This window comes from Heterodontus francisci, chromosome 6 (genome assembly GCF_036365525.1).
Source record: "Heterodontus francisci isolate sHetFra1 chromosome 6, sHetFra1.hap1, whole genome shotgun sequence".
NCBI lineage: Eukaryota > Metazoa > Chordata > Chondrichthyes > Heterodontiformes > Heterodontidae > Heterodontus > Heterodontus francisci.
Window position 1 is genome coordinate 37,481,303 of NC_090376.1, and position 72,089 is coordinate 37,553,391.

At 44.5% G+C, this 72,089-nt stretch overlaps 1 protein-coding gene across 6 annotated transcripts; it reads right to left on the reverse strand.

The window, feature by feature from the left end:
* Positions 1-3,116: 3,116 nt before the first annotated feature.
* rfc3 (replication factor C (activator 1) 3) lies at positions 3,117-45,906 on the reverse strand. Of its 6 annotated transcripts, XM_068032821.1 has the most exons (11): positions 45,756-45,845; positions 43,096-43,262; positions 34,096-34,136; positions 33,372-33,509; positions 21,880-21,947; positions 19,103-19,200; positions 18,485-18,666; positions 15,343-15,479; positions 14,385-14,483; positions 6,137-6,206; positions 3,117-3,536 (listed from the first exon to the last, which is right to left on the reverse strand). In XM_068032821.1, the coding sequence occupies exons 4-11, from the start codon at positions 33,438-33,440 to the stop codon at positions 3,345-3,347; spliced, it is 915 nt and encodes a 304-aa protein (XP_067888922.1). In that variant the 5' UTR covers positions 33,441-33,509; positions 34,096-34,136; positions 43,096-43,262; positions 45,756-45,845; the 3' UTR covers positions 3,117-3,344. The 6 variants fall into 6 exon arrangements, with proteins under 6 accessions (XP_067888922.1, XP_067888918.1, XP_067888921.1 ...); XM_068032817.1 differs by lacking the exon at positions 34,096-34,136 and having other exon boundaries at positions 43,096-43,140; positions 45,756-45,906; XM_068032820.1 differs by lacking the exon at positions 34,096-34,136.
* Between the last annotated feature and the right edge of the window lie 26,183 nt (positions 45,907-72,089).

The following is a 72,089-nucleotide window of genomic DNA, read 5'->3' on the forward strand; positions in this document are numbered from 1 at the left end:
ACCTGAACAAGCCCTTTCAGAATCTTGTATGTCTCAATTAGATCGTCTCTCATTCTTCTGAACGACAGAATATAGGCCCAATTTACTCAACCTATAACCCCCTCATCCCAGGGATCAATTTAGTAAATCTTCACTGCACCGGCTCCAGTGCAAGTATATACTTTCTTAAATGTGGAGACCAAAACTGCACAGTATTCCAGGTGCAGTCTTACCAATTTTAGTAAGACTTCTTGAGTGCTTTAGTCCATATTGCTCATCCAATTAAATTGAACACAATTAGGTGGGTAGAGGAATAGGACTAAACCTGCCATTAGTGAACAAAATAATTCCACAACAGATTAGATTAGTCTCTTAATTGCAAACAGTTATGAGAGATGAAAATTATGGTAGTTTGAATTCATTAGCCTCAGAGTTAAATTGAGAAAAGTCAGAAGTTGAGCCACCAACTATAGCAAAGCAATTCATGATACCATATTACCACAGATACAAAAAGCGAAATACTTCAGATGCTGGAAAACAGAAATGAAAACTGAAAATGCTAGAAATACTCAGCAGGTCAGGCAGCATCAATGGAGAGAGAGATATTTGGCTCAATTTTCACAGCCCTATGGCAATGGGAGGCTTGGTAATATGGTGGGGGAAGGTGTCAGGAGGAGAGCCCGACGTCCTTCCGCTGCCACAGCATATTGCCAGTGGTGGGAACCTCAGTGATGTGGCTGGCAATTAACTGCCCAATTAAGGGCCACCTCCCTTAATCACCAGCATCGGGAGGGGCTGCTGTTTTGTGGGGAGACCACCAGGTAAACACTGGTAGCCTGCCAGCAGATTCCTGGGGGCCTCTTTGATCGACACTCCATGGCCAATGGAGGGGTCCCCCAGCAGCAATGGCCAGCCCCACACCCAAGGTGTTGCAACAGAAATAATGCCCCCCACCCCGATTGCCACAGCCTACCTGCTTGGCCGCAACTTCCTCAAAAAAGATTCACTCGAGGGTGTCTCGTCATTGAGACACCCTCTCCTTCATGCTGCAGCCTCAGCAGTGGCCACTGCTAGCGATGGCACTGCTGACTTTGACTGGGCAGGCAGTGCTGGGAGGTGGCCACCATCCTCTATTGGACAGTGGTCCGGGAGCCAGCCTAAACATTACTAGCAGCAAAATGCCACCCCAGGGTCCCACCACCCACCCATGATTTGACCCTCAGAAAAATTCAGCCCATTGTTTCAGGTCAATGACCTTTTGCCAGATCATTGACCTGAAATATTAACTATTTCTCTTCACAAATGCTGCTTGATTTTTTGATTTTTCCAGCATTTTCCAATTTTAAGCCATAAACATAGCTATGGTAGAAGACTATCCAAAAGCAACATGTTTAGAACTGCATAGAATTAGGCCTTTTCAAGGCTTTTGAAATGTCCACAGAGATGATAATGAACTATTCATGAAAACAAACTTGTCAAAGTGAATTTCTACACATTCTTCCTCGACAGGGCTGGTGCATGTTTCATCTGCAGATTTAGCTACTTTTGGACCCAACCTTAAATAAGTCTGATTTTTTTTTCCCCTTCACCTTTGTGAAGCATCTTGGGATGCATGTCTATGTTATAGGCAATATAGAAATTAATGTTGCAAATGCAACATTAAATATGAGCTCACCATTAATTACTGTTGCAATATTCATTAACCACTAGAGCCTCATTCTCAGTACAAAATACGAACCATTTATGTTTCAAGTGGCTGTTAATACAACGTATTTTGATAGATGTCTAATTTTTATAATTATTCTTTGGAACAGTTCAACTTCAAATGAATGAGAATCTGAGTCTCCAGTGGCCGACTGCATTTATAATTACGATAGTCAGAGAGATACAGCACCGAAACAGGCCCTTCGACGCACCGAGTTCACGCCGACCATCAACCACCCACTTATACTAATCCTACATTAATCCCATTTTCCCTCTCATCTCCACTTTTTTCCTCAATTCTCCTACCACCTACCTACACTAGGGGCAATTTTTACAATGGCCAATTTACTTATCAACCCACAAGTCTTTGGCATGTGGGAGGAAACCGGAGCACCCGGAGGAAACCCACGCGGTCACAGGGAGAACTTGCAAACTCTGCACAGGCAGTACCCAGAACCGAACGCGGGTTGCTGAAGCTGTGAGGCTGCGGTACCAACCACTGCGCCACCCTAGTTACTGACATACCAGTAGATTTTTTTCAAGGTTAAGCTTAATTTTAGAATCCCCCTTCAACGTCCTGGGAGTTACCATTGACCAGAAACTTAACTGGAACAACCATATAAAAAAGTGTGGCTACAAGAGCAGGTCAGAGACTGGGAATTCTGCAAGGAGTAACTCACCTCCTGACCCCCTCAAAGCCTGTCCACCATCTACAAGGCACCTGTTAGGAGTGTAATGGAATATTCTCCATGTGCCTGGATGAGTGCAACTCAACACTCAAGATGCTTGACACCATTTAGGACAAAGCAGCCCGCTTGATCGGCACCCCATCCAACTACTTAAAACATTAATTCCCTCTACTACAGGCTCACAGTGACATCAGTATGTGCCATATACAAGATGTACTGCAGCAACTTGCCAAGCTTCCTTCAACAGCACCTTCCAAACCCTCAACCTCTACCACTGAGGACAAGGGCAGCAGACACATGGGAACATCACCAGCTGCAAGTTCCCCTCCAAGTGACACATCATCCTGTCTTGGATCTGTATTGCTGTTTCTTCAGTCACTGGGTTAAAAACCTGGAACTCCCTTTCTAACAGCACCATGGGTGTACCTACACCAGATGGACTGCAGCGGCCCACCACCACCTTCTCAAGGACAATTAGGGAAGAGCAACAAATGCCGGCCTTGGCAGCGACACTCACATCCCACGAAAGAATAAAACATTTTTTAGAAACAAAATTTTGCCGTGTGTTTTTGAAATCAATGTAAATATTTTCAAACTAGGCAGAGAATGCGATACTGCATGTTTCCTCTTCCAATCTTTCCTTTTCATCTAATATCTGGGAAAAGAAGTGATTCCACAAGCAAAGTGAATATTTGTAGTTCTGAAATCATGAGATTAAAAAACACACTAAACAGATATGCCTGCTTTTCATTAGAATTCTGTTTATTGTGGATTCAGACAACATCATTTATAGCAGGTTTATCAGATTTTTGTTATAATGGAACAAAGCAGGCAAACTGGATTTATTCAGACTACTATTTAGTTCAGTTTTAGCTGACTTTCCATAGTGTACAACGAGATTGATCCAGTTAGTTAGTCACATCCTCCCCAAACTGAAAACCGTCAGAGAACATCTTTATAAAACAAATTTCATTAGAACATCATAGCTTCCAAACCATCTTCCATGAATTGTTTGTAAATAGCCATAAACTTGGCCACAAATGCTTCCAGGTGATAAATGGCCTTGTTGCCAAGCTGCAGACGATGCTCATAATAGGCAGCCATCTGTGCAACCTCCCCTTTAAGTAGACCGTCACAGTTGCTTAACAACTCTGACAAGAGACCCTGAAACAGAAAGTTTAAACAGAATCTGAAAATTTACAGATCACTACAATTTACTGTGAGCAGTTCATTCAGACTGCTCAAATACAAATTGCATATGAATTATTCCAAATCAGATCACACTGTTCTGCAGACAAACTTTGATAAACAATCCATATTTCTGACTTGGTTGAATATGCAACATAACAAGTGACTAATGTGCCACTTCAAATCAATTTTACTCTTCCTTTTCACCCTACTTGCTAGCTGGGCATAAATACTATGGGAACATTTAAATTCATTATTAATGATCCTTATTGCCAACTGTGCAACAGCCCCAACAAACAAATTTCTCTGCAGCACCTGTGGAAGAGCCTGTCACTCCAGAATTGGCCTTTATAGCCACTCCAGGCGCTGCTTCACAAACCACTGACCACCTCCAGGCGCGTATCCATTGTCTCTCGAGATAAGGAGGCCCAAAAGAATTGCACATTACATAATTCTATCAAATATATCTCTATTCCTCAAAGTCATCACTTCAATAATGGAACATTGCAGTATATTACAGACTAGCTCAAACTAAAGAAGCAATTCTATAGCTGTTGGATCACCATTATACAGCCAAAATAGTGTCACACAAACTACTGCACCATTTTGCAATAAAATCTTTGCATTTACTTTATTTTTCTATATCAACACAGTACGAAACATGCAGTGGACAAGATTTTTTTTTGATGTAGGAAATCTCAATTTAAAAAGGGGCCTATAGAAATTCTCCAATGAAGAAGATTGAAAGACATAACTTTTAAAATGTTCTTTTTCAGATCGTTAATTTCAGCATTTCTTTTTGGTCAGCAGCCTGTGTAGTGGCTGTTTCCACAGATAAGCGACTGCACTGCAGAGAAAATTTTCACATGGCTAAGGCCACCACCTCAACCCTTTCATGCCTTGTAGCACGCTGTACAATATATATGATTCTCTATTTAATTAGCAGTCGAGTAGCAATGTGTGATCTTGCTAAACCTAGTAAAAAGTTGGCCAACTGAATGTCAGGGTCATTAACCTACAGATTACACTCAATTTGATAAAATTTTATTACTATCCTATCGCACTATTAAAGGATTTTCACATTTAATATTTACTTTTTTTTTTAAAGAAAAAATAGCACCTCAGAACTGAAATCATTATAAAATTAATGTCTCATCTCTTTTTACATTATTCATTCTCCAATTGCAAGTTAGAATTTTCCTGACATCATTCGCTGACCAAATTACTGAGAAATTTCCTGATCGGTTTATGCCACCAGAATGTAAAAAAGTTGACACGCATCAAAATTTCATTTCCCACCCCCTTTCCTCCATCCACAACTCAGTAAAACAACGGCTTGCTTCTAGAAATCAACAACTTGCTGTGTGTGAAACGGTAGGTTAGCATCTACCTTCAATTACTCTGTAGAACAACATGTTAGTATACTAATAAAGCTGGTTTCAGCAGGTAGCTTTCTTGCTTGAGCCAGGTGGTTATGGTTTCAACTCCATTCCATGACTTATGCATCAAATCTAAGCTAATACCCAGGTCTCGTCAGACTCAGTTGCTCTACAGTTGTAATGTTTAACGATGGTTCCAATGGTATGCTTGTGATTCAGATGGGCATTAAAAATCCCACGGCAGGAAGTTATTCTTGAGTCCTGCCCTTCTCCGCCAACAGCAAAGATCTCAACTGGTCTTGCTGTTTGTGGGGCTGGATTTTGGAGGAGACGGGGCTCCTGGTGCCAGGTCGAAAAGTCTGAACAAACCTCACCTCAGCCTTATTATGCACAACCCACCCCTCTGCCCCCAAGAGATCCTCCGTTTTCAAGCCTAAGTGTCCAGTACTGGGATCCCCGTCCCTTTAGAGATAGGGATCCAGCCTCGAAGAGCTGCTGCCCAATCACAGGGCCAGCAGCGCCATTAGGTGCAATGGCCACTGCTGGTTCACCAGAGGCCTTGGACACAGGCCCAGGAATGCAACCCTGGACCTTGGGTAGCTAAATGAGGTGGGGTCGCCAGAGCCAGCCCAGAAGGCCCCATCCGAGGGGTGGTGGTGGAAGGATTGGTGGCCCATTAGTTTTACAAGGTGCCCTCCCTGCGTGGCGGCAGCATCCCCTGCCCTGGTTAGATCCCAGCGGCGGCAGAAAGAGACCCTTTCTGGCTAATAGGCCATTAAAGGTCTCAATTGGTCTCTGTGCAGGAAGGCCGGTCTATCCCGTCCCCAGCAAAAATCATTTAGCGACGAGCGCTCTGTCACTTACTGCGATCCCCCGCCCCCCCCACCACCACCTCCACTCCCGCTTTATGGGGGCCCATAAAATCCAGCCTGTGATGTACTTGTGCATTTTCTTACATAACAGTCACAGCATTTCAATTTAACTGTTCAAATAGGAAATATTTGAGTCAGGGTAAAAGCGCTTTAAAAGGTCTTAATTCTCTCTTTCCTCCCCACCCACACATATTGTACTACCGCTCTAGAATTAAATTTTATAGGATGGCCAAGTTGCTCAATTATCCCAACAATCTTATTTTGGTCCATTTGTTTCCATATGGTGTGACAGAACAATAGAGTTAAATGGTCTACAGTAACATACCTTCATTATTATCTCAGGGGGTATGCAGTGAGTCAGCAGCTCATACAATCGGCCACGTACTTCAAGCAGCCTTAAAAAGGGACACAGGCATCTCAAACAATGTTGCACAAGAAATTCAATGAAACAATAGCTCTCGTTAGTATTACAGGCCAAAGAACATATCAGCACCAATTATGTTTTGCCAAATTAGATGAGTGCAGCCTAATCAATGTGCTATGACAAATGGAAGCAACGCTATTTCCTTTGTTATTCCACTACAAAAATGCCTCAACAAAAATATACATAAAGCAAATTTATATACAAATTTGATCAGTCTAATTTGTAAAATTATTAACAATGAAGCAGCCAAATATAAAACATGTACATTTAAAGTTTAGAATATTTATACATCGGTATATGAAGTTTTGTACAATTATTTCAACTACCACCTTACCATTGCATAAAATATGTACACCAAAATGTGATTCTCTGATGCAGGGATTGGGAGTGGGGGGAAATAGAATGAATCAAAAGGAATCCAATAAATGTTGGGGTTGCCAAAAAAAAAAAAGGAAAAGAAGGGAAATTAGAATTGACAGATTATTGCATCTTTCATGTCCTCAGGATAGCCAACTTATTGTTCATTAGCATGAATTACTTTTGAAGGAGAGTTAGTGTTGTGACATTGGCAAATAGTACCAATTTTCACAACAAAGTTCCAGAAACAGCAATTTGATAAATGACCAGTTAATAGCCCAGATTTTGCAGTAGGAGAGTAAATTGGACAGGAGCTTGTCACCCCCGCACGTGCCCAGTAAGATGCAAAAATCAGGAAGTTTCTGTCCGATTTGCTGGTTTCCTCCACCATCTGTTATATGGGTACCTCGCCGCGAGACTCGGCATTCAAATACATGTAAGGGTATGAATGTGCAGTACTTACCCACTAAACACATCAGAAAAGTTAAGGCTTGTCCGTTCAAATAGATGTGAATTGTTAATGTTGCAAGAAGTTTTAATTACTGTCAAACAGCAGTGAAATTTAACTTATACAAGTGGGAATTCACATTCCTTCAGATTTAAATTTTTTTTTTTTTTGCTAGAGATGCAGCACTGAAACAGGACCTTTGGCCCACTGAGTCTGTGCCGACCAACAACCACCCATTTTATTCTAATCCTACATTAACCCCATATTCCCTACCACATCTCCACCATTCTCCGACCACCTACCTACACTAGGGGCAATTTACCTATCAACCTGCAAGTCTTTGGCTGTGGGAGGAAACCGGAGCACCCGGCGGAAACCCACACGGTCACAGGGAGAACTTGCAAACTCCGCACAGGCAGTACCCAGAACTGAACCAAGGTCACTGCAGCTGTGAGGCTGCAGTGCTAACCACTGTGCCGCCCCAACCACTGCGCCACTGTGTTGGAGATTTAACAACATTTTCAGTTGTTTATTTGTTTCCTCTCTGAATCACATCTTTCTTTCAGCAACTTACATAAATATAGCACCTTTAACATAATTAAATATCAAGGCACTTCACAGGAGCATTATAAAACAAAATATGACAACGAGCTACAAAAGGAGATCCTAGACCAGATGACCAAAAGCTTGGTCAGAGTGAGGTTTTAAGGAATGTCTTAAAAGGAGGAAAATGAGGTGGCAAGGTGCTGTGATATAGGGAGCTTGGGACCTAGGCAACTGAAGGCGCAGCCACCAATAGTGGAGCCAATAAAATCAGGGATGCACAATAGGCCAGAATTAGAGGAGGGTAGATATCTTGCAGGGTTGTGGGACTGAAGGAGATTACAGAGATAGGGAGGGGCAATGCAATGGAGTAATTTGAAAACAAGGATGAGAATTTGAAAATCAAGATGTTGCTTGACTCGAAGCCAATGTATGTCAGCAAGCACAGGGGTGATTGGAGAACAGGACTTGGTGCGAGTTAAGACAAGGGCAGCAAAGCTTTGGATGACCAAGTTTATGGAGAGTAGAATGCGGGAGACCAGGCAGGTGTGTGTCGGAATAGTCAAGTCTAGAGTAACAAAGGCATGAATGAGGGTTTCAGCAGCAGATGAGCTATGTTACAGAGGTGGAACCAGGTGGTCTTAGTGATGGCATGAATAGGAGATCAGAAGTTCATCGTGGGGTCGAATGTGACACCAAGGTTGCAATCAGACTGTTGCCAGGGAGCGGAATGGAGTAGGCAGCTAGGGAATGGAATTTGGAGTGATCACCAAAAACAATTGCTTCAATTTCCCCCATATTTAACTGGAAGAAATTTCTGATAATTTAACCAGCTGGACCTGATCATCACCAGACATAAAACTCTCTCAACAGCATTCTCAATACACGCAGCTACCACAGCTTCTGTACCGTCAATTGGCCACTGGGTCACAACTTGCTAGACATCCATATCTCTGCTACAAAGACACCTGCAAGCATGATATGAAGATTACAAGGATCGACACAGCCAACTGGGAGATGATTGCCAACAGCCGTGTTCTTTGGAAGCTGACTGAGGGGCTGAAGAGGCAAGGAGAAACAAAAAGCTCAGCTGGCCGAGAAGAGGGCCCAGAGAAAACATAAGCCAACAAATCCTGCATCTTCTCAGCCACTGTCTTCATCTACAGCAAATACTGCAATGCCAGAGTGGGGCTCCCGAGTCACACCAGACAATGTTTAACAGTTGACCAACAAGGTGCCAACCATCATCTCATGAGACAGAAGACTGCTAAAGAGTAGGGAGCAATGTTTTAGAAGTGTTGCTTGTTGAAGCTTACTGATTTTTTTTTTCTGGAAGTAGTGACATCCCACAAGGGCAGTGGAAAACCATATGATGTGGTACTTAGATCTCAAAAGAAAATTAACAGTTTCCATGAAAGACTGCTCATGGAGTTGAAAGCAGGAATTAAATGTAAAACCTTGGTGAGGCAAAGTTTTTTTGGTGTGATAGGGGGACTGTCAAAACAGAAAAAGCAACCAGGGCCCAATAAAAGGAATCAAATAAAAATTTGCAATTGAGTCAATTAGTGGCAGACAAAATTCAATATGGGCAAGTACAAGATTCTCCCCATTGGTTAAGAAAAATGGATGATTGTCACAAAACCTTTCATTGATCCCATTTTACATTCATCAGTTCTTTTCAGATTGATGCCCCCACGCCCTGCTTATGCTCACAGCCTAGTCCTTTTGCAGTGCAATGGCTGAACATCTTGATGGCCTCAACATTCTTTAATGCAGCATTGAGTATTACGCCCATTTCTGGTCACCACACTTTAGGAAGGATGCAAGGGTCCTTGAGTGTGCAGAGGAGATCTTTAGCAAACAGGGTTAAGGAAAATCCCAAAGCCTTTTATTCATATATAAGGAGCAAGGGGGTAACTAGAGAAAGGATTGGCCCACTCAAGGACAAAAGGAGGAAAGTTATGCGTGGAGTCAGAGAAAATGGGTGAGATTCTAAACGAGTACTTTGCATCGGTATTCACCGAGGAGAGGGACATGACGGATGTTGAGGTTAGGGACAGATGTTTGATTACTCTAGTTCAAGTCGGCATAAGGAGGGAGGAAGTGTTGGGTATTCTAAAAGGCATTAAGGTGGACAAGTCCCCAGGTCCGGATGGGATCTATCCCAGGTTACTGTGGGAAGCGAGAGAGGAAATAGTTGGGGCCTTAACAGATATCTTTGCAACATCCTTAAACACGGGTGAGGTCCCGGAGGACTGGAGAATTGCTAATGTTGTCCCCTTGCTTAAGAAGGGTAGCAGGGATAATCCAGGTAATTATAGACCGGTGAGCCTGACGTCAGTGGTAGGGAAGCTGCTGGCGAAGATACTGAGGGATAGGATCTATTCCCATTTGGAAGAAAATGGGCTTATCAGTGATAGGCAACATGGTTTTGTGCAGGGAAGGTCATGTCTTACCAACTTAATAGAATTCTTTGAGGAAGTGACAAAGTTGATTGATGAGGGAAGGGCTGTAGATGTCATATACATGGACTTCAGTAAGGCGTTTGATAAGGTTCCCCATGGTAGGCTGATGGAGAAAGTGAAGGCGCATGGGGTCCAAGGTGTGCTAGCTAGATGGATAAAGAACTGGCTGGGCAACAGGAGACAGAGAGTAGCAGTGGAAGGGAGTTTCTCAAAATGGAGACATGTGACCAGTGGTGTTCCACAGGGATCCGTGCTGGGACCACTGTTGTTTGTGATATACATAAATAATTTGGAGGAAAGTATAGGTGGTCTGATTAGCAAGTTTGCAGACGACACTAAGATTGGTGGAGTAGCAGATACTGAAGGGGACTGTCAGAGAATACAGCAGAATATAGATAGACTGGAGAGTTGGGCAGAGAAATGGCAGATGGAGTTCAATCAGGGCAAATGCGAGGTGATGCATTTTGGAAGATCCAATTCAAGAGTGAACTATACAGTAAATGGAAAAGTCCTGGGGAAAATTGATGTACAGAGAGATTTGGGTGTTCAGGTCCATTGTTCCCTGAAGGTGGCAACGCAGGTCAATAGAGTGGTCAAGAAGGCATACGGCATGCTTTCCTTCATCGGACGGGGTATTGAGTACAAGAGTTGGCAGGTCATGTTCCAGTTGTATAGGACTTTGGTTCGGCCACATTTGGAATACTGCGTGCAGTTCTGGTCGCCACATTACCAAAAGGATGTGGATGCTTTGGAGAGGGTGCAGAGGAGGTTCACCAGGATGTTGCCTGGTATGGAGGGCGCTAGCTATGAAGAGAGGTTGAGCAGATTAGGATTATTTTCATTAGAAAGACGGAGGTTGAGGGGGGACCTGATTGAGGTGTACAAAATCATGAGAGGTATGGACAGAGTGGATAGCAAGAAGCTTTTTCCCCAGAGTGGGGGATTCAATTACAAGGGGACACGAGTTCAAAGTGAAAGGGGAAAAGTTTAGGGGGGATATGTGTGGAAAGTTCTTTACACAGAGGGTGGTGGGTGCATGGAACGCATTACCAGCGGAGGTGGTAGACGCGGGCACGATAGCGTCTTTTAAGATGTATCTAGACAGATACATGAATGGGCAGGAAGTAAAGAGATACAGACCCTTAGAAAATAGGCGACAGGTTTAGATAGAGGATTTGGATCGGCGTAGGCTTGGAGGGCTGAAGGGCCTGTTCCTGTGCTGTAATTTTCTTTGTTCTTTGAGATTTACCAGAATGATTCCAGGGATGAGGGATTTTATTTACAAGGTTAGGTTGGAAAAGCTGGGGCTGGTCTCCTTGAAACAAAGGAGATTAAGGGGGGGATTTGCTAGAGGTGTACAAGATTATGACAGGCTTAGATAAGGTAGACAAGGAAAATCTGTTCCCCTTAACTGATGGTACAAGGGCGAGTGGACACAGATTGAAGGTTTTGGGCAAGAAATGCGGGGGAACGTGAGGAAGAATATTTTTTAATACAAGGATGGTGGAAGTGGAGTTAATCAATGATTTCAAAAGGAAACGGAATGGGCACTTGATGGAAATAAACTTGCAGGGCTACAGGGATGGAACAGAGGAGTGGGACTAACTGGATTTCTCTGCAGAGAGAGGTCACTGACGCGATGGGCTGAATGGCCTCCTTCAGTATTGTAAATGACTAATTTTCTGGACTCTTCAAAGAGTTTCTTCACATCTGTTGCACTCTAAACCAAAAGCTACCTTACATTCTGGGTTAGTTACATTTTAATCTAATATTTCAGGCCTAACTATGCCACTTGACCTTGTGGCATCTCCCGTCGGTTTCTTTCCTATTTGAATTCCATTGAATTTTATTCCTACGTGTGGGGGATGGCCATCTAGCATTTCCCAGCTTCTGGTTCAACTGGCAATTCCACTCACATCCAGCCTCTACCCTCATAGCTTTATTGGTCAGTAGTCCTCTGAACCTTTTTTGGTTTCTTCTAAGCTCTAAATATGCTGTGCTACATATTTTCTCTCCTCCAAATGATCCCATTTTATTGAAATCAATACTCATTGCGTACTATCCTACTTTAACTTAAATCTTTCTCAGGACCTCAAAACTGAGAAACTCTTTTTAACCTTGGTGGTGTCCTACATTATAATTGTAATTACTTTGTAGTAAACAAAAATTTAAGGAAATAGATTTTTATTACAGCAACCATGGCAAAATAACATTTTTCCGAGAGGTCAATGGAATATATTTTAAAATGATTTAATGCTGTCTGTCCTATTGTTACTTGCTAAGATTAAGAAAATAACTACATTTAAGATGCCAATGAAATGAATTCTGGATTGGGTACAAGCACACTATTGGTGGCAAGACTGTATACTACCCATACGCTAACTCTCACCAAGCACTGTTCACCCATCACCCCTGTTGCTCAGCAGCCTACATTGGGGCCTGAATTTTATTTTGCCGCTGGCCATAAAAGATGGCAGCCCGCACACGACGGTTTTACTCCGCAGAGCCACCGCGATATTATACGCGGCGGCTCATTTACATGGCCAGGGTAGGCACTCCATCACCAACGATGGTGTCACTGCGCATGCGCCATTTTTAAAAGGGCTTCAAGCCCTTCCGTTGCATTTGAATTTTTGAAGTTATAGGCAATATAAATTTAAATTAAAAAAGTTTCAAGCCCCTCTCCCACCCCAATGATTAAACAATTACTTGCCCCCCCCAAAAAAACACCTTGCAATCCCAACATCCCCTCGCCAATGCTTATAAACCATGAACTTTACCCCTTCCCACCATCCCCTAGACCAAAAAGGTTTCACCCCACTGCCCTGAAAACTTACCTCTTTCTCCCTCCCTCCCCACCAGTGCCGCGCATCGGATCTCCGGATAGAGATCCAAAGGTGCGGGAGTTCTGGCAATAGACGGAATATTGCAGTAGAAAGGCCTGCGGGAGCAGGTAAGTCATTAATTTTAATGTACTAAAATTTAAATTGTGATGCCACCACCAAGCAGCGGGGGTGGGGGCGCGGCCACGAGGCCTCACCACCACCAGCAATATGGGCCGCGCCTTCCCGCGTCAAGGCCCATGACAGGCCTCTCCTGGAGGCATTTTCCAGACCCCCTGCCATGACCCCCAATATCAGGGGGCCAGTAAAATTCAGCCCTACGTCTCAAGCCAGCAATGCCTCAATTTTAAAATTCCAGCTCTTGTATTCAAATTCCTCCACGGCCTTAGTCCTCTCTATCTCCGTTATCTTCAAAAACTGAGAACGCTCAGTTAATCAAAGACTGGTCTTTTGTGCATCCTCCACTTTCTACAACCCATCATTCTTAGGAGTGCCTTCTGCTTTCAAGGCCCCTAGCTCTGGAATTCCCTCCTCAATCATCTTCACCCTTCTCGCCTCCTTTAGGATACTGTTTAAAACCTATCTTTTTGATCAAGCATTTGGCCACCTTTCCTTATGTCTCCTTCTTTAGCTTGGTGTCAATGTTTGTCTGTATATGTCCCTATGAGTGCCTTAGGACATTACTTTAAGGCACTGTTCTAAATGCAAGTTGTTGCTGTTGAGGCAGTATAAAGAACTGGGAGTGTAACTCAAGTCCAATGCTCTCCTGGACAAACTTCCATTCTTCACCCTTTATAAACCAACCAATTGAAAACTGTTGCAAGTATCCTAACCTGTGACATATTCTGCTGCCCATTACCCCCATCTTGATTGATTTACATAGGCTCCAGGATGCCAATGCTTCAAATTTTAAAACTGCCGTATTAGTACTTACTGTCTATAGCTTCACTCCCCCAGATCTATTGCTGTCACTCTTAAGAATTCCCCTTTCATATAACACTTGTCCTCCTTTTTAAGATCCTCTTTAAAACCCAATTCTGGTCACCACACTTCCCCACCATCCTAAATCTCTCATTTGGCTACCTTAGACGGTTTCCCCCACACAGTTTCATTTACTCACTTTCACTGCTACTATTTCGTACTGGGGTACAAACCTCTCTGACCCCATTAATGAGCCTCCATATCAACTGGTGTGTGGAACTTTCCAGAGTATGATTTCTGCCTCTTTTGTCTCATTATATGTAATGTTCCCACTGCTGACTTTACAGGCCTAGCTTGGAGTAAGTGAAATGTCCCCCTAGAAGAAAGTTCAAATACCAAATCGAGCCTCAGACTGAATGGGCAATTAGCTCTATCATATTCAGTTTTGAAAAAGAATTTGATGAGAGGAAGTAATTTTCATCATGACAAAAATCTGTTAAAAGAGTTCCAATAATAAAAGCATAACTCCCTCCAATTTTGTAAGCAGAAAAAGAAAATTCCTTGACGTTTACCTTTGTGGTGTTTGCTGGCTGACAATAGCATTAGCAGTTTCTCTGAGGTATATTTCCCAGTCTGTCTCAGGAACATCCTGATCGGCTGAAAATGGATATCTAAAGCACAAAAATGTTTACAAGTCAAGAAAAACCAAGACAATCTAGCTATCTTGCTGCATAGATCCCTTCTATTTTCCGGGTCTAATGCATAGCAGCTGGAACTAGTGGAGATTTGCAAATTTTCAGTTTTGCTATTTTGATTCTGAAAATTAAGTTGCTATTTAATGTCACTTTCCTCTATATTTTAAGATTGAAATTTGATCTACATTGTTGTACATTTTCAAATTACTTTGTATAATGATGAAAATATCGAAGTGCATGAATTCTCAAAGTACAGTACGAAGAATATGGTGGCATAGTAGTTACGTTATTAGACTAGTAATTCAGAAGCCTGGACAACGTTGAGAACAGAAGTTCAAATCCCATCATGGCAGTTTTAGAATTTGAATTTAGTTAAATAAATCACCAACTTCAAGGGCAACAAGGGATGAACACTGAAATGCTGGTGTTGCCAGCAATGCCCATAACCTAAGAATACATTAGACAAAAAAAAAATTAATCTCATTAATGGGCGGCACAGTGGTTAGCACCGCAGCCTCACAGCTTCAGCGACCCGGGTTTGGTTCTGGGTACTGCCTGTGCAGAGTTTGCAAGTTCTCCCTGTGACCGCGTGGGTTTCCGCCGGGTGATCCGGTTTCCTCCCACAGCCAAAGACTTGCAGGTTGCGAGGTAAATTGGCCATTGTAAATTGCCCCTAGTGTAGGTAGGTGGTAGGAGAATTGAGGGGAGGTGGGAATGTGGTAGGGAATATGGGGTTAATGTAGGATGAGTATAAATGGCTGGTTGTTGGTCAGCACAGACTCGGTGGGCCGAAGGACCTGTTTCAGTACTGTATCTATGACTATTTGTTACTTACTGTTGAACCCTGCAAGCTTCACACATAAGCAGTGCTTTTCTAAGGTTGCGATTGGATTTTTCTGCAATTTTCTGAGCCAGTTCTTGAGGAAGTATTAGACCCTCTTTCTTGCAAACTCCACTTAGCACATGACAAATCTGGGAACAAATAAGCTCCAATTGTTACTCTTGCACACTGCCTTAAAACTTGGACATACTTTACAAAACAGAAAATACTACAACTTCATTATTCAGGCCAGCATTTGTGCAAAGTGTTGCTCAGATTTTACATCACCACTACTTCAGTCGCAGGGTGCTATTATTAAATTGTCAGGAATACAAATATATTTGAAGCATTTAAAGGGGAGTGCAAATAATGGGAATATACAAAGGATATTAACATGATTACCCACCTTTGGTACAGTCTTCTCATTTTTGAAGACTGTGGCATTGCTTAATGGAGAGAGTGGGGGGAAAAAAGAGCATAGACCTTCCACAGTGCTTCCCAAAAATAAAAGCAAGGAGTGATGTCAGAGGGCAGCAGGTAGTTGATTAGTTGAAGAGTCACATACTTTTTCTCTCAACTAGAGCAGTGGTTTAAGCTAGGACTGGGAAACTATGAAGTACTGCATTAAAGTTACAGCTCAGTTTAATAAAATTTCAAATCAGGATAAGTATACCAGTAAATAAAAAAAAAAAGAGTATGAACACAGAGCAGATCTAGAGGCATTAATTAAAATCAATTTATACAGGTCCTAACCAGATTATATAAAAAAAAGAGAAAGATGGATGGACAGCTGAGATGTGTTCTTTGCAATTTTTGCGCCATATGGGAACTTCAGGACACCATGCGTCTTGGGGGACCATGTGTGCAGGAAATGTCTCCAGCTGCTTGAGCTCGAACTCAGGATTGTCAAGCTTGAGGGGCAGCTGAAGTCACTGTGGAGCATCAGGGAGGATGACAGTTTCCTGGATCGTACATTCCAGGCAGTGGTCACTCCACAGGCAGTAAGAGTTCAGTACAGTCGACAGGTAGCCATCTGGAAAAATAGGAAGAGACAGGAGATGCAGAGGTCTTGAGTGCATGCCACTCTCAAACTGATAATCAACTTTGGAGACGGCTGGGAGTGATGACAGCTTGAGGAAGTGCAGTTCAGACTATGGCACCAATGGACAAGGGAGTGCAGAGGGGGGAAGCAGTAAAAGAGTAGAATGCAGTTGTTATAGGAGATTCCATAGTTAGGGGCAGATACAAGCATTTTTGTAACATTATGAGTGCCACATGGTATGTTGACTCCCTGGTGCCAGGATAAAGGGCGTCATGGAAATGGTGCAAAATATTCTGCAGTTCTGCAGGGAGAAGGGAGTGAGCCAGAAGTTGTGGTACACTTTGATACTGAGAGAGAGAGCAGGTGTTGAAATTCTAAGGTTAGATTTTCAGGAACTAGGGAACACTAAAAATTAGGACCTTAAAAAAAGGTAGTAATTGCTGGATTACTCCCACTGTCACGCGCTGGCAAGAGTAGAAATAGGAAGACAGGTATGATCAATGCACAGCTTATGGCATGGTGCAGGAGGGAGGGCTTCAGACTCTTGGGATACTGGATGCTGGGACCAGTTCTTGGCGGGGGTGGGAAAGGGAGAGGGAGGCAGGGGTAAGAGGCACGTATTCAAAAAGGAATGCGCTGCACTTCAGCAGGACTGGCTCCAATGTATTTGTAGGGAGGTTCACTAGTGTGGTTCGCGGGGATTTAAAACAAAATTGGCGAGGGAGTGAGCACCAGGATGAAAAGTAGAAAGAGGAAGAAGATGCAAAAGGAGAGTGTTGGATAGCGCTGGAGAAGGAAGTAGATATTAGATAGAAGCAGACTAAGAAGGACAAGGAATACAAAATCAGGATTACAAAATGCATGTAAGTAAACATAAAATGTGAATAAGGTTGGTGATATACAAGCACAAATAGCCACGTGGGAATACAATATAGTGGCAATTGCAGAAACATGACTTAAAAATGGTGAGGATAGGGTGCTTAATATTAAAAGATTGAAAAGTATTGAGAAAAAGGTAGGGAAGGAAATAAGGGGAGGTGGGGTGGCAGTATTGATTAGCGAAGACATTGTTGTCTGAAAGATGCAGAGATTTACCAGAAGGATTCCAGGGATGAGTGATTTTAGCTATAAGCTTAGGTTAGAGAAGCTGGGGTTGTTCTCCTTGGAGCAAAAGAGATAGAGGGAAGATTTGATAGAGCTGTACAGGATTATGACAGGTGAGATAAGGTGAATAAAGAAAGGCTGTTCCCATTAGCTGATGGGATGAGGCCCAGAAAACACAGATTTAAGGTTTTGGGCAAGAGATGCAGGGGAATACGAGGAAGAACTTTTTTTTTTAAAGCAGTGAGTGGTAATAACTTGGAACTTTATGCCTGCAAGGATGGTGGAAGTGGAGACTGTTATGAACACTGGACTTTAGTATGGTTAGGTTTTAAAAACTGTGATCTTTAATGCAGTGTAAAATGGACATTTGGAGGAAATATGCGACCTCTCAAAACCAGCCCAGAGGCAAGTCATGGTTACCATGAGAATAAGGAACTCAGATCAAAGACCCTTTTGAAAGCAGTGTGCAAGGTCGTAACACCGAAAGGACAATGGGCTTTGCTCTGCCAGACTTGGTGTTTGCAAACAGGAAGCTAGTAGAGGCTCTAAAAAGTGGAGATTTGAGTTGCAAATTTTAACACCTGGAAACAAAGGAAGCCCTGTGTGGTTTTGCTATAGTCAGACTTATGGTCTCAGAATTGTCAAAGGCAAACAACCATTAACTTTTGATCTACACATACGCCTTCATCATCTCAATTTACAATGCTCACTTCTCCTTCCCCAACATGCAGGCCAGAATATGAATTCAGGAGACAAGGGCACGGAATTCACATGACAGAAGACAGGATGAGACCTTTTTTTAAAAAATAAAATCAGATCGGAGGCTCAAAATACCTGACTGAGGTCAAACTAATAATACATAAAGTTGAAATCATTGTATGTAATGAATTGTAGCAAGACAGAAATACATCCCTGGTAAACTTCAATTTAAAAAAATAACCAATGACTTATTAAACCATCTGTTAACTAAAAAGCTAAAACTAAGAATTACAGCAAGCCAAATACACTTACGTCCTCAATGCTGGGGGCAGAGACTCGCACTGCAAGACATCGACTACGAATAGGAGTAATGACTTTTGATGTTGAGTTACAGCAAAGAATTAATCGGCAGGTAGACATGTACTTTTCCATAGTTCTCCTCAGTGCATGCTGGGCATCCTTTGTTAATCTGTCAACTTCTGTCAGCAATACAACTGTCAGAACCAATAAAAATTAGAACATTTCATTAGTTGCTTAGCTTCTTTCCATACATTATATACAGCAACATATAGAATTATTGTAACGTGTTGCATTATTCTGTGAAGGTAGGCCAAGCAGCTTTTGAGTTTCAAAGTATTGGCTGACACTGGTTCAAAATATTATGGTACCTCTAAAGCCTTCACAATGAAGGGGCAATATACAATATTTAGCAGTTCTTTTTGTTTTACAAATTATTGAAACTGTTTCACTATGACAAATCAGCAGAGGTTTAGGTCAACCAGGGCATTTAATTCTAGCTATTTAGAAGTTTTATTTTCTACATAACAAAATTACTTACTTAATAAAAATGTACACAATATTTTTAAATTAATGAAATCCATACGTTATTAGATTACCTTTCCAGTCTCTCAGAATTATATAGCCTCTTACCTTTGAAGTCTCTCTGTGTACTTGTCTCAAGCTGTTGAGACTGTGCTACTGTTTTAATCAGTTCTTGAATAACCACTCGGTCACTGTACCCAGCATCACTGTAACAAACATAATTCCAGAATTTTGCTCTGCTTTAAGTTGGAAATAACAGACAATTGAAGGATGCAGGAGATGAAGCTAATCTGGTGCTTTCCAATATTCCACCCAAGTAGCCATTATTCTTGCAAGTTTTGACAGTATCAGTAAAGTATCTGATTGTGGGAAGGAAACAGCATAACCAAAATAATCGTACCCTCAATCACATCAGTCCAGGGTCATATGATAGCTAACAGTAGGAGGAACTCTGGCTGATTTTTCTCCTCCCAAACCTAGGCATTTTGATGCAAATCATAGCACTCCTAGCACCAACACCTGAGATCAGGGTTTGAACCTGACGCAATGACAGTATTACTCATTTACTTACTAGATAAGTTCAGATTAGTCACTAGAGGAGCAGAATAAAACATTAAATTCTCTTTGATGCCCTGTATATATTTGGCTTAAAAATTACATCTGAGAATGCATAACAGGGTAGGATCAATCTGTATGCATCAGATATGTCAAAGTACCAATACAAAATAAGGATGGAAATATTATTGTTATCTGTGACATTGTACAGAGAGAAAACAAAGCAATGAGAAAAATGGGTTAAAATACTTGCCTTTTCTGGGATCTGTTTATTTATTTTATTTAGAGATACAGCACTGAAACAGGCCCTTCGGCCCACCGAGTCTGTGCCAACCAACAACCACCCATTTATACTAATCCTACATTCCCTACCACGTCCCCACCTTCCCCTACTACCTACCTAACTAGGGGCAATTTACAATGGCCAATTTACTTATCCCCCCGGCAAGTCTTTGGCTGTGGGAGGAAACCGGAGCACCCGGCGCAAACCCACGTGGTCACAGGGAGAACTTGCAAGCTCCGTACAGGCAGTACCCAGAACTGAACCCGGGTCACTGGAGCTGTGAGGCTGCGGTGCTAACCACTGCGCCACTGTGCCGCCCTGTGTTTAAATTCAGTCCATAAAGATGGCAAAAACGCCATTTATTTTTGCTAACTCTAGGGGCCTTATCTAGTTCAGACTGTTTATCCATTTCCTATTTTTCATATTTTATTAATTGAAAAAGTTACTCAGAAGGGCCATGTGGATGGGTAGTGAGTGTGCAGTTCCTAAGAAAGCAGAGGTAGAACAGAAGAGGGCTGTTTTTGTTTACAGGTGGCATACCATCGATAATTATTACAATGTTCCACATCTCTCAAAACTGACCATAGTGGCTGTATGATGCACGGAAACCCTCAGTAAATTATTCATTTATCAAAGAGGAAAATTTCAACCTACTACATGCTCCCACAATCCTGATTCCACAACAATAATGATGCCTTTCTACATTTATGCCTTGCATCTAAGCACTGCTATCTGAACTGGGATATTCACTTTGGGTGCCAAAAGCAAAAAGTGTGTTCCTTTCCCAAGCACCAATATTACACATCATCATGACCCCAGTCAAAGATAAAGACTGCACAAAGTAACTTTTTAATTATAATTATCGAGAGATACAAAGTAAAATACTGTAGTGCTCAGTACCTTTTGGCCTACAGACTTGGGTTCAAATCTAGCTCAGAATAAAGACATAAATGTCTTGAATAAAAACAGAAAATGCTGGAAATACTCAGCAGGTTTGGCAGCATCTGTGAAGAAAGCAAGAGTTAATGTTTCAGGTCGAAGACCTTCCATCTGAACTGCCAGACCGGTTATGTATTTCCAGCATTTTCTGTTATTTCAGTTTTCCAACATCCTGTATTTTGTTTTTGTTTTATCAAGGGCGGCACAGTGGTTAGCACTGCAGCCTCACAGCTCCAGCGACCCGGGTTCGGTTCTGGGTACTGCCTGTGCGGAGTTTGCAACTTCTCCGTGACCGTATGGGTTTCCGCCAGGTGCTCCGGTTTCCTCCCACAGCCAAAGACTTGCAGGTTGCTAGGTAAATTGGCCATTGTAAATTGCCCCTAGTGTAGGTAGGTGGGGATGTGGTAGGGAATATGGGATTAATGTAGGATTAGTATAAATGGGTGGTTGATGGTCGGCACAGACTTGGTGGGCCGAAGGGCCTGTTTCAGTGCTGTATCTCTCTATGACTATCTCTTTTACTGGTGATTGTAAAGGAGCATAAAAGAGCAAGAATCACTAGAAAGTTTTTTTTAAAAATGAACTTGCTGCAAGAACAAAAACTCACTAAAATAAGCAATAAATTAGCCAGATCCTGAGGACAGCGTATGGGGATTGGTAATGTCATACTTCCATAGTGTGATGTTCAAAGAAACAAACTTGAGATTTTGGTTTAATTTTCCTCTTTCCCTCTCTGCCAGAGTACAAGTTGGGTAGAATGTACCCAAAATGTAGTTGCCCAAAAGCATAATTTACATTGAGGCATCTGATAGGCGGGCGCACGCCACCCAATCCTGGTGATACTCTGAAAATGAGTAAAGCGCAAAGGGAGCAGCAAAACAGGCCTGCACCCCTTTTCGCTCTACTTTAACCCCGTGAAAGTGGCACACCTCAGATACAGTGGAAAATTAGTCTGAGTGCGAAGGAAACACATTCTTTCAACTGACATTTGAAACGGGAGGAAAATGTGTTCAAATTGCGAATACTGCCCCAACTTTTTTTCTAAAAGATTAAGCCTCTTAAAATTTAAGAAATTTGAATGAAATTCTCATCCTTTGCAAGCACTTACCTTGCATTAACTTCAAGATGATAGTTGCTTGCTATTGTGCTTATTTCCAATTTCTTTTTGGATGGAGTCTGTAAAGATGCACAGTAAAGTAGTGAGAATCTGCAATATTAATAGTATTCCTGCTGGTTTGATTTGTTAGGACTTCAACATTACAAGTACTAATTAAACCACTATTTATGGGGATGCAGGCTTCGCTGGAACGCCAGTCATTGCCCATCCTTAATTGCCATTGAGAAAGTGGTGGTGAGCCATCTTCTTGAGCTACCCCATCTGTGTAAAGATACTTAACTTTTGGAAGAGATGGGCAAAATGGAAAAGGAGGTGGGGTAGTCATTATAATCAAGGATGGGATTAAAAGAGAAAGGATCTTCGTTTGGAAAAATCAAGAGGTAGAATCAGTTTGGATAGAGATTTTAAAAAAATAAGCAAGGGGCAGAAAACATTGGTGAGAGTTGTTTATAGGGTCCTAATAATAGTTGTAATATAGGGCAGAGTATAAAATCAGGAAATTAGAAGTGCATGTAATAAGGATAATACGCTTAACATGGGGAACTTTAATCCTCATATCGATTGGGCAAAATAAATTTACAGTAATAGCGTGAAGGACAAGTTCATGGAATGCATATAAGATAGTTTGCTAGATCAGTAGGTCAAGAACCAACGAGGGAACAAGCTATTTTGGACCTAGTATTGCGCAATAAGAAAGGGTTAATTAATAACCTAGTAGCAAAGTGACCTCGAGGGAAACAATAGAATTTTTTTTAAAAAATAGAGTTTGAAAGTAACTTTGGTTAAGTCCAAAACTAAGGATTTAAATCTAAACAAAGCAAACTATGTATGTATTAGGGACAAATTGGCCAAGGTAGATTGGGAAACTACATTCAAAGATATGGCAGTAGACAAACAATGGCCAACACTTAAAGTGACAATTAATTTGCAACAAATATACATTCCTTTAAGACACAAAAACCGTTCCAATGTGACTAACAATAGGAGTTAAAGATAACATTAGATCAAAGGAAGAACTTAGTAATGTTGCAAAAAAGATTAGGAGTGTTTTAGAATTCAAAGGAGGACCAAGAGATTGATAGGAAAGAGAACAAAAGAGGAGAACAGATTAGCAAGATAAAAACAGATGGCAAATATTTCTACAGGTATGTAAATAGAAAAAGATCAGTAAAAGGTTGGCCCATTAGAGGCAGAGACAGGTGAAATTATAATGGGGAATACAGAAGTGGCAGAGATATTAAACAGATACTTAGTATCTGGCTTCACTGTAGAAGACACAAAAAACATACTGGAAATAAAAGGGAACCCAGGGCTGAATTTTCGCCACAGAGGCAGGAAACTGGACCTCGGTCTGCTTTTGGGTCAGAATCACACTTCCAGCAAGAAACCGATTATAGTTCAGATTTTCACCGGTGCGTGTGTGGGGGCCGGGGGTGGTCCTTAATTGATATGGAGACATAGTTCTTGTCCATTTAGAGCAGCGGGAGCAGATAAGAGGCAGGTCAGACGAAGGATGGGGCTCATTTAGACTTCCCATGGGAGTAGTCATTGAGGCTACTGGCTGTCGAGGGAGAGATCTGCAGTCGGTGCCAAAGATTTCCACGTCACCAGAGTGCAGCGAGATATCACAGAGGAGGCACAGGCCTGGCACCCAAGGGAGGGCAGACCCATGCTTTATCGATGTTGACCTGGATTTAATGCTGGAGGCCTTGAGGAGGAGGGAGGTCCCCTTCCCAGAGGGTGACAGGAGGAGGCCATCTCGTCGCACAGCAAGGGGACCTCTCTGTTCAGAGTCATCTCCGTCCACCTCCAACTTCTCCTCCTCTCTTACCTCCTACTCCCCCGCTCCCCCCCCACAATGAGCGGTCTTCCAGGGCCTCATTATTCTCAAGGTCCACGTTATGGAGAGTGCAGCAGACTACCACAGTGACAGAGACCCTTGCAGGAGGGTACTGGAGGGCACCACCCAACCATCCCAGGAACCAAAATCACATCTCGAGAAGCCCGATGGCCTGCTCAATGGTTGCCCTGAGCAGGTGGCAGTGGTTGTACCTCCTCTGTCCTTCATCTGGGGCTCCTGTTGAGGAGTCAGTAGGCATCTCTTAGAGGGATTTCCCTTGTCCCTCAAATTCCATCCGCACTTTTGGGGGGCGGTTGGATAAAAGGTCTGAGGCAGCCTTGACTAGCAGAGAATGAAGAGATCATGACAGCTGCCAGAAAAGAGAGCACATGGAGGAAGCTCTTGGTGTGGTCGCAAGCCAGTTGGACGTTGAGCGAGTGGAAGCCTTTACTGTTGATTGATCTCACTGGCTGGTCACTGGGTGCCTTGATGACCACATGGCTACAATCGATGATGCCCTGCACCTGGGGAAAATCCAGTAATAGAGGTGAAACCCAATGCCCTGTGTATCTGTGAAGCTGTGTCAGTCATTAAATGAACGTGCTGTGCAGCTCTGGCAAAGACAGCATCATTGACCAGCGAGATGCAATAGTGTGCAGCTGAAGCTTGGAAGCAGCCAGAAGCAAAGAAGTTCAAGGCCATAGTGACTGACAATTATCGGCAGGGCATGGCAAGCAGTGCTATGAGGTCTTCGGCGACATGGGCACAGATGTCAGTGACCATCTGCCTGGAGTGTCTCAGTCTTCCGTGGCATGGGGTCGCTCGTCTCCAGGTAGCTCCATCTTCAGCAGCAGATCCTACGTTGAGGGTATGGCCTCCATCACCTTTCTGCCCCTTTCATTTTTTTTTTTTAATTTATTCGTTCATAGGATATGGGCATTGCTGGCTAGGAAAGCATTTATTGCCCATCCCTAATTGCCCTCGAGAGGTGATGGTGAGCTGTCTTCTTGGACCCGCAGCAGTCCATGTAGGGTAGGTACACCCACAGTGCTGTGAGGAAGGGAATTCCAGGATTTTGATCCAGTGACAGTAAAGAAATGGTAATATAGTCCCAAGTCAGGATGGTGTGTGTGGTTTGCAGAGGAACGTGCAGGTGGTTTTTTGCTTTACTCTCTATCTAACCCCGTTTTTTAAAATTTTATTTAAAAGGTGGCCTTTATACCCCAGGCCCCTTTTATATTTTTCATGGCGAGGGGGCCTTTATTGTTCAGGCCCCCTTTATATACATAAAGTTATTTTAAAAAATATAAGTATTATAAACAGAAATAAACAAAAACTCAAATTAAAATGCCATTCTCGGCGTCGACAATGCACTCCAGTCCCTGCGGTGCCCACCAGTCGCGGAAGGCCTCAAGCATGCCGGCAGACACCGCATGCCCCCTCTCCAGGGACACCCGGGAGCAAACGTAACTGCGGAAGAGGGGCAGGCAATCGGGGAGGACTGACCCCCCGACGGCCCGCAGCCTGGACCCGTGAATTGCCACTTGGCCAGGCCCAGGAGCAGGCCGATGAGGAGACCCTCCTCCCGGCCCACGCCCCTCCGCACCGGGTGCCCAAAGATCAGGAGCGTGGGACTGAAGTGCAGCCAGAACGTGAGGAGCAGCCCCTTCAGATACTCAAAGAGGGGCTGCAACCTCGCACACTCCGTATATATGTGAAACACGGACTCGTCCAGGCCGCAGAAAGTACAGGCGGCCTGGGAGTCCGTGAACCTACTTAAAAGTCGATTGCACGGGACTGCCCTGTGCAACACCCTCCACCCCAGGTCCCCGATGTAAAGGGGGAAGACTCCCGTGTCGAGAGACCTCCATCAGGGTTTCCCCCTCGCCGCCAGATGGCAACGCAGACCGCCAGTGCAGGTGGTGGTGCTCCCATGCTTCTGCTGCCCTTGGCCCTCTAGATGGTAGAGGTCGCAGGTTTGGAAGCTGCTGTCCAAGGAGCCTTGGTGCGTTGCTGCAGTGCATCTTGTAGATGGTACACACTGCTGCCAGTGTGCAGTGGTGGTGGAGGGAGTGAAATGTTTAATGGTAGTGGATGGGGTGCCAATCAAGTGGGCTGCTTTGTCCTGGATGGTGTTGAGCTGGAATGTTGTTGGAGCTGCACCATCAAGGCAAGTGGTGAGTATTCCATCACACTCCGAACTTGTGCCTTGTAGATGGTGGACAGGCTTCGGGGAGTCAGGCGAGTTACTCATCACAGGATACCTAGTCTCTGACCTGCTCTTGTAGCCACAGTATTTACGAGGCTACTCCAGTTCAGTTTCTGGCTAATGCTAACTCCCAGGAGATTGATAGTGGGGGATTTGGTGATCGTAATGTCACTGATGTCAAGGGTAGATGGTTAGATTCTCTCTTGTTGGAGATGGTCATTGCCTGGCGCCAATGTTACTTGCCACTCATCAGCCTGAGCCTGGATATTGTGCAGGTCTTGCTGCATTTCGACACAGACTGCTTCAGGAGTCACGAATGGTGAACATTGTGCTATCAGCAGCAAACATCCCTACTTCTGACCTTATGACTGAAGGAAGGTCATTGATGAGGCAGCTGAAGATGGTTGGACCTAGGACACTGCCCTGAGAAACTCCTGCAGTGATGTCCTGGAGCTCAGATGATTGACCTCCAACAACCATCTTCCTTTGCACTAGGTATGACTCCAACCAGCTAGGGCTCCTTGATGCTATACTCAGTCAAATGCTGCCATTCCCTCTCCTGGCACCCAGGTTTCTGCCCTTCCAGTGGAGGGTGTTGACCCTCATTGTCACAGAGTTCAAAATCTGATAGTTGCACCCCCACTGCCAGCTGTGGCCTTCTTTTAGACAAGTGGCCGTTCTATTCTGCTAGTCAGCCTTAGCCCCACTCCTATGCACACATGATGCCCGAGTGCCCACTATCTGTGCAGCACTGAGGGCAGCTAGTTAGTAAGTGCCAATTCACCCTTTGCCCCACTGATCCTCTTATGCAGTCAGGGTGATGCCCTGGGGTAGCTTGATTGGCTCCCCAGCATACCCACCTCTCCTCTTATGTTCAGAAACTGACCATTTCTAAAACCCATTGTCCCTTTAAATATTCCACCCTGCGCCCCCCCACCCCCAAACTCTTAACATGCTTTTTAACTAGTTTAACTGCCCTCAATTATGAGTGGGATTCCTGTCCCTCCCTCTTCCCCTCTCCTCCACTGCCCTGGTGATTATTGCTGGTGCTGCAATCAGTGCCTTGAAATTGACACGCCACCCGGTGTCAGTACCTGAGGGGGCCTCGTCCCTCCATTCCCAACTTCAGGAACCTGAAAATTCAGCCCCAAAGACCTAGCAAGAATGGTGAACTTAAAAAATCAATACAAGGCAAGAAATAGTACTGGGGAAAGTAATGGGACTAAGTGGCGACAAATATCCTGGATCTGACAATGTGCATCCTTGGGTTTTACAAGAGGTAGCTGCAGAGACAGTGGATACATTGGTTTTGACTTTCCAGCATTCCTTAGATTTTAGAACATTTCCCAAGGATTGAAGATGGCAAACATAACCCTGCTATTTAAGAAAGGAAGAGAGAAAACAGGGAACTATAGACCAGTTAGCTTGTCAGTAGTAGGCTAAATGGTAGCATTATCTGGGACGTGGTTACTGGACACTTAGAAAATGATTAAGTGGAGTCACAGATTTATGAAAGGGAAATAGCGTTTGACAAACCTGTTGAGTTTTTTTTTTGAGAAAAGTTACATGCAGGCACAGCAAGTAATTAGGAAGGCAAATTTCACATTAGCTTTTGTTACAAAGGGATTAGAGTAGAAGCACAAAGTCCTACTAAATTATACAGGGCATTGGTGAGGCCATACCTGGAGTAGTGTGTGCAGTTTTGGTCTGCTTACCTAAGGAAGGACATACATGTCCTGGAGGGAGTGCATCAAAGATTCACTAAACTGGTTCCTGGGATGAGGAATTGCCCTATGAGGAGAGATTAAGTAGACTAGGCTAGGCCTACATATCCTGTAGTTTAGAAGAATGAGGTGTGATCTAATTAAAACTGTTACAACCAGGTGAGAAAAGGTGTCAAGGGTTCCCTCTCAGCCTTCACCTCTGCACAAAAAAAAAAGTACAAATCCAACCCAGCCAATTACCACCCAATTGATAGTGCTATCAAGCAGCTCTTGCTCAATGACCTGCTCAGACACTCAGTTTGGGTTCCACCAGGGCCACTCAGCTCCTGACCTCATTACAGCCTTGGTTCAAACATGGACAAAAGAACTGAATTCCGGAGGTGAGGAAAGAGTGACTGCCCTTGCCATCAAGGCAGCAAGTATGGCATCAAGATGCCCTGGCAAAACTGGAGTCAACGGGAATCAGGGAGAAAACTCTCCGCTGGTTGGAGTCATACCTAGCACAAAGGAAGATGGCTCTGGTTGTTGAACGTCAATCATCTCAGCTCCAGGACATCACTGCAGGAGTTCCCCAGGGTAGTGTCCTAGGCTCAACCATCTTCAGCTACTTCATCAATGACCTTCCTTCATACATAAGGTCAGAAGTGGGGATGTTCACTGATGATTGTATAATGTTCAGCACCATTTGCGACTCTTCAGATACTGAAGCAGCCCATGTCCGTATGCATCAGCAGCACTTGGACAACATCCAGGCTTGGGCTGATAAGTGGCAAGTAACATTCACACCACACAAGTGCCAGACAATGGCCATCTCAATCAAGAGAGAATCTAACCATCTCCCCTTCAGGTTCAATAACAATACCATTGCTCAATCTCCCACTAGCATCCTGGAGGTCACCAAAGACCAGAAACTGATCTGGACCAGCCACATAAATGCTGTGGCTACAAGAGCAGGTTAGAGACTGGGAATTCTGTGGCGAGTAAGTCACCTGCCTTCCCTATGCCTGTCCACCATCTACAAGGCACAAGTCAGGAGTGTGATGGAATACTCTCCACTTGCCTGGATGGGTGCAGCTCCAACACTCAAGAAGCTCGACACCATCCAAGACAAAGCAGCCTGCTTAGTCCACCCCCGCCACACAATGGCAGCAGCGTGTACCATCTACAAGATGCACTGCAAGCAAGTCACCAAGGCTCCTTCGACAGCACCTTCCAAACCCGCAAGCTCTACCACCTGGAAGGACAAAGGCAGTAGATACATAGGAACACAACCACCTCGAAGTTCCCCTCCAAGTTTCTGGTCAATGGTGAGCCCCAGGATGGTGATGGTGGGGGATATGGTAATACCATACAATGTCAAGGGAAACTGGTTAAACCCTCTCTTGTTGGAGATGGTATTGCCTAGCACTTATGCGGCGTGAATATGCACTAGAGAGGGTACAGAAGGACTGGAGAATTTTAGTTATGAATAGATTGGATAGGCTATGATTATTTTCTTTGTAATGGAGGAGGTTGAGGGAAGACCTAATTGAAGTGTATAAAATTGGGGGGGGGGGGGGGGGGGGGGTCTAGATAAAATGAATAGGAAGGCCCTATTTCCTTTGGATGAGGGATCCATATCCAGGGGACAGAGATTTAGTGTCAGAGCTAGGAGGTTTAAAGGGGATTCAAGGGGTAATTTCTGTACAGAGTGCATTGGGGATCTAGAACTCACTGCCTGAAAAGGGTGGTAGAGACATAAACGTTCAACATTTAAAAAAAGGACTTGGATAGGCACTTGAAATGCCATAACTTACAATGTTATGGACCGAGAGCTGGAAAGTGGGACTAGGCTGAATGGCTCCGTCAGTTAGCATTGGATATAATGGGCCGAATGTCCTCCTTCCATGCTGGAATTTCTATGACTCTGAATGCTACTTTCGACTTATCAACCCAAGCCTCGATGTCATCCATGTCTTGCTGCATGCAGGCAATTACTACATTATCTGAGGTGTTTCAAATGGAAATGAATACTGTTCTATCAGCAAGTATCCCCACTTCATGCAGAGAAGTAATTCATTTTGGTAGGAAGAATCAGGAAAGGCAATATAAAATTAAGAGTACAATTTTAAGAGGGAGTGCAACAGCACAGGTACCCGAGGGGTATATGTGCACAAATCGCCGATGGTGGCAGCGCAGGTAGAGAAAGTGGCATATAGGACTCTGGGCTTTATGGAGGCATAGAGTACAAAAACAAGTGAACGTTAATAAAACACTGGTTTGACATCAACCGGAATAGTGCATCCAGTTCTGGGCACCGCACTTCAGGAAGGATGTGTAAACTCTGAAGAGGGTGCAGAATAGATTTACGAGAATGGTTCCAGGGATGACAAACTTTAGTTACATGGGCAGATTGAAAAAGCTGGAGCTGTTCTCCTTAGGGAAGTTGAGGAGATTTGACAGCTGTGTTCAAAATCATAAAGGGGTCTAGACAGAGTAGATAGAGAAACACTGTTCCTATTGGCTGAAAGATTGATAACCAGAGGACACCGATTTAGGGCGATTGGCAAAAAAACAGATGTGGCATGAGGGAATTTCTTTTTAATGCAGCATGAGGTTAGGATTCGATATGCAGTGCCCGAGAGCGGGGTGCAGGCTGATTCAATCATGGTTTTCAAAAGAGAATTGGATAATTATCTGAAAAGAGAAAAAACTTGCTGGGCTACAGGGAAAGGGCAGGGGGAGTGGAACTAACTGAGTAACTCAGACCGAATGGCCTCCTTTTGTGCTGTTGCCTTTCTATGAAATATTCCAGCTTGGTAAAAAGAATATAGAGGCATGAGAGGTGCAAAAAAGATTCATAATGATGATAGCTGAATTAAGAGGTTATAACAAGTGAAAAAGACTGAACAGGCCGGGACGTTTTTTCTAGAAAAGAGAAAGCTGAGGGTGACCTGATAGAGATCTTTAAGAAAATGAAATGGCTTGATAAGGGTAGAAGTTGAGAAAATGTTTCTACTTATGGCAGAGACCAAAACTAGACATCAAATATAGGATAGCAACTAATAAATCCAATAAGTAATTCAAGAGAAATTTCTTTATACAGAGTGGTAAAAATGTGGAACTCACTAGCACAAGAGTAGTGAGATGAATAGTATAGAAGCATTTTAGAGTAAACTAGATAAGCACAAGAGGGAGAAAGGAATAGAAGGGTATGCTGATTGGATGAGGAGGGTAGGAGCAGGTTCCTGTGGGAGCATTAGCACCAGCTGAGTTGAATACTGTATACATGATTTAACTTGATAGTGTGCTCAGACAAAAACACACTGCTCTCACTTAGCTGCAAAATGTCCCAAGCCATACCAAGACTACTGGAAAGGAATACAGAATGATTCTCAAACTTGTGGTTGGTTGGCAAGCAGCATGGTGGAGGGGTAAATAAAGAGAAGGGCAAGATAATAGTTCCCACGTATAGATTTTTTTTTAACTTCATATTCCTAGTGTCCCCGGTGCACATCTGAGAAAGTCCGACATGTCTGGAAGTGGCCTGCTGCTCACAGTATTCCAGAAGAGAAGCCCAGCTTCAAAAGAATTTATCCAGCCAGACATGAAGTTCATTGTTTTTCCAATTATCTACAATCCTAGCTCATAATCAAACCTGGAAGCATCCAATTAGAATACAATTCTGTACAGTATATAATAGCAAGTCAAGAAGTTGACCTCTGCCAGGATTCAAAGGTGGATTTACAGGTAACCCAGAAAAAAGTTCATGTTTTTGGAATCAACTGTTGACTGGTGCAATTCGTTAAAAGTAGGTACCTTAAGGTCCAGAGAAAACATAAAAGATTCCCAAACTGACCATAGTCCCTCCAGCATGTTTTAGGGCTGAAGAGTTTCAGTATTGCAATCATAGTCATACAGCACAGAAACAGGCCCTTCGGTACATCGTGTCAGTGCCAGCCATTAAACACCTAACTATTCTAATCCCATTTTCCAGCACTTGGCCCGTAGCCTTGTATGCTATGGCGTTTCAAGTGCTCATCTAAATACTTCTTAAATGTTGAGGGTTCCTGCCTCTTCAGGCAGTGTGTTCCAGATTCCAACCACCGGCTGGGTGAAATTTTTTTCCCCTCAAATCCCCTCTAAACTTCCTGCCCCTTACCTTAAATCTATGCCCCCTGGTTAGTGACCCCTCCGCTCAGGGAAAAAGTTTCTTCCTATCTAACCTATCAATGCCCCTCATAAATTTTGCATACTTCAATCATGTCCCCCTTTAGCCTTCTCTGCTTGAAGGAAAACAACCCTGGCCTTTTCAGTCTCTCTTCGTAGCTGAAATGCTCAAGCCCAGGCAACATCCTAGTGAATCTCCTCTGCACCCTCTCCAGTGCAATCACATCCTTCCTATAGTGTGGTGCCCAGAACCGTACACAGTACTCCAGCTGTGGCCTAACTAGCATTTTATACAGCTCCATCATAACTTCTCTGCTCTTATATTCTATGTCTCGGCTGATAAAGGCAAGTATCCCATATGCCTTCCTAACCACCTTATCTACTTGTGCTGCTGCCTTCAGTGATAATCATGCACGGATACTGTAAATACAATGTAGTATGTAAATGACTTTTTCCTCAACAAGTTGCACATGATCTTCTTTGCAACTTCAATATTTCCTACTGTCCACAAGTTATGTAATTGATCAGAACTCAACAAGTTCATTGAAACAAAAAAGGACTAAGATACAAGTTGTTAATTTTTCATTGCCCCCATAAAAGAAATCTTTGTGTGTCAAAGGTCCAGTAGTGTTTCTGTTGCCGTTCAAATGCCTCATTAACAATTCTAGAAGTACTGGTAAAAATCACAACCTTCTATGCAAAACTAATTATAAAGTCTCATAAAACTGGTGCCCTCCTTCATCAAACAGCTCAGCCAGGTACTTTAAATCTTCAGTCACCAGTTTACAAAACCATTGCCCACTATCATGGAAGGAACAACAGAATTGCTACTCAGCCATGGTTAGTTGCCAGATAGCCCAGAAGTTGTGAAAGCAGCAGAAAATCACTCAAAATCCAGAAGTAACCGATTAGCAAGTAGCCTCATAAATCATTAGCGTCATGCTTAGATATAGAGATGTGGGAAAGTAACATTCCTGCTCCATCTCTATCCATTATTAACGAAAATTAATTCTCACACAGCATGAACTTGAATTGCCAATAAAATATACACAAACTCCTCCGCCATTTGGAGGGAGGAAATATTTTGAGAGTTGTAGGCACTAGGCATACCAAAGGAAGCAGGAAATCTGCTAGTTGGGACACTGAAGCATTACCAATTGGGAGCATTTAAAACAATCGCTAAGTACACCATTTACTTTAGGTTTATGAATAAGTATCATATTGGTTGCCCATTAGGTTTCACTTAGAATCATCCTGATTGGGAGAGATGAATAGATACAGTGCTCACGATTGAAGTTATACAAATAGAAGTTATTTACTTTATCGTGTAGAGATACTTCCACAAATAATTGTTCGTAAGAGACTTTCCATAACATTCACAATTTTCAGAAGAGCTTTTTTGGTTTCTTTTCGCAAAACCACAATGTGAAACTGAAAACATTATAAATACTCACAAAAAAAGCAGAGGCTTTGTTATTCCCTGAATGCACTGCAAATTCCTGATAATTATGAAAATAATGTATAGGCTTTAACATTTAAGCCAAAGAAACCAGTTCCTTACTGTTATTGTTTGATGTTCAATCCTTAGCTTCTCTATTCCTGCACCATAAAGCTCACGAAGTAAACACATTATCCTGGTCTTCTTTCCTGAGCCTGAAGGTCCATACACCAGTAAATGAGGGAAATCACCACATTGAACCTGGTAGAAACAAAGCCAGAATTTCACTTATTTATAGTGGGATGGTGCTATTCTGACCAGTATCTGAAATCACTATTATAGGCTAAAGTGGCATGCACAATAAATCCCACAAACAGCAAGTGAGAATTACAATAATTTGTTTTGGTGGTGGTAATGAATGTTGGTCGGGATTACAGCAAAGTCATAGATTTTACAGCAAAGGAGGCTATTTATCCTACCATGCTTACTCCAAGAGAGCTATACATTTGGTTCCATCCCTCTGCTCTTTCCCAAAAACCTTTATAACCCTTAATTATACTTTTCAAATACTTGTTCATTTCCTTTTTCAAACAGTCGTAAATTCTTCTTTCACAACTGTTTTGACTACATTTCAAGTGTACTTCATTGGCAATGAAACATTTTAGAAAGTCCTGAGGTTGTGCTATATAAATGTAAGGTATCTCTCTCTCATGTTTGAGGCTGACACCAAAATAGCAAGGATGAATGATACATTGGAGGATAGAAATGAGATTAAAAAGGGGAAAACAGGCTATTTGGGCAGGTGGCAGAGACAGTTTAATGTTGAACTTTCAAGCCAACTACTTACCTTACCTGTGTTTTACCCAGGTCAAGGTTAACGGCTTACACCTGTTGAAAGATTCAATTTTTTTTTATAATATCTATGAAACAGTGGTGGGGAAGTAGTCAAATGGCAGATATACAGTTTCTTTCCTCATTCTATTCATTTCTTTTTAAACAATAACTTAATTCTGGAAACAAAAAGCCACAAGGGAGGATGGGGGTGCAGATTGGAAACCGTTTGAGGGTGAGGGGGTGTTCCTCTGAAAGTCCAACAAGAGAAAGGGCGGTACTGGACCTAATCTTAGGGAATGAGGCCGGACAAGTGGTAGAGGCGTCAGTGGGGGAGCATTTCGGGTATAGTGACCATAAGTCTAAGATTTAACGTAGTTATGGAAAAGGACAAAAGATGGACTAGAAATAAAAGGTACTAAATTGGGGGAAGGCAGATTTCAATATGATAAAACAGGATCTGGTCAAAGCAGACTGGGAGCAGCTACTTGTAGGAAAGTCCACATCAGACCAGTGGGAGTCATTCATAAAAGAAACAGTGAATGTTCAGGGCCAGCATGTTCCCGTAAAGGTGAAGGGTAGGACCAACATGTCCAGGGAACCCTGGATGTCAAGGAATTATAGAGGATTAGATAAAGAAAAAAAGAGGCTTATGGCAGATTCAGAGCACTGAAAAGAGCAGAGGCCCTAGAGGAGTATAGGAAGTGTAGGGGGGGGGGGTACCTAAAGTAATTTAGGAGAGAAGAGGGAGTATGAAAAAACACTGGTGGGCAAGATAAAGGAAAATCCCAAAGCGTTTTATAAGGATGTTAAGGGCAAGAGGATAACCAGGGAAAGAGTAGGGCCTATTAGGGACCAAAGTGGCAATGTGTTTGTGGAGCCGGAGGACATAGGTGAGGTTTTAAATGATTACTTTTCATCTGTGTTCACTATGGAGGAGGACGATGTAGGTGTAGAGATCAGGGAGGGGGACTGAGATATACCTGAACAAATTAACACGGAAAGGGAGGAGGTATTAAGCGGTTTTAGCGGGCTTAAAAGTGGATAAATCCTCAGGCCCAAATGAGATGTATGGCTGTTATGTGAGGCAAGGGAGGTGATTGCAGGGGCTCTGACAGAAATTTTTAAGTCCTTTCTGGCCACAGGAGAGGTGCCAGAGGACTGGAGGACAGTGAATGTGGTACCATTATTCAAGAAGGGCAGCAGGGAAAAACTAGCTAATTACAGGCCGGAGAGTCTAACATCAGCAGTAGGGAAACTACTAGAAAAAAGTCTGAGGGACAGGATTAATCTCCACTTGGAGGCAGGAATTAATCAAGGATAGTCAACATAGACATGATCTCCCCCTGACAAAGCTAACAAATCTGATTGAATTTTTCGAGGTGACTAGATGTGTAGATGAGGGTAAAGCAGTTGATGTAGTCTACATGGACTTCAGTAAGGCTTCTGATAAGGTCCCACATGGGAGATTGGTTAAAAAGGTAAGAGCCCAAGGGATCCAGGGCAATTTGGATCCAAAGTTGACATAGTGGCAGGAGGCAGAGGGTGATGATGGTCAAGGGTTGTTTTTGTGAGTGGAAGCCTGTGACCAGTGGTGTACTGCAGGGATCGGTGCTGGGACCCTTGCTGTTTGTAGTGTACATTGAGTTCGACGTGAATATAGGAGGTATCAGTAAGTTCACAGATGACACGAAAATTGGTGGTGTCGTAGATAGTGAGGAGGAAAGCCTTAGATTACAGGACGATATAGATGGGCTGAGCGGTGGCAAATGGAATTTAATCCTGAGAAATGTGAAGTGATGCATTTTGGGAGAACTAACAGGGCAAGGAAATATACAATGGATGGTAGGACCCTATGAAGTACAGGAGGGTCAGAGAGACCTTGGTGTACTTGTTCATAGATCACTGAAGGCAGCAGCACAAGTAGATACGGCGATTAGGAAGGCATATGGGATACTTGCGTCTATTAGCCGAGGCATAGAATATAAGAGCAGCGAGGTTATGATGGAGCTGTACAAAATGCTAGTTAGGCCACAGCTGGAGTACTGTGTACAGTTCTGGTCACCACATTATAGGAAGGATGTGATTGCCCTGGAGAGGGTGCAGAGGAGATTCACCAGGATGTTGCCTGGGCTGGAGCATTTCAGCTATGGAGAGAGACTGCATCGGCTAGGGTTTCCTTAAAGCAGGGAAGGCTGAAGGGGGGACCTGATTGAGGTATACAAAATTATGAGGGGTATAGATAAGGGAAAAGGTTTCTTCCTGTCTACCCTAACGGAGGTGTCGATAACCAGGGGGCATAGATTTGAAGTAAGGGGCAGGAGGTTTAGAAGGGAATTGAGAAAAAAAATTTCACCCAGAGGGTGGCTGGAATCTGGAACACACTGCCTGAAGGTGTGGTAGAGGCAGGAACCCTCACAACATTTCAGTATTTAGATGAGCACTTGAAACACCATAGCATAAAAGGCTACAGGCCAAGTGCTGGAAAATGGGATTAGAATAGATAGGTGCTTGATGGCCGGCATGGACACGATGGGCCTGTTTCTGCCCTGTATAACTCTGATTCTGGTCTCATCACCTGCGTTTTGGAGAGCAAGTACAAGTCGAGAGAGGGTTAAGCATTAAGTGATCACAGTGGAGCAAAGGGTGCAGAGGATAAAAGAAACTTAAGACCCTAGTTTTGGACTTATCCACATCACTCTCAAATTTAATATAAAATGGTATCATATTATGATCACTCTTCCCAAGGGGATCCTTTAAGATTATCCCCATCTCATTACACAATACTAGACCTAAAATATAACCTGTTGCCTAGATGGTTCCTGAACATATTATTCTAGAAAATGTCTCAAATGCATTTCATGAACGAGTTCTCCAAGCTACCATTGACAATTGGGTTTGATCAGTCTATAAAGATTAAAGCCCCCCCCCCCCCCACCCCCATGATAACACGTTCCTCTAATTTCCTGATTTATAAATCTGTTCAACACTATGATCATTGTTAGAGGGCCTATAAATTACTCCTACCAGCTTTCTGCAATAGGGCTGACCCATCTTCTTTTCTATTTAGCCTAACTTTTCTAAACGTCAAATACCTTGGAAAATCTAGTTCCCAACTTTGGTCACCCTACAACCATGTCTCAGGCTGGATCCCACTACCTTACGACTTAGAGACAATAGGACTACAAAGTGAGCTAAGACAGACCGTATGGGCCTGTGTGCCAAGCTCAGCTACACATCATGTCCTTGTCCTAAATTGTGATAAATGATCAATTAATGTCCTAACTTCTGAAACAGTGATCACTGCTACAAGTGCAGATATGTGCACTCTGCAGTATGCCAGTTAAAAACCTACCTTGTTGACCAAGATTTTGTTCAACTTTCCTAATACCTCTATGTGGCTGATACGATCGGAGACCATTAATGTTAAAACACGAGATATGAACTCCCCAGAACAACTTAAAGAATTACATGACAAGATTTCACATTTTAAAGACTTTTATAACTAAACTGACAAATTCCCATTAACTAATCAGTACTTTGTAAGTAGCTAATTCCACAAATTAGAAAAAGGCATTTTCTTCCCTTATTAAAACACTTGAAAACTTAACACCATCACAATACCCTCAGCTCCAGCTCTGGGAACGTCACAACACAAAATAATTACTTTTAAAGGCAATTTTACTGAGCAACATAAAGCTTTATGCTATTTTTATTCTTAAGGGAATGGTATGCTTAGACTCTAGCAACAAAAACAATTTTTCAAAACTAAATGTTACCTTCCAACAGAAAAGACCTCCTGCTTTCTTTCAGGCTGCATTATCAATGTGTGTACAGTAAACAGATCACAGCCTCTTGTTCTAATTACCTGCAGCTGCTTGGTCAGTTCAGTGAGTTATTTAGTTTTGACTTATGATGACAATATAATTTATACACCATATAAATTTGTTATTTAACGATACAGCACTACATCATGGTCAGCGTTAAGGTGTTCCTAAGAAATATCTAAACGAATATTGGGAGCTGTGAATGTACATGTAACTAGGAGTTGTAGGAAGAGTAGCGGGAGACAAAGTCTAGTCTGGGATGGCAATTAAAGTTATGAATAAAGGGGAGGCATTTAAATACTGTAGGCTATCTGCAACAGATAATAGAGGCAGTAGAAATAAAAACTTTTCAATTTAACAGGACATGGAAAAGCAAGAGTATGAATTTAAAACTGCGAGGGAAGTTAGCATAAGTACATAAGAGGGCAGGCAGAATTACTAACTAATATTTAATGACTCCTTAGATACGTGTTTGGTACCAGAGGACTGGAAAGCAGAAAGTGTTACCCTTATTTGTAAGAGTATCTAAAACTATGGATCAGTTAATCTCACATCAGAACCAGGAAAAGAAAGATAGTCAAGGACAAATTGTTGGAGCATTTAGGGTGACAAACAAATTCATCAGAACCAGTATTGATAGATAAAAAAAAAGTCATGGCAGACTAACTTAGCATAATGTTTTTACAAGAAACTAAAAATGCAGATAAATGCTGTCATGTAGGCCCCCACCTGCCAAGACTGAGGCACACATTATTTCACCATATGAACATTAAAACTTAAAATTGCGGCTGGGAAGAAGAGGGCCTATCACAAGGAATTTTCAAGCCCGACTGGAAAGACATTTGCATGCTGGCAGACAGTGTTGGAACAAAGAACCCAGTCCCTGCTTCTACAATACACAGAAGACCTTATCAGGCCAGTTTCGTCACGTCATTAAGCTATTTGAATTTGAACTTGCTGAGAGAAAAAGTCAGAAAGTTGTTTGCTCCTGGCCTGAGAACATCTCTCTCCTGTCTGCTCTCATCTCTTTCTCACAGAAAAAGACCCATTGAAGACACATGAACTCAGAGAGAAAAGTCTCCTTCGTGAACAAGGTTTAAAAAGAATACTGGGCCCCAACAAAAAGCAAGGGCTGTCTACAATCAAAACTCTACAGTGAGCTGGAAACACAAACAGTAACAAGAAACCCTTCAGAGACTGCCTCAAACCTCTAGAAACATAGAAAATAGGAGTAGGCCATTTGGCCCTTCAGGCCTGCTCCGCCATTCAAAAATATCCTGGCTAATTGTCTAATTCAGTGCCCTGTTCCTGCTTTCTCCCCATATCACTTTTCCCTCTGGCATTAATATATCTATCTCCTTCTTGAATATATTTAACGACTTGTCCTCCACTGTCTTCTGCAGTAGAGAATTCCACAGGTTCACCACCTTCTGAGTGAAGAAATTTCTCCTCATCTCGGTTCTAAATGGCATACCCCATATCCAGAGACTGTGACCCCTGGTTCTGGACTCCCCAGCTATAGGGAACATTCTCCCTTCATCTAGCTTATCTAGCCCTGTTAGAATTTTATAGATTTCTAGGAGATCCCCTCTCATTCTTCTAAACTCTAGTGAATGTAGGCCTAGCCGACCCAATCTATCCACATACGTAAATCTTCTTTGCACTCCCTCCATGGCAAGATAAGGAGACCAAAACTGCAAACAATACTCCAGATGCGGTCCCACCAAGGCCCTGTATAACTGCAGTCCTGTACTTTATTTTTCTTCTTTTCTGTCCCTATTTGCATGCGTGTATCGCATGTGCATGCTAGCGTGGACGTGTCGTGTATCCATAGGCGTTAACCGAATTAGTGTTTAAGTTTAAATAAATTTCACTTTTTTTCTTTAAACCCAAGAAAACCTGGTGCGCTAATTTCTTTGCCTTATAATTGGAAAGTGATGAACAAGGATTCACCAAGGGGGAAGCTCAAAACACTGTTTAAAAATCAAACCCTGTTACAAGACTAGATGAAAGCTGAAAAGACCCCAAATCACCTTTCTCACCTGGTCGTAACAACGCAGTAATGTAGATGTGGAATTTAGTAAAACGTTTGATAAGGTCTCGTGGAAAACTAGTTGGATTAGCAGAAGTTTGGTGGAATGGATCAAATCACAACAGAGCAATAGAAACAGACTCTGTAAAAGACAGATGTTCTCCATAAAAGCATATGGTGAGTGGGGTCTCAGTGGTGGAAGTGATACTCAAATATTTTCAGAAATGGTTGTAAAGCAGGTGTTGGTAGCTTTATCACAGTAGGTGTTCTGACTCAAATTTGTGGGTTCAAGCCCCACTTTGATGCAGATGGAGAGAACTGTAAGAATTTACAGAACGAAAGGAGTTCATCGGCCAATCACGTACACACCGGCCAACAAGCAGCCACCCAGCCTAATACCACTTCCTGGCTATTGGTCCGTAGCACTATCAGTTCTTTATAAGTATCCAAGTACTTTTCAAACGTTTGAGGTTTTTGCCTCTACCACCCTTTCAGGCAGTGAAGAATTTCCCCTCAAATCTCCTCTAAACCTCCTTCCCTAAATCTCTCCCCCCACCCCTCCAGTTACAGACCCCTCAAACAAAGGGAATAGGGCCTTCCTATCGACTTTATCTGGACCCCTCAATTTTATACACTTCAATTAGGTCCTCCCTCAGCCTCCTCTGTTCCAAAGAAAACAGCCCTACCTATCCAATCGTTCCTCATAACCAAAATTCTCCAGTCCAGGCAACATTCTGAAAGATCTCCTCTGTACACTCTTTGGTGCAATTACATCTTTCCTGTAGTGCGGTGACCAGAACTGTACACAGTACTCCAGCTGTGGCTTAACCAGTGTTTTACACAGTTCCAGCATAACCTGTGCTTCTATTCTATGCCCCTGCTAAAAAGGAAAGTATCCCGTATGCCTCCTTGACCATCTTATCTACCTGCCCAGTCATCTTCAAGGATGTGTAGACATGCACTTCAAGGTCCTTCTGTTCCTCTACACTTTAATATTCTATTTGTTGTGTATTCCCTTGCCTTGTTAGCCTTCCCCAATCAGCTTATACTTCTCCAGATTGAACTCCATTTGCCACTGTTCCACCCACCTGCCTAGTCCTTCCTGCAGTCTACAGCTTTCTTCATCATCAACCACATGGCCAGCTTTTGTATTAAGAAGTTTGCAGATGATCATATCCCCTATATTAAAATCCAAATCATTGATATACAGCACAAAATGAGACTCTGTGGAATCCCACTGGAAATAGCATTCCAGTTACCAAAAAAAAAATCAACTGTTACCCTTTGCTTCCTGCCTCAGCCAATTATGGATCTACCTTGCCACTTTGCCTTAGGTCCCATGGGCTTTTACTTTCATAACCAGTCTGCCATGTGGGACCTTAACAAAAGCCTTACTAAAATCCATATAGACGAATCAAATGCACTACCCTCACCAACCCTCTTTCTTACCTGCTCAAAAAAATGCAATGACATCATCTTTCTAAATGAAGATTTATCCTATCCCTCAGAATTTTTTCCAATAATCTTTCCACCAAGTTTAGGCTGACTGGCCTGTAATTACTCAGTTTATCCCTTTCTCCCTTTTTAAACAACGGTACAACGTTAGTCCTCTGACACCATCCCTATAGCCAAAGAGGATTGGAAAACAATGGTCAGAGCCTCCACTATTTCTTCTCATTCTCTTAAAACCCTTGGATGCACTTCATCCATGAAAATGTTATATTGTTGGAAAACCGAGGCTGTGTGTGCCTTCTGAGGTTCATGCAGAAAATCCTATGGTGTTATTCAAAATAGAGGGCAGTTTTTTCAGTGTCCTGGCCAAAACCTAACCTTCAGTCAACACTATCAAAATAACTGATCAGGTTATTTACCACAATGTTGTTTATTGAGTGAAAAGAACTATATAAATGCAAACTCTTTCAATATCTCAAAGCTTGCAGGTAACTAAATTAGCAAAGCCAGTCAACACAGTAGAAGATGGAAACCATAGGAGAACTTGCTCTGGCTGGGGAGATGGCAAATGTTGATTAACATAGGCAAGTGTATAGTTGTATCATGAGGAATAAAAGAATGCGTAGAGGAAATATGGAAATAATAGCAAAATACTGAGGGACAATTCTGGAAAAATATTGAGTCATTCTAGACAAATCCCTCATCAAAAAAATGTCTGGCGGCTGTCAAAACGTTAGGCTATGTAAAGATGAATGGAGCATAAACCAAAGGAAATTATCTGCTGTGGTAGAGTGTGGGTGTCACAGTCATGTGAGGAAGGGTCAAACGGCTTCCCTCTTTCCCCTCTTCTTCTTTGACCACAACAGGTTTAATTCTCTTAAAGCAGATATATTGGCTAATAAAATAGGTGTTTGGTTACTTACTTGCTATGATCATAAGAACCAATTGGACAAGTTTTCTTGAGTAAAGAAGTTAACTTCATTGTATCTAAACCAAACTAAAAAATAACAATACGCCAACTTTCTCACACACACACACGAAGTTTAGACACAAATAGGTTACAGAGTGGGGAAAGGTAGATTGGTTCATTTAGAATCCATAAAAAAAAAGGGGTATACAGTCTGTGGCGTTTGATGATTCGGCTGGCTTCTAGCTGAATTCAGTGCTCCTGAGGCTTTAAGTTTGAAGAGGTAGATGACCGGTTGGGTGGGTCTCTTGGAGACAGCGACGCAGATGATTTCCTCCAACTGGGTTTCCGATTACAGCCGGACTATGCAAAGGTGGTCGACACAGACACACTTGGATCTGCACGTGTCAGAGTCCAGTTGCTTCTCTTTTCTCTGCTGCAGAAAGACAAGCTTAAAACCACAGATAGGGAGGGGCTTGTCACATGACACACAGTCAAACATAGCAGTTATCAGTTTTTCCTCCCCTGCTAAAAAGAACAGGTAGTTCCTTTAAACTTTCTGGGTCTTGGTTCTTGCTGGGATCTGAGCAGACATTTAATCTCCCTCCTCACAAGCATTGTGGTGTAGGATACAGTGTTGCAAATTAGGTGTCCATCCTAAGCTGCCAAAGTCATCCTTGTAGCTTTTCTTTTTCTAAAATGGAGATCTGAATTTTTTTTTTTTAAAAGACAGTCAGTGGATTAAAGAAAATTATCATTCAACAAAGCACACTGGTGTAACAGTAGGTAAAGCCTTACCTGGAATAGTGTGTGAAGCTCTGGAAACCTAACACGAAGATGTATCTGAACTTGAAAAGGTGCAGAGAAGAGCCATTAGAATGATTAGGAGACTAGAGGATGAAGCACGAGAACTGGAATTCTTCTCTTTGGACACAAGACTGATGGGGGATATGATAGATGTACTCCTATACCAAATTACAACAGTCAGAACTATTTTCATTTGGTCAGGATCACAGAGCAAAAGCAAAAAGAGGGCAGATTTAGGTGGGATATTGAAAAATGCATTACTTAACTGAGAGGCAATAGCTTGCCACAAAGGCTGTAAGGGCAAGATCAAGGTCAAATCTGTATCTTGAAAAACAAATTAGTTACAACTGCTACGACCGCAGGAGGCAGACCATGTGAACCTATGAGCCAGAATTTTACATTGAGCGGGAGGCCCCACCCACTGGCCAAAAAGTCAGGGATGAGTCCGCCTCCGCCAGTCCTGGGGAGCCGTGCCAGGATTTTACATGGCTCAGGCCCTTAATTGGCTTTGGACAGGACCTCCACCTGTCTGAGGCAGAAAGTTCCACCTCCAAGAGCTGCAGGCCAATCAGCAGGCTGGCAGCGCTCAGACTCAGCAGCACTACCGGGAGCAATGGCCACAGCTGGGACTGCACCCAGCTTCAGCAGCAAGAGGGACACCTGCCCCAGAAAAAGGTAACTTTGTGGGACCTCGCTAGGGACAATTGGCTGGGCCCTGGCAAGGCAATGCGGGGGTCTATGTTGTCTGGTGGGTCGGTTGGGCCGTCGTGGGGGCCCTCCATGGGGCACAGGATGACAGATCAGGAGGGCTCCCCCCACCCTGCAAGGAGGCTGCCAGCTTTTATATGGCCGCTCGCTGGCTGCTGGTAAAATACCAGTGACGGTGGGAGGAGGCCCTTAAGTGGCAGTTATTTGGCCACTTAAGGGCCTTGATTGGCCTGGGGCAGGCAGGCTGTTTCTCACCACCACCAGCCCTTAAATTTGCAGCAGGGGCAGGAAGGCGTCAGTAACAGCACCCCCTACCTCCCACTCAATTTTACGACTCCACCACCAGCCAGTGGCCTGGATAAACAAGCATCAAGAAAATTACCAATGGTCTGTGTTGGCAAGGTGTACTGTTTTAATTATTGAGAGTATCCCCATACACACTTCAGTGATTTGTAGACCTTGGCACTTAATGTCTTTGAACGTAGGTTAAATTGGTTAACCGATAAGCTTCTCAGTTGTTTTAACCATTAATCAGCATAAATGGATGTGGGAAACACCTGCCACTGGAACCCACATATCAATTTTTTTTTTCAAAGAATGGTGTCCTAGTGGGTACATTTATTATGTAAAATACTCTATCTGTGCAAGTTTATCTGTTTGCTGTGGATACTTTTAATCATCCTAATCAACAGAGGTTCTTGCTCCCAATTTCAACCCTGTGGCCTCTGCTAGAAGTTCAGTTTCGATATTTACAGAGGGTTGGGGGATGTGGTTTACTATCAAGGCCTATGCATTTGAAGGCAGTATTGGACTTGGTTCAAAGTCATCTGTCAAATGGGCCAGAATTTTACTGTGGGCAGACGGGAGCCAGCCTCCAACGTAAAAGTCAGTGGCAAGAGGCTTCTGCCTCGCCTGGAAATCCATCCTGTAATTTCCGGGTTTCTAGGCTTTAACTGTGCCGAGGCAGGACTCCCACCCGCTTGAGGTGCAGAGCGATGGCCACTGCTGGGGCTACAGCCCAGCCAAACATAGATGATGACGTGGAGCCGGGATGAAAGGTAAGTTGTGGTTGCCTTGTCAGGTTCCAGTGAGGCAAGGGTGGTCAGTTTGGGGGGGGGCGTGTTGGGTGCGGTTGGGGTAGCGGGGGCAGCCCTCTATCAGGCACTCTGTGCCTGATGAACAGGCACCACCACCCCCCCTCCTCCTCCTCCTCCCAGCAGAATCAGCAGCTACCTGGTTTTCCCAGGCGTCTTTTCCCAGCCCCAGGACACCCGCTTGCCACGTGTAAAATCCACATGGAGGTGGGCAAAAGCCCTTAAAGTGGCCATTAATTGGCCACTTAAGGGATTTAAATGGCCTGGGGTGGGCCATTTTTCACCCTGCTTTAGGTAAAGGGCAGTGGAAGCAGGAGCGGGTCGAGGTAAGCCTCCCAAAGCTTCTCACTCCATTTTACGCCACCACCATCCCACTCGTTGGGGTGGCGTAAAATTCCAGTCAGTCTGCCAACACTCTCAACTGTCCAGGTTCACAAGAATGATCACCTTCCAGATAAGGGGAAAACTGAAAAAGGGGGGAAATAAAGATCAAGGACCCAAGATACATAAAGTAAGTCAAATAAGTCAAATTTTAAAATATAAAACCGTTGATATCTTCAGTTCAATAAAAAAACAAACCAGAGATGTTCATAATCAAATGTAATCAGAGAAACAAAACATGGAGGATTACAATGTAAGAACTGCACAGCATCCATCAGTCTCTTTATAATAACAACGCAGTAGGTTTAAATTCGCTACCTGACGACACGCCGCAGTATTAAATACAAGGCCGAGCGTCTCCGGCCTTTTATCAAACATACTTGGTGGGGGCTGAGGGGAAGTTAAAACAGCAGAGGGCTCGGGCCCGTTGTATCCAGCCTTAAGTTCGGTTCGGTCACAAGAACTTACCAGGTTCCGGAGCTTGCTGGCCTGCTCCTTGTGGTAGTCCAGTTTGCTGAGGGCCGTCGGCCGGTATTTGTCCACCCACAGGCTCATGTCCAGCCCGCGCAGCCAAACCACCTCTCCGCGCGCTTCCTCTCAAACTGAGGCGTACACAGCGTCAACACGCCGCCCACGTGACGCACCACAGACAAGGCGCTCCTTGACGATTGGAAGCAACAGGTAGGCTCTTCTCATTGATGCAAAGTTTTACTTTACAAAAGAGTATAGTTTATCCGGCAATGTGGAAAATTGCCCACAAAACTCAGGACAAATCCAATCAGGCCAATTTGTCACTTGGACAAATGTGGATTCATTAAGGAAAGCCAGCACCGAGTTGTGAGGGACAAATTGTGTTCAACTAAATTGATTTGAGTTTTTTGATGAGATAACAGAGGGTTGATGAGGATAATGCAGTTGATGTCGTGTACCTGGACTTCCAAAAGGTATTTGATAAACTACCACATAACACATTTGTCAGCAAATTTAGAGCCCATGGCCGGAATTTTACGTACCCCAACGAGTGGACTGGTGGCGGGGGCGGGGGAGAGGCATAAAATTGAGTGGGAGCGATTGAAAGGTCACAGACCTGAAACGTTAGCATCTGTGGAGAGAGAAGCAGAGTTGCCAGACCTGCTGAGTAGTTCCAGTGCTTTCTGTTTTTAGTTCAGTATCATCTTCAACTCCTCATACTGAAGCAGTCTGTACCCAAATGCAGCACAACCTCAAAAACATAGGCTGCTAAGTGGCAAGTAGCATTTGCGCCACACACCTGCCAGGCAGTGACGATCTCTCCTTGAGATTCAACAGCATTATCATAGTTGAATCCCTTCCATCAACATTCTGGGGGTTACCATTGACCAGAAACTTAACTAGACTAGCCACATAAATACTGTGGCTGTAAGAGCAGGTCAGAGACTGGGAATTCTGCATCAAGTAACTAACCTCCTGACACCCCAAAGCTGTCCACCATCTATAAGTCAAGAGTGTGTTGGAATACTCTCCACTTGTCTGGATGAATGCAGCTCAAATCATACTCATGAAGCTTGACAGCATCCAGGAAAAAGCAGTCCACTTGATAGGCATCCCATCGACCACTTTCAACATTCACTCCCTCTACCACTCCACCAGTGGCAGCAGTGTGTACCATCGGCAAAATGCATTGGAGCAACTTACCAAGGCTCCTTCAACTGCACCTTCCAAACCCATGATCTCTACCACCTAGAAGAACAAGGGCAGCAGGTGCATAAGAACACCACCACCTGCAAGTTTCCCTCCAAGTCACATACTATCCTGACTTGGAACTATATCACCATTTCTTCACTGTCACTTGGTCAAAATCCTGGAACCCTTTCCAAACAGCACTGTGGGTGTACCTACACAACATGGACTGCAGCAGTTCATGAAAGCGACTTACCACCACCTTCTCAAGGGCAATTAGGGATGGGTTAGCGCGCTCGCATCCATAAATGAATTTTTAAAAATTACATTTAAAAACTTAATAGTTTAGGAGACAATACTTATGGACTCACAGAATTCACTGCCTGAAAGGGTGGTGGAAGCAGCTTCAATTATGACTTTTAAAAGGGAATTGGTTAAATACTTGAAAGGGGAAAAATTTCAGTGCTAAGGGGAAAGGACAGAGGAGCGGGTCTAATTGGATAATTATGTCAAAGAGCTGTCACAGGCACGATGGGCTGACCGGCCTCCTTCTATGCTGTGTCATTCTACTTAGAATAAATCAGAAAATTATACAATCAAATAATTTGCTATGCTTCTCCAAACTTTTTTGCGAAAAATTCATTAAGGCCCATTTTCGGGCACGGAGGTTGTGATTCATGATCTCCCATGTCACAGAATCACAGAATTGTTACAGCGCAGAAGGAGGCCATTCGGCCCATCATGTCCGTACCAGCTCTCTGAAAGAGCAACAACCTCAGTTCCATTCCCCTGTCTTCTCCTCGTAACCCTGCACATTCTTCTTTTTCATATTCCCTTTTGAATGCTTCAATTGAACCTGCTTCCTCCATGTTCTCAGGCCACGCATTCCAGGCCTTAACCATTCGCTGCGTGAAAAAGATTTTCCTCATGTCACTTTTGCTTCTCTTACCAAATACTTTAAATCTGTGTCCTCTCGTTCTCGATCCTTTCACGGGTGGGAACAGTTTCTCTCTATCTACTCTGTCCAGACCCCTCATGATTTTGAATACCTCTATCAAATCAGCTGTCAGCCTTCTCATCTCGAAGGAAAACAGTCCTAATTTCTCCAATCTATCTTCATAACTGAAATTCCTCATCCATGGAACCATTCTCGTGAATCATATCTGTACTCTCTCCAATGCCCTCATGTCTTTCCTCAAGTGCGGCGCCCAGAATTGGACGCAATACTCCAGCTGAGGCCGAACTAGTGTCTTATACAAGTTCAACATAACCTCCTTGCTCTTGTACTCTATACCCCTATTAAAGCCCAGCCTTAAACACGGGTGAGGTCCCGGAGGACTGGAGAATTGCTAATGTTGTCCCCTTGTTTAAGAAGGGTAGCAGGGATAATCCAGGTAATTATAGACCGGTGAGCCTGACGTCAGTGGTAGGGAAGCTGCTGGAGAAGATACTGAGGGATAGGATCTATTCCCATTTGGAAGAAAATGGGCTCATCAGTGATAGGCAACATGGTTTTGTGCAGGGAAGGTCATGTCTTACCAACTTAATAGAATTCTTTGAGGAAGTGACAAAGTTGATTGATGACGGAAGGGCTGTCGATGTCATATACATGGACTTCAGTAAGGCGTTTGATAAGGTTCCCCATGGCAGGCTGATGGAGAAAGTGAAGGCGCTTGGGGTCCAAGGTGTACTAGCTAGATGGATAAAGAACTGGCTGGGCAACAGGAGACAGAGAGTAGCAGTAGAAGGGAGTTTCTCAAAATGGAGACGTGTGACCAGTGGTGTTCCACAGGGATCCGTGCTGGGACCACTGTTGTTTGTGATATACATTAATGATTTGGAGGAAAGTATAGGTGGACTGATTAGCAAATTTGCAGACGACACTAAGATTGGTGGAGTAGCAGATAGTGAAGGGGACTGTCAGAGAATACAGCAGAATATAGATAGATTGGAGAGTTGGGCAGAGAAATGGCAGATGGAGTTCAATCAGGGCAAATGCGAGGTGATGCATTTTGGAAGATCCAATTCAAGAGTGAACTATACAGTAAATGGAAAAGTACTGGGGAAAATTGATGTCCAGAGAGATTTGGGTGTTCAGGTCCACTGTTCCCTGAAGGTGGCAACGCAGGTAAATAGAGTGGTCAAGAAGGCATACGGCATGCTTTCCTTCATCGGACGGGGCATTGAGTACAAGAGTTGGCAGGTCATGTTACAGTTGTATAGGACTTTGGTTCGGCCACATTTGGAATACTGCGTACAGTTCTGGTCGCCACATTATCAAAAGGATGTGGATGCTTTGGAAAGGGTGCAGAGGAGGTTCACCAGGATGTTGCCTGGTATGGAGGGCACTAGCTATGAAGAGAGGTTGAGTAGATTAGGATTATTTTCATTAGAAAGACGGAGGTTGAGGGGGGACCTGATTGAGGTGTACAAAATCATGAGAGGTATAGACAGGGTGGATAGCAAGAAGCTTTTTCCCAGAGTGGGGGTTTCAATTACTAGAGGACACGAGTTCAAAGTGAAAGGGGAAAAGTTTAGGGGGGATATGCGTGGAAAGTTCTTTACGCAGAGGGTGGTGGGCACCTGGAACGCATTGCCAGCGGAGGTGGTAGATGCGGGCACGATGGAGTCTTTTAAGATGTATCTAGACAGATACATGAATGGGCAGGAAGAAAAGAGATACAGAAGCTTAGAAAATAGGCGACATGTTTAGAGAGAGGATCTGGATCGGCGCAGGCTTGGAGGGCCGAAGGGCCTGTTCCTGTGCTGTAATTATCTTTGTTCTTTGTTCTATCTTTGAAACTGTATGCTTTATTGAACTGCTCTCTCAACTTGTTCTGCCACCTTCAATGATTTATGCACATATACACCTAGGTCCCTCTGCTCCTGCACCCCCTTTCGAATTGCACCCTTTATTCTATATTGGCTCTCCATGTTCACATTTCTTTTCACATTTCTCTGCATTGAACTTCATCTGCCACCTGTTCGCCCATTCCACCAACTTGTCTATGTTCTTTTGAAGTTCTACACTATCCTCCTCACAGTTCACAATGCTTCCAAGTTTCGTATCATCTGCAAACTTTGAAATTGTGCCCTGTACACCAAGGTCTAGGTCATTAATGTATATCAGAAAAAGCAAGGGTCCCAACACTGATCCCTGGGGAACTCCACTACAAACTTTCCTCCAGCCCAAAAAACATCCAATAACCACTACTCTTTGTTTCCTGTCACTCAGCCAATTTTGTATCCATGTTGCTACTGTTCCTTTTATTCCATGAGCTACAAGTTTGCTCACAAGTTTGTTGTGTGGCACTGTATCAAATGCCTTTTGAAAGTCCATGTACACCACAACAACAGCATTGCCCTCATCAACCCTCTCTGTTACCTCCTCAAAAAACTCCAGCAAGTTAGTTAAACATGATTTTCCCTTAAGAAATCCATGCTGGCTTTTCTTAATTAACTCACATTTGTCCATGTGACTATTGATTTTGTCCCAAATTATTTTTTTCTAGAGGTTTTCCCACCACCGAAGTTAAAATGACTGCCTGTAGTTGCTGGGCTTATCTTTACACCCTATTTTGAACAAGGGTGTAACTTTTGCAATTCTCCAGTCCTCTGGCACCACCCCCCGAGTCTAAGGAAGACTGAAAAATTATGGCCAGTGCCTCTGCAATTTCCACCTTCACTTCCCTCAGTATCCTTGGATGCATCTCATCCGGCTCTGGTACTTTATCCACTTTAAGTACTGACAACCTATCTAATACTTCTGCTTTATCAGTTTTAAACCCCTCTAGTGCCTGACTTACCTCCTCTTTCAACATTGCCTGGGTTGCATCTTTTTCCTTGGTATTCATTTAATACCTCAGCAATGCCCTCTGCCTCCATGTGTAAATCCCCTTTCTGGTCCCTAATTGGCCCCACTCTTCCTTTTACCACCTTTTTACTATTTATATGCCTGTCGAAAACTTTGGGATTTCTTTCAATGCTAGCTGCCAATCTCTTTTCATGCTCTCTCTTTGCTTCTCTTATTTGCTTTTTCACTTCCCTTCTGGACCTTCTATATTCAATCAGGTTCTCAATAGTATTTTCTACCTGGCATCTGTCATAAGCACATTTTTCTTCTTTATCTTAATCTCTACCTCTTTTGTCATCCAGGGAGCTATGGATTTGTTTGCCCTACTTTTCCCCTTCAAGGGAACATACCTTGACTGTGCCCGTACTATCTCTTCTTTGAAGGTTGCCCATTATTCATCTACCGGTTTTCCTGCTAGCTTTTGACTCCAATTTATTCACCCCAGCTCCATTCTTACCCAATTAAAGTTGGCCTTCCCCCAGTTAATTATTCTTACCCTGGATTGCTCTTTGTCCTTTTCCATAGTCAGCCTAAACCTTATGATACAGTAATCACTATCCCCGAAATGCCCTCCTACTGATACTTGATCCACTTGGCTCACCTCATTTCCAAGAACCAGGTCTAACAGTGCCTCCTTTCTCTTTGGACTAGCAACATACTGTTGGAGAAAATTTTCCTGAACACACTTTAAGAACTCTTGCCCCTTACTGCCCTTTATACTATTATTATCCCAGTCTATGTTTGGATAATTAAAGTCCCCCATTATAACTACCCTATAATTTTTGCACCTCTCCGTATTTCCTTGCAAATTTGTTCCTCCACGTCCTTCCCACTAGCTAGTGGCCTATAGACTGCACCGTGCAATGTAATCGCACCTTTTTTGTTCCTTAGCTCTAGCCAAATTGATTCCGTCCTCGACCCCTCTGGGGCATCCTTTTTCTCCAGCACTGCAATGCTCTCCTTAGTCAATATCACCACGCCTCCCCCTTTTTTTCCTTTTCCTATCTTTCTTGAACACCTTGTATCCAGGAATATTTGACACCCAGTCCTGCCCTTCTTTGAGCCAGGTCTCTGTTATAGCCACACCATCATATTTCCACATGGCAATCTGTGCCTGTACCTCACCAGTCTTATTAACCACACTCCGTGCATTCACATATATGCACATTAACCCTGATTCAGACTTTATTACTTTCTCCCTTACTCTGACTCCACCTAATAATGTACTATTCCCTACTGTTGTGCTATCTATCTCCCCCAGTATTCTGTGCACCTTGGTATTCCTCTCTAATACCTGTTCCTGGTTTCCACACCCCAGACAAGTTACCAGCTTTGTATCCCTCCAATCTGAGCTCCCTCTCAGGTTCCCATCCCCCTGACAATTTAATTTAAACACTCCCCAACAGCACTAGCAAATCTCCTTGCGACGATACTCGTCCCAGTCCTGCTAAGATGCAACCCGTCCACCTTGTGCAGGTCCCACCTGCCCCAGATCCGGTCCCAATGTTTTAGAAATCTGATGCCCTCCCTCCTACACCAGTTCTCCAGCCACGTGTTCAATCGCTCAATTCTCCTATTCCTATGCTCACTTGCAAGTAGTCCTGGGAGTAATCCTGAGATTACTGCTTTTGAGGTCCTGTTTTTTAATCTCCTACCTGGCTCCATAAAATCTGCTTTCAGGACTCTTCCTACCTATATCAATGGTACCAATGTGGACCACAACCTCTGGCTGTTCACCCTTCCCCAGAAAAATGGCTTGCAGCCTCTCTGTGACATCCTTGACCCTGGTACCAGGGAGGCAACAGACCATCTTGGAGTCACGTTTAGTGCTGCAGAAATGACTTTCTGTTCCCCTAACTAACGAATCCCCTATCACTACTGCTCTTCCGCTCCCCTTCCTCCCCTCCTGTGCAACTGAGCCACCTGTGGTGCCACAAACTTGGCTCTGACTGCATTCCTCTGAGGAACCAGCACCCTCACCAGTGTCCATTCCCGTTGAGGCAGGCAGCATGCATACTTATGCCGCCTCCGATAGTGACCATAATACAGTAAGTTTTAGCATAATCATGGAAAAAGAGAAAGATAAAACAGGAGTAAAAGTTCTAAATTGGGGGAAAGCAAATTTTAAGAAGCTGAGAAGTGACCAGGCGAAAGTGGTCTGGATACAGCTACTTAAAGGAAAATCAGTGGGAGGCATGTAAAATCGAGATACTACAGGCACAATGTAGGCATGTTCCCACAAAGATAAAGGGTAGTACTGCCAAATCTAGAGTCCCCTGGTTATCTAGAAGCTTACGGGTAAGTTAAAGCAGAAAAAGAAAGTTTATGACGATCACTAAAATCTTAATACTTTAGAAAGCCTAGAGGAGTATAGAAAGTGCAGGGGTGAAGTAAAAAAGGAAATTAGAAAAGCAAAGAGAGGACATGAAAAATTATTGGCAGGTAAAATCAAGGAAAACCTAAAGATGTTTTATCTGTACATTAAGAGCAAAAGGATAACTAAGGAAAGGGTAGGGCCTATCAGAGATGTACAAGGGAACTTATGTGTGGATGCAGAAGATTCAGGGTTCTTCATGAGTTTTTATGTATCTGTCTTCACAAAGGAGAGGGTTGATGCAGACATTGTAGTTAAAGAGGAATGTGAAATATGAGATATGATAAGCATAATGAGAGAGGAAGTACCAGGGGGTCTGACATCCTTGAAAGTGGATAAATCGCCAGGGTCAATGGATTGCATCCCAAGCTGTTAAAGGAAGCCAAGGAGGAAATAGCGGATGCGCTGAGTATCATCTTCAAATCCTCATTAGATACAGGAGAGCTACCAAACAATTGGGGTCTGTGAACATTGTACCATTGTTTAAAAAGGGTGCGAGGGGTAGGCCAAATAATTATAGGCTGGTCAGTCTGACCTCGGTGGTGGGTAAATTGTTAGAATCTATTCTGAGGGACAGGATAAACTGCCACTTAGAAAGGCACGGATTAATCAGGGATGGTCAGCATGGATTTGTTAAGGAAAGGTGATGTCTTACTAACTTAATTGAATTTTTTGAGGAAGTAACAAGAAGGATTGGTGAGGGAAGTGCAGGGATGTGGTCTACATGGATTTTAGTAAGACATTTGACAAGGCCCCACATGGCAGACTGATCAGTACAATGAAAGCCCATGGGATACAAGGGAATGTGGCAGGTTGGATCCAGAATTGGCTCAGGGCCAGGAAACAAAGGGTAGTAGTCGACAGTTGTTTTTGTGAATGGAAAGCTGTTTCCAGTGGCGTTCCACAGGGCTCAGTGTTGGGTCCCTGCTGTTTGTGGTATATATTAATGATTTGGACTTAAATGTGGGAGGCATGATTGGAAAATTTGCTGATGACACAAAAATTGGCCATGTAGTTGATAGTGAAGAGGATAGCCGTAGACTCCAGAAAGATAGCAATGGTTTGGTTGAGTGGGCAGAAAAGAGGCAAATGGAATTCAATTCAGAGAAGTGTGAGATAATGCTTTTGGGGAGGGCAAATAAAGCGAGGGAATACACAGTAAACAGGAGGATATTGAAAAGGGTAGAAGAAGTGAGAGACCTTGGAGTGCATGTCCACAGGCCCCTGAAGATGGTAGGACAGGTGGATAGAGTGATGAAGAAGGCATGTGGAATGTTTTCCTTTATTGGCTGAGGTACAGAATTCAAAAGCAGGGATGTAATGCTCGAACTGTATAAAATGCTGGTTAGGCCACAGTTGGAGTATTGCGTACAGTTCTGGTCACCAAATTACAGAAAGGATATAATTGCTCTGGAGAGAGTACAGAGGAGATTTACAAGAATGTTGCCAGGGCTCGAAAGTTGCAGCTATGAGGAAAGATTCGATAGGCTAGAGTTGTTTTCCTTAGAACAGAGGAGGCTGAGGGGTGACTTAATAGAGGTGTACAAAATTATGAGGGGCCCAAATAGAATAGACAGGAAGGACCTCTTTCCCCTAGTGGAGAAGTAAATTACTAGGGGGCACAGATTTAAGGTGATTGGTAGAAGGATTAGAGGGGACATGAGGAAAACCTTTTTCACCCAGAAGGTGGTGGGTGTCTGGAATTCACTGCCAGGAATGGTGGTGGAGGCAGAATCCTTCAATTCTTTTAAAAGGTACCTGGACGTGCACCCGAAGTGCTGTAACCTGCAAGGCAATGGACCAAGTGCTGGAAAGTGGGATTAGATTGGGCGGTTAGTTTTTTCTTCTGGCACGGACACGATGGGCTGAATGGCCTCCTACTGTGCTGTAATTTTTCTATGGTTCTATGGTTCTCCTCATTTCAATGCTTGTAGCGTTGGGCCAAGTGGGACCCGTACTGTTGGATGGCTGAGCGCTCAGCAAGGGTCCAGCAATGTGCACTAATAGCACGTTATGCAGCTAGCCTGCTCCTCTTAAAGGCAGCCTACCCCTCACAAAGGGGAGCTGCTCTCATTGGAAGGAAGCTACTGTTGGCTGCCTTTATTGACATTGGCTACAAGAATAAGCTGCACAAATGGAACACTAGGGAAGAGAGAGGGCTCCTAGGTTCACGGATGTGGCACTACAGGACTTAATGATGGAGGCCAGCACAAAGAGAGATGCTATGTTTCCAAGGAGGGGTGGGGTGGGGCTGGTGGTCAGGAGGCCCTCAAGGACAACCCTCCAAAGAGAATGGGAGAAAATAGCCATTGAGGTCAATGCCCAAGAGTCTGGCCCCAAGGACCTGGCAGAAGTGCTGGAAAAAGTTCAATTACCTCACACAGGTGGTCAAGGTCAGTGAATGCATCTTCCTGTGACATCTCCTACCCACCACGGGAGTTGGTGGCATAGCGGTAATGTCACAGGACTAGTAATCCACAGACCCAGGCTAATGCCTTGGGGACACGGGTTCAAATATGACGATGGCAGCTGATGGAATTTAAAATCAATTAATTTATAACATCAATTTATTATAAAATTTGGACTTGAAAGTTAGATGGAATTTTATGCTGGCGACGGGGGTCTCGACGTCGGGGGAAACCGACACCGAGATCCTTACGTCACCGCTTTTCTGGAAGGTCTTCCAAATTTAGTGCCAATCAGATACTTAAGTGGACAGCGGGGGGGGCTTTCCATAGGATTTAGGACCCTGTTACCGAAAGTCCCTCCCTTGGAGAGCTGCTGGCCAATCAGAGGCCAGCAGCTGCAGGACCACCACAGAGGCAGTAGCTGCTGCTGGAGATGACCATTCCGGAGGCCAAGGATCATTGCTGGACCCAGCCCTCAGATAGGTCAGGGCGGGAGGGGTCTCGCGGGGTGTGGGATGCGGGGAAGGGAGGCTGGCTCAGCAGCAGTGGCAGGGGGGTTGGCCCTCAGCGGGCCCCCCTCTCCTGATGTGGGTCCCTCGTTCAGGCATTAAGTGCCTTTGAACAAGGGACCCCTCCCCAATTCCGCTTCCCCTCAAGAGCCAGGAAGCAGCCCACACAGTTTTTCATGCTGTGCTTCCCATCCAGCGACAGGACCACCCGCCACAAGGATAATTGCGGCTGCGGTGGGAAGAGGCCCTTAATTGGGACTAATTACCCAGTTAAGGGCCTCAATAGGCAGCGGGGCGGGAAGGCCACTCACAGGTCTTTCTGCCCCGAGTTTAATTTCAGCTGCGGTAGGATGGTGGCAGGAGCTTCCCCCTCACCATCGCCACCATCCCACCCAATTTTATGTTCTCCCCGCCTTCAAACCTGCCATGGGGGAGAGCATAAAATTCTCCCTCCGTCTCAGTAATGGTGTGATGAAACTATCATCGATTGTTGTAAAATCATAGAAAGTTTATGGCACAGAAAGAGGTCACTTGGCCCATCGTGTGTGCACCGGCTGGAATATAGTACAGCCACCCAGCCTAATCCCACTTTCCAGCATTTGGTCCGTAGCCCTGCAGGTTACAGCACTTCACATGCACATCCAGGCACCTTTTAAATGAGATGAGGTTTTCTGCCTTTACAGGCAGTGAGTTCCAGACCCCACCAACCTCTGGATGTAAAAATCTTTCCTCATCTCCCCTCTAATCCTCTGCCAGTCGCTTTAAATCTATGCATCCTAGTCACTGTCCCCTCTGCTAAGGTAAATAAGTCTTTCCCATCCACTCTATCCAGGCCCCTCACAATTTTGTACATCTCGATCACATCTCCCCTCAGCCTCCTCTGTTCCAAGGAGAACAGCCACAGCCTATCTAATCTTTCCTCATAGCTGCAATTTTCCAGTCCTGACAACATTCTCGTAAATCTCCTCTAGTGCAATTACATCCTTTCTGTAATGAGGTGAGCAGAACTGCAAATAGTACTCAAGTTGTGGCCTAGTTAATGTTTTATATAGTTCCAGCATATCCTCCCAACTCTTATACTCTATGCTTCGGCTAATGAAGGAAAGGATTCCATATGCCTTCTTAACCACCTTATCGACCTGTCCTTCAGAGATATGTGGACATACAATCCAAGCTCCCTCACTTCCTCTACACCGCTTAGTATTCTCCTATTTATTGTGCATTCTTTTGCCTTGTTTGACCTCCCCAAATGCATCACCTCACACTTCTCTAGGTTAAATTCCATTTGCCACTTTTCTGCCCACCTAACCAGTCCATTGATATCTTCCTACTGCAGTCCTGCTCACCATCAACCATGTGGCCAATTTTTTATGTTGTCTGCAAACCTCTTGATCATTGCCTCTACATTTACATCCAAATCATTAATATATACCACAAAAAGCAGGGGACCTAGTACTGAGCTCTGCGGAAACCCACTGGAAACAGGCTTCCAGTCACAAAAACACCCGTTAACAATTACCCTTTGTTTCCTGCCATTGAGCCAGTTTTGTATCCAGCTCTCTACATTCCCCTGGATCCCATAGGCTTTTTTTTTAACCAGTCTGCCATGTGGGACCTTGTCAAAAGCCTTGCTAAAATCCATGTAGACCACATCGACTGCACTACTCTCATCAATCCTTGTTACTTCCTCAAAAAATTCAATCAAGTTAATCAGACATGACCTTCCCTTAATAAATCCATTCTGATTATCCTTGATTAATCCATGCCTTTCTAAGTGTCAGTTTATGCTGTCTCTCAGAATTGATTCCAATAATTTGCCCATTACTGTGGTTAAACTGATTGACCTGTAATTATTTGGTCTATCCCTCACTCCCTTTTTAAACAAAGGCACAACTTTACAAACCTCCAATCCTCCGACACCACACCTATATCCAGTGAGGATTGGAAAATGATGGTCAGACTTTACGCTATTTCCTCCCTGGTAAAAACCTATTTGGTTCACTCATGTCCTTTAGGGAAGGAAATTGCTGGCCTTACCTGGTCTGGCCTTCATGTCACTCCAAACCCACAGCAATGTGGTTGATTCTTAACTGCCTTCCAAAATGACCTTGCAAGCCACTCAGTTGTCAGGGGCAATTAGGGTTGGGCAACAAATGCAGGCCTTGCTAGCAATGCCCACATCCCATGAAGGAATAAAAATACTGCTCCACCAACCTCACATGCTCCTCAATGCATCACACCCCCATCAGTCAAGCATCAGCAGTGTCTAGAACTCATTTTAACATCCAGATACTCCACCTCATCATCACACACACCATCCAACGATGCCAGCCTCACACCCACCTCCCATTGTTTCCACATACCTCCAGTTATTCAACTGGGGCAGGCACATCACCCAAACACAGTGCAACACAATCACTGGCATTCTGCCCTCTCTCTTGCAGGACAATGTTGCCCACAATAGAAAGGTGCAAAGTTAAACCAGCAGGGGACAGCATGCCTTCATCCCCTGAACCCGATGGAGGAGGCGACGCTGTGCATCATGGGGCCATCAGCGATACAGCCTTAGCATCTGGCGTCACTGGCGGCAGCCAGGATGATGGTATGTTCCTGCCTTATGCCCTTTCTTAACTCTCACTTCACCCTCATGCTACTATCTGGCATGATGTGGAAGCTGTAGATGGTGTGACCATGGACCTTTACAACCCGCCATCCCCCTCACCCAATCCTCTTCTTCTGATTTTATGTTTTCAGATCCCAAGAACTGCTCCCTGCTCAGCCACAGCAGTCCCAGGAGGAAGAGAGAGAGCAACACCATACCACAGATGAAGGAGCACCATCACATGATCTGACAATCGCAGCCATCAATCAGCTCAGTTACTAGCACTGCATGAACTTTAAAGGCTAGTATAAAGTCTGAATCTGCACATAGAGAGTCATCGGGCGTAAGTGGGCTGCAGTCAGGCCAGGGGGAAAGGATAGCTCATGTGCTAGGTCATCAAAGAGCAAAATCACAGATGAGTTCTGCTACAGGGATCTTAGATGAGGACTCCACTGGGGTGGCACACAGGAGAACACTGATGAACATGCACACTAAGATGCTTGGTGCATTGACAGGCCTGCCAAACAGCCTCTTGTCTCTGTCAAAGAGCATGGAGGAGTCCAGATCAAATGCAACTCAGTCAGGGTATTGAGCAGAATTTGGAGCCCGTCCTTTCCACTTGTGACCTGCACGTGACACAGCATCTGGTGGCTGAAGTTTCAGCTTCCATTGCAGCATAGGCAGAAGCCATCCAGTGTTGGAGTGCTGCAGTGGAAGCTCAGACTGAGGTCATGGAATCTATAGTGGCTTCCATGCAGGCTCAGACTGTTGCCACATGGCTGCAGATCCCTGTGCTCAAGGGAGCAAACAGACTCTGACAGCATTCTGCCCTCCAACAGATTAGTAGGATTGCTGACATGCTGCCCCAGTGGAGTGGCAATGGCACTGTGGAGCATAGACCTGCTGTCCTCTCGCAAGATGACAGCATTCATGCTACTGCCTGCCACCCTGCCTGTGCCTTCTCTGTTACATGTCAGCCAGCCAGCCCAGACTGCTGTGAGCCCATGCCAAGGTGGTATAGTCTGAAGCTGTGCCCTCAAGGTCCAGAGCTACTCGCAGTCATCCGGTAAGGCCATCTGCAATCTCCACCAGTAAAAGTCAGCAGCCTTCAACCAGCCATGCTGCAGCCACTGGGTAGCACTGTGTAGGAGCACTAGTACAGGTGAGGGCACCTACAAGACAGGCACTAAAGGAATGCACAAGGGTGAATAGTTTATTTTTGCTTGTATAGTTGGATGTCTTGTTTGATAAAGTTGTTATGGCAAGGTCTTCATTGGTGGTTTATAATGTAGAATTTGAGCCAAGAGAACTCTGCATGGGACATCACAGATGAATGGGAAGATGAATATAGTAAAGCAATGGTAGTGAATGGATCCTGCCCTAAGGGAAGCAGAGTTTGAGTCGATGTGTCTCTGGAGTGAAGGCATCCTAGTTGCCTCTCCCTGCATCCTCCGGCTTCCTCTTGTTTCTCCTCCTCCTCTCTCCACACAGAGCATTCCGTCTTTACAGCCTCTGCTCCATCTCCCTCTCGTGTTGCATATCCAGAGGCACAACCCCATACCTGTTCCAGCTTTTGTGTGGACTGGTCGCTAAAACCTCTACCCTCCCTGAGAGGATGGAGCAACACTCCCTGCCAAATCCAGCAACTCACCACAACATCTCCAAAAACACTCCACAGTACTTGCCCAAACTTGGCAACAGCAGAAGTTAGTGTAAATCACTTTACCTGCAAGTTGGACGACTAGCCCTATAAACAGTGCTAGTGGAGGGTCCCTCTTGCAGCTGACTGCACATTCTTTTGTGAGTGGATAGCGCATTGTTATGACCAGGTGAGAAAGGGTCTAGGAGTTCCCTGTCAGCCATTGCCTGGTTTAACCATAACAGGGTTTAATTTTAAAACACTGTATTTTTTAGCTCCCCTTTAGTGAATCCTTGTTCACTGCTCCAACTGTAAGGCAAAGAAATCAAACAGGTTTCCTTAGATTTAAACAAGAAAGGTAGAAGTTTATTAATCTTAAACTCTAATCCAGTTAACGACTACAGATATGCGGCACGACCACACTAGCATGCATACGCGATAAACACACGCAGATAGAAACAGAAAAAGTAGAAGGAATAAAGGGGAAAAGTTTGAGGCAATATCTGGTAGTTGCAGTCCTTTAAGTTCAATGTGGAGTCTTTGGTCTTGCAATTCCTTGGGGCCCAGTTAACGCTTCAACTTGTTTCCTTGTAGGAGTCTTTTCTCTCTTGAGGTTTACATGTCTTCTGTGGGCCCTGTGGCTTGGGAGAAAACGAGAGAGAGAGAGGCTTCCTTGTTCCAGCTTCAGTTGCACACTCCCTTCTATTCCTTTCTGTGGCACAATTCAAAAAACTCCAGATTGCCCAGCAGATTAGTCATGTGACTAACTCCTTATTTGGAACAGTCTCTCCTGCGAGGTTTGTGGATTGTATCACATTAGCAGTCTCTGTAATGTGCTTCCTTACACGTTCAATGTCTGGTGAACCAAATCCATTTGCGTTAATTGGAGCAGGGAATAGTCCTTTGTCTCCACAAGCAGCGTCTCTTACTATGCAAATGTCCTTCAAGCCCAGTGTCTGGTGACCTTCAAACAAGTCATTTCTTCAATCTAGCAACTGTTTAAACCAATGTTCATGTGACAAAATTAATATGCCACATTCTTGGCAGGTGGGGGTCTGCATGACAGCATGCATTCAGTGGACCTGTGTGGTCCAAGTTTCAAGAACGTGTGTCACATCAGCCTGAATGGTTTTTTGATTTTACTATCTGATCAATTCCTTTGCACACATGGCACACCCACACTAGCACTACTCTCAGCATGGGGCGCTGTGTGTGCCACGCCTGAAGCAGCAGAAAGCGCTGTGCACGCTATTCTGAGGGCCTCCGGCTCCTGTAGCTCCAGTGGCAGTAAGGAGCCAAATTTATAGTTCATTCTGTTTTCATTTGAGTTCCAGCCACCATGTTTTCCCTCTCTTTCAGTGATGCAGATGGTTTTGCTATTGCTTTTATTTCACATAGATCTGACTCACTACTCCAAAAGTTGGACACCCCAATTTAGGCAATCCTTTCTTTTGACCAATTTGGATCAACATCTACTGAATTAAAACCAAATTGTATTACATTAAAACTGGAATTAATTTCCCCAGAAATTAGAGCTAAAAATGGAAGTTATTTTCTCCGGTCCTCAGTTTTCAAGAATTGTAACTCAGTTCCAAGATTCCATTAAGGATCTTTCAGAACTTACATTACAACACTGGTTACATTCTGCGGGCGGTTGCATGTGCTTTAGAGAATTATGACATAATTACGTGATATGCTAATTTTTCTGATCTTCCACCCATTTTGTGATGTTTCTTTTATCCATTCATATAAACGGAGTGTTCAAGGTTGCTAGATGCATGTTCATAAGGAAATCAATTTAAAGAGATTAGTAATGAGACTGCAACTGGCAAGTTGCCAGCCATAGGTATCTCCGACATCTGGAGTTTGTCCATAAGATATTGAGGTTGACCCCAGAAACTATAGTTGGGCCAGCACTCAGCGTGTTTGGTGGATTTGGATTGCACACAGTCATATTTCCAGTTAGAATCACAGGCAATCAGAAATCCAGACTCCTATGTTGTACTACATTGTGGCATAATATACAAGTGCTCTGGAACAGTCAGATATCAGACTGCACATGAATATTAACTTCAGACATTATTACTATTATTATTTCTGGTGAAAGGTCACAGACCTGAAACGTTGGCTGGAATTTTACCTGTGCTGGTGTGTCCACGGTCCAGGAGGCGGAAAGCGGGTGCCAAAGTCGTTCCCGCTCCACACTCAGCTGCTGCCCCGATTGAGCGCTAACTGTCCAATTAGCGTCTCGGTGGCAGATTACTGTTAGAAAAAGGCACACATGGGCAGGAAGGTGAGCGTTGGCATGGACTGGGCTAGAGCTGGAAGAAGGTGCTGAGCGCCACTTAAAAGGGCCTTCAGCACCTTCAGTGGCTCTGAAAGTGCTGCTTCCATCACTGAGGACGGTGGGATGGGCAAGAGCTTAACACTAGGCATATACCTGGCTGATGGGGAAAGGAGTTGTCATTTCAATTAAAAGAGCGACCCAGTCAGTTTCCAGAAATCTGCCAGAGACCTTGGAGGACCAGAACCCACTTGCAGCAATGTCAGAGAGAGCCAACTGCATGGCCTTTAGGTTCACAGAAGACTCCCTGCATGTCCTCGTCTAGGCAGCTGAGGCAAGGCGGGAGGTCCTCTTCTTAGCAGACAGAAGGAGGAGACCTCCCCAGATCACCAAGAAAGCATGGTTGGAGGTTGCAGAGGAGGTCAGCAGCCGCGAGGTTGTGAAGAGGACATGGCTCCAGTGCTGCAAGTGGGTCAATGACCTTATGCGCTTTTCCAGGGAAAGGGGCATGTTTCAGTCATCATTGCTTCCTACTTATACAGGAGGTTTACCAGGTGTTGATGCTGCAAAGTCGAAGCCATCCATCTGTTATAAGCCATATGCTGGGCACATCTGAGATGCGCAATGGTCCAGAAGTGTGCCATCCGTACAATTCAATGGTAGTGGTCCCATTGGCAGCATGCAGCACACGGGATGAGCAGGTGCTCCTTCAAGTCAAGTAACTGAACTGATTGCCATGTGTTTCCACAAGAGAAAAGGGCTCAGAATGCCCGAGAGAGGGCATTGAGGAAGTGACAAAGTTGATTGATGAGGGAAGGGCTGTAGATGTCATATACATGGACTTCAATAAGGCGTTTGATAAGGTTCCCCATGGTAGGTTGATGGAGAAAGTGAAGTCGCATGGGGTCCAGAGTATACTAGCTAGATGGATAAAGAACTGGCTGGGCAACAGGAGACAGAGAGTAGCAGTGGAAGGGAGTTTCTCAAAATGGAGACGTGTGACCAGTGGTGTTCCACAGGGATCCGTGCTGGGACCACTGTTGTTTGTGATATACATAAATGATTTGGAGGAAAGTATAGGTGGGCTGATTAGCAAGTTTGCAGACGACACTAAGATTGGTGGAGTAGCAGATAGTGAAGAGGACTGTCAGAGAATACAGCAGAATATAGATAGATTGGAGAGTTGGGCAGAGAAATGGCAGATGGAGTTCAATCAAGGCAAATGCGAGGTGATGCATTTTGGAAGATCCAATTCAAGAGTGAACTATACAGTAAATGGAAAAGTACTGGGGAAAATTGATGTACAGAGAGATTTGGGTGTTCAGGTCCATTGTTCCCTGAAGGTGGCAACGCAGGTCAATAGAGTGGTCAAGAAGGCATATGACATGCTTTCCTTCATCGGACGGGGTATTGAGTACAAGAGTTGGCAGGTCAGGTTACAGTTGTATAAGACTTTGGTTCAGCACATTTGGAATACTGCGTGCAGTTCTGGTCGCCACATTAGCAAAAGGATGTAAATGCTTTGTAGAGGGTGCAGAGGAGGTTCACCAGGATGTTGCCTGGTATGGAGGGCGCTAGCTATGAAGAGAGGTTGAGCAGATTAGGATTATTTTCATTAGAAAGACGGAGGTTGAGGGGGGACCTGATTGAGGTGTACAAAATCATGAGAGGTATAGACAGGGTGGATAGCAAGAAGCTTTTTCCCAGAGTGGGGGATTCAATTACTAGGGGTCACGAGTTCAAAGTGAAAGGGGAAAAGTTTAGGGGGGATATGCATGGAAATTTCTTTACGCAGAGGGTGGTGGGTGCCTGGTTGCGTTGCCAGCGGAGGTGGTAGACGCGGGTACGATAGCGTCTTTTAAGATGTATCTAGACAGATACATGAATGGGCAGGAAGCAAAGAGATACAGACCCTTAGAAAATCGGCGACATGTTTAGATAGAGGATCTGGATCGGCGCAGGCTTGGAGGGCCGAAGGGCCTGTTCCTGTGCTGTAATTTTCTTTGTTCTTTGTTCTTTGGACCGGTGGCGGTGTTGCCAATATCACAATTCTCACGAGTGTGGAGGAGGAGGCATTGTTGCTTGCTAGGGAGGACGGAGGCTGCTCAGTTGCCGATGGTGAGTCTGGAACACCTGGCCAGGAGGGTGAGTACCCCAGAGTGCAGGCGCAGGGTGGAGAGTGGTGGTGGAGTGGTGGGGTGGTGGCTGGCTCAAGCAATGAAGGTTGCTCGCAAGTTCAAAGTCACAGACATGTAGCCACACTGCAATCTATCACATATCCTTCAGTCCAGAGTGTTGCTCACACCTGATCATTCTGTTTTCCCCTGTAGGTGAAACACAGCAGCGGCAATGAGGGTGGCAAGGGCGCAGAATGTACTCTGGGTGGGGTCTTCAATGTCCATCACCAAAAGTGACTCGGTAGCACCACTACTGACCGAGCTGGCTGAGTCCTAAAGGGCATAACTGCTAGAGTGGGTATGTGGCAGGTGGTGAGGGAATCTCCTTTTGGGCCTCCTTATCTCGAGAGACAATGGATACGCGCCTGGAGGTGGTCAGTGGTTTGTGAAGCAGCGCCTGGAGTGGCTATAAAGGCCAATTCTGGAGTGACAGGCTCTTCCACAGGTGCTGCAGAGAAATTTGTTTGTTGGGGCTGTTGCACAGTTGGCTCTCCCCTTGCGCCTCTGTCTTTTTTCCTGCCAACTACTAAGTCTCTTCGACTCGCCACAATTTAGCCCTGTCTTTATGGCTGCCCGCCAGCTCTGGCGAATGCTGGCAACTGACTCCCACGACTTGTGATCAATGTCACACGATTTCATGTCGCGTTTGCAGACGTCTTTATAACGGAGACATGGACGGCCGGTGGGTCTGATACCAGTGGCGAGCTCGCTGTACAATGTGTCTTTGGGGATCCTGCCATCTTCCATGCGGCTCACATGGCCAAGCCATCTCAAGCGCCGCTGACTCAGTAGTGTGTATAAGCTGGGGATGTTGGCCGCTTCAAGGACTTCTGTGTTGGAGATATAGTCCTGCCACCTGATGCCAAGTATTCTCCGAAGGCAGCGAAGATGGAATGAATTGAGACGTCGCTCTTGGCTGGCATACGTTGTCCAGGCCTCGCTGCCGTAGAGCAAGGTACTGAGGACAGAGGGAATCAACAAGAGGGAATAACATACATGACCTCGTCCTCACCAATCTGCCTGACGCAGATGCTTCTGTCCAGGCCAGTATTGGTAGGAGTGACCACCGCACAGTCCTTGTGGATACGAAGTCCCGCCTTCACATTGAGGATATCCTCCATCATGTTGTGTGGCACTACCACCGTGCTAAATGGGATAGATTTCAAACAGATCGAGCAATGCAAAACTGGGCATCCATGAGGCACTGTGGGCCATCAGCAGCAGCCGAATTATACTCAACCACAATCTGTAACCTCATGGCCCGGCATATTCCCCTCTCTACCATTACCATCAAGCCAAGAGACCAACCCTGGTTCAATGAAGAGTGCAGGAGGGCATTCCAGGCGCAGCACCAGGCATACCTCAAAATGAGGTGTCAACGAGGTGAAGCAACAACACAGGACGACTTGCGTGCTCAACTGCGTAAGCAGCATGCGATAGACAGAGCCAAGCGATCCTATAACCAACGGATCAGATCTAAGCTCTACAGTCCTGCCGCATCCAGCCATGAATGGTGGTGGACAATTAAACAACTAACTGGAGGAGGTGGCTCCACAAATATCCCCATCCTCAATCATCAGTGCAAAAGATAAGGCTGAAGCATTTGCAACAATCTTCAGCCAGAAGTGTCGAGTTGATGATCCATCTCGGCCTCCTCCTGAAGTCCCCAGCATCACAGATGCTAGACTTCAGCCAATTTGATTCATTCCGTGTGGTATCAAGAAACGACTGAAGGCATTGGATGCTGCAAAGGCAATGGGCCCTGACAATATTCCGGCAATAGTACTGAAGACCTGTGCTCCAGAACTTGCTGCGCCCCTAGCCAAACTGTTCCAGTACAGCTACAACACTGGCATCTACCCAGCAATGTGGAAAATTGCCACAAAAAGCAGGACAAGTCCAACCCGGCAAATTACCACCCCATCAATCTACTCTCAATCATCAATAAAGTGATGGAAGGTGTCATCAACAGTGCCATCAGGCAGCACTTGCTTAGCAATAACCTGCTCAGTGACGCCAAGTTTGGGTTCCGCCAGGGCCACTCAGCTCCTGACCTCATAACAGCCTTGGTTCAAACATGGGCAAAAGAGCTGAACTCGAGGTGAAGTGAGAGTGACTGCCCTTGACATCAAGGCAGCATTTGACCGAGTATGGCATCAAGGAGCCCTAACAAAACTGAATTCAGTGGAAATCAGGGGGAATACACTTCGTTGGTTGGAATCACACCTAGCGCAAAGGAAGATGGTTGTGGTTGTTGGAGGTCAATCATTTGAGCAGGTGCTCTAATGGCCACATGTGTACAGTCAATTATGCCTTAGACCATGGGGACCCCAGCAATGGCGCTGAAGCCTCTGGCTCTCTTGTCCTGACTGGCGGAGTCTGTCTGGAATTTGAACTGGTTGGCACACCTGTATATGGCATCAGTTACCACCTTAATGCAGTGCTGCGCTGATGACTGTAAGATTCCGCACATGTCTCCTGTGGAAGCCTGGAATGAGCCTGATACATAGAAGATCAGAGTGACTGTGACCTTTAGAGCCACCGGCATTGGATAGCCACCCACGCAGTTGGATGTGACCTCTGCTGCCATCGTCTCATATAGAGAATTGAGTCTCTGTGGGCAGGCGCAGTCTTCTATGGCACTGACGCTCCAACATCTGCAGAAAGCTCAACTCCTGCCGGTACACCCTGCCTGCTGGGTAGACTCGTCTCCTCACAGGTGTTTGCTCCTCGCACAGTCTGTGTCCTTATATCCCTCCCCCTTTACCAGGCTGCAGTTGGTCAGCAGGTCGCTGATTTCCCTGGTCACTTGTCCTGCTGTCCCTTCTTGTGATGTTCTCTTCCTCGCTAGAGGAGCTGCCTCCAGAGTGGACAATGGCTGTCAATTGCCTTTTCAACGACTTCAATTGGACCTTAATTAATGTAAATTGGACAGCGAGTGACATGTCCATCTCACCCGCCGTCCAACCTGCATAAGATGGGGATTGGGCATCATGACATCGGGGACCCGACGCCATGGCTGCATTGTCCCAAAGATATCATGAAGAAAGCTATTCGCTGCCAGCTGCACGGACAGGCACTCGCAATCCCCCTTCCCTACATAGAATAAATCACTGATTCTGTGGCCCTGCCAGGAGTTTAACTCACTCAGGTGAACCCTGCAGAGCCAGCAATATTAGCCCTGACCTTGCAATTAACTCAGAAATTAAACAGAAAGAAATGAAATGTCCAGTACATCCAACTCCTTCACAGATACACTGATTGCTACTCTTTTGAAGCTGCCGGGTTCTCAACCGGCCCCCTCCCCTCCCCTCCCCTCCCCTCCCCACCCACCTTTGACCCGTTTGCCAAATGTAAATTTTAACAGCCGACGTAAAATGGCTGTCAATTGCCTTTTCAAACTACTTCAATTGGCCCTTAATTAATGTAAATTGGACGGCGAGCGACGTATCCATCTCACCCGCCGTCCGACCTGCATAAGATGGGGATTGAGTATCATGACATCGGGGACCTGACCCGACGTCATCACCCACCATCTTTTGGTTCGGCCGCCTGGAGGACGCCTGATTTGAGCAGGTAAAATTCTGGCCATTAGTTCTGCTTTTTCCTCCACAGATGGTGCCAAACCTGCTGAGTAGTTCCAGCACTTTCTGTTCTTATTATTATTCTGCTGAGGGTAGTGCTTAAACAAATGATTTGATGCAAATTATCCAAAGTGAGCTTTGCTTATTGTCACCTTCAATTTACATTAAGATGACAGAACTGACAGTTTTACAGGAAATTTTTAAAGCAAAGCCTTTTTTTCACTGTGCTTTCAGTTTTGACTGTCACTTTAGCAATTAAGTTTGATGCTTTCTGACTTAATGGACTTAGGTCAGTACAGATCAATCACAAGTGTTATATGAAACACCAGTCAGTTTGATAGCTTCTAAATGTATTTGCCATTGATAGAAATGCAGTCAAAGATTCACTTCATCTGCCAATGCCCTAAGGTCTGGAATTCCCTCCCTAAACCTCTCCACCACTTGACCTCTCTCTCCTCCTTTAAGATGCTCCTTAAAACCTACCTCTTTGACCAAGCTTTTGGTTATCTCTGTAATATCGCCTTATGTGGCTCGTTGTCACATTTTGTTTTTATAACACTCCTGTGAAGCACCTTGGGATGTTTTACTATATTAAAGGTGCTATTTCTTTTCTTTTGGGCCTCCTTATCTCGAGAGACAATGGATACGCGCCTGGAGGTGGTCAGTGGTTTGTGAAGCAGCGCCTGGAGTGGCTATAAAGGCCAATTCTGGATTGACAGGCTCTTCCACAGGTGCTGCAGAGAAATTTGTTTGTCGGGGCTGTTGCACAGTTGGCTCTCCCCTTGCGCCTCTGTCTTTTTTCCTGCCAACTACTAAGTCTCTTCGACTCGCCACAATTTAGCCCTGTCTTTATGTAGCTACCTTATATAGCACCTTAAAAAGGTGCTATATAAATGCAAGTTCTTGTGATGTTGAATCTCATAACTTCAAAAGACGCAACTCAGAAAGCTGAAGATAATGAATAAAAGCAAGTTGTTAAATTTAAATAAAGAATAAAATTGGATGCCAATTATAGCTGAAGGCTTCATTATTTTGGGACTTACCTCTGAAGTTTTAAAGGGGTCCTTTAAATGTATATTCAAATTATGTGCTAAAAAACCTCTGAATATTTTGGATCAGATTAGCTGTGCAATACTGCTCCTGGAAAACAAGCTACTGCAATTCGACAGGACTTTCTGCCTGTTACATCGGTTTTCCAGTATGATTCAGATGGAAATGGCTGCAAACATGAACACAGGGCAGTATTGCCAGGTTCCTGCCTATTTCTGTGCCCAAGCAGATCTTATGTTGTCACTTTTGTTGGATGCTGGAAGTAGTTTAATTGAAATAGTGTGGTAATGGTGGAGTGCTGGATTATATTATCCAGCAACATTGGACACTAATCTTGCCAACATTTTACTGACTTAACTAGAGATGGTGGAGGGAATTAAAAATGTAAATAGCCCACCCCAGTAAATGCTGTTGATCAGTGTGATCAATGCAATGACCCCTCCATCACCATTGAGAGGCTGTCAGAATATTTTTTAGAAGCCTGACCTGGAAAATACATTGGTGGTGGGTGAGGCAGAGACAATTTTAAGGGCAAATTAGGTAAGTATATGATGCAAAGGAAGATACAGGGTTAATAGGAAAGAGCAGGGCAGTGAGATTGGTTTTTGATTGCTTTAAAATGTGTCAATACAGATACAATGGCGTGCTCCTGTAGAACATCTCTGTGGGCCAGTTCTTGTTGTCCCACCACTGGGAGTGGCGGCGGGTTCAGAAAATGGTAGCCATCCCGCATGGGACCCATACTGCTGCGATACTGCGGGCGGGGGCGGCATCGACGATGCCATGAATGGTGTCATCTGTTGCAGGAGCAGGTGCTGGCGCCATTTTTAAAAAGCTGCCAGCCCTGAAAACAATTGCAGAGTTGACCCCTTCCCCCCACTTAACCTTACACACAGAATCAGAGTTGCGCCCCTCTTCCCCTTATCCTCACACACAGAATGCAGAGTTGACCCCTTCCCCCCACTTAACCTTACACACAGAATGCATAGTTGCCCCCATCTTTCCTTTATTCTTACACACACAATGCAGAGTTGATCCCTTCCCCTCCTTGGTGGAGCCAGCTTCTCGTGGATCAGAAAGTGAAGGCACGTACCGCATGTTGAGCTCAAGATTGGAACAGATGGGAAGATCTCGGCAGATGGCATTGAAATTTATGCAGAGAGGTATTTTAAATATTTAAACAAGAGTCCCGTCGCAGAGCAGCGGTCAGGTGTTAAAGGTAAGTGTTTTGGTGGGGAAGGGCAAATAGTTATTGTAATTGTTTTGGGGGGGTTGGGAAGGGCAGAAGAAATTTAGTTATTTAATTTTGGGAGATCTTTCTTTAAAAATTTAAATATGCCGGCAGGGTTGGCTGCCTTTAAAAAAAGGCGGCAGCACCTGTGCAAAGGCAGCTGATACCTGCCGGACAGCCCTCCCCCACCATGTGACTGGGAGTGGGGCTGGTGGCAGGCCGCCCCAGCTATTTGAATGAGCCGCCACGCTTAAGATCACGGCAGCTGTTTGGCGAGTTGGCCGCCATTATATGAGCTCACTGCCAAGATCAGTGACGGGCTATTAAAATCCAGCCCAATGTCTATTCATTAGGCTAGCTTTTATCGTTTGTGTGGAGGACCAAACAGCAGGGTTATATCAGGGTTGTACAGCTGCATGGGTGAGTGGTGGGACTTCCTCACTGATCTTGCCAAGTAGAGCCAATTAATGACCGGCTGACGGGGGGAGTTGGCCAATTATGGGTGGCAGACAAGAGCTATGCTGGCAGATTGCTGGAAGGCACCATTTTTAAAGGGAAATCTGAAGTCTTCGGAAGGGGTACTGAGTGAGAGACCCTGCGAAGGAATGGCTCCATTGTGAGGATGGGTCGCTCTAAGATCTAGTGACGCCTCCCTGGAGGTGCTTGGGAAGGTGGCAAGGGAACAGACAGAGGTTCTATTTCCAATTTATGGGAGGAGGAGTGCCATTCATTGGTGTGGTATGTCGATGGAGGAGGCAATGGAGATCGGATACGTTGCAGCAGATAGGTTGTCACTGAAGGTGAGGGAAGGGTGAAGCTCATGGAGAGTGAGTAAAGTGATGGTTGTATCCATTATTCCTTCAACCATGTGTGACAAATGGCATCTGTCTGGGCCTTTCACACACTGGAAGCTCTTGCTCAAGGGGAGGCATCAGGGGTTCGTTAAAGGGGCAGCACTTTCACATAAATCATGTCTCTCCAGCAAATCCAGCATTGAATGAGACAGAGACGGAGGCCTCTGGTCGACTGGCCACCTCAGAAGATCCACCACCATTGGAGGTGACAGTGTAACTTCAGTCTAGTGCACCCTCCACTGGTGCAGGTACCCTCAGGTTGGTGGCCATTGCCACATGTATAGAACCAGTGGCACCAGCTTTTGAGCACAGCGCAGACATGCAGGGGGAGGTAACAGGCAGTTACAATGGCAGCCACTTCCCCTCAGTAGAGTGAGGAGTGGCCCAGCACTGCTCGTCTTCATGCAGATGGCGAGCTTTGGGTATCATCAGCAAAGCAGCAGATGCTGGAGCAGCAGGGTGAAATGTGTGAACATGTGTCAGAGTTTCCAGAGGCTGTTCACTCCCGTGCGCAAACAATGGAGGAGCCCATCCATGACATGAGTGACGCCACGTCTTTGCTATGTGAGCACATGGCC

What these genes read in the sequence shown, in the direction of transcription:
- rfc3 (XM_068032817.1), bottom strand. Translation starts at nt 45,842, where the DNA reads ATGAGCCTGTGGGTGGACAAATACCGGCCGACGGCCCTCAGCAAACTG. An exon ending in CATCTTGAAGTTAATGCAAG is followed by an intron (nt 19,201 to 21,879) that starts GTAAGTGCTTGC and finishes TGTTTGTTACAG; the next exon opens with TGATGCTGGGTACAGTGACC. An exon ending in AGCCAGCAAACACCACAAAG is followed by an intron (nt 6,207 to 14,384) that starts GTAAACGTCAAG and finishes TCCCTTTTTAAG; the next exon opens with GCTGCTTGAAGTACGTGGCC.